The sequence below is a fragment of the Mesoplodon mirus genome (genome assembly GCF_964341445.2).
Source record: "Mesoplodon mirus genome assembly, chromosome: 5".
In the NCBI taxonomy this organism is placed as follows: domain Eukaryota; kingdom Metazoa; phylum Chordata; class Mammalia; order Artiodactyla; family Ziphiidae; genus Mesoplodon; species Mesoplodon mirus.
This window is the reverse complement of record NC_138980.1, coordinates 71577031-71648930: the sequence shown is the minus strand read 5'-3', so window position 1 is coordinate 71648930 and position 71900 is coordinate 71577031.

Genomic DNA, 71900 nt, shown 5'->3' with positions numbered 1-71900 from the left:
TTGGTAAAAATGAAAAATATGTCTTTTATTTTTACTTTAAAAACCGAAGGAACCTTTTGGCCAATCCAATATTATTATAGTCACCACACTGTACATTACATCCCCATGACTTATCATTAGGGTTTTTAAGGTGTCCTCTGTGAGAGGTCAGTTAAAATTCAGTAGCTCTGCTTATGAGGACAGAAGTGCTGGTATAATTGTCATTTCTCCAAGGCAGCCTTCTCTGACTTTCAGCATGGGCCTGGGTCCCCCATATCGCACCCTCTACTAGTACAATGAGACTCTCTCCTCCCTAGTTCTCAAAATGGTTGTACAGGGCTTCCCTGGTGGCGCAGTGGTTGGGAGTCCGCCTGCCGATGCAGGGGATACGGGTTCGTGCCCCGGTCTGGGAGGATCCCGCATGCCGCGGAGCGGCTGGGCCCGTGAGCCATGGCCGCTGGGCCTGCGCATCCGGAGCCTGTGCTCTGCAGCAGGAGTGGCCGCAGCAGTGAGAGGCCCGCATACCGGAAAAAAAAAAAAAAAGGTTGTACATAGAAGTTCATTGTGTGTTTATTTGACTAACACCTCTCTCACCTCCAGACTGTAAATCTATTCAGTCAGGAGCAGTCTGTTTTGGTTACCACTGTATCCCCACTACCTAGAACAGTGTCTGATATGTCGCATGTTCTTAAGGACCGTTTATGTTTGTAATGACTTATGACTTCTACTTCCTTCACTTGGTCCATCGTGTTTGTTTTTGTGCAACTTTTTGCTGTTACTTTGAATATGCAACTTCATTATGTCCTACCTTACATTTTGGATCCTTCAAAGACGAGGTTGACCCTGACATGCATGTGATGATTAAGAACATAAACTTTAAATTCAGAGAATCCTGGGTTTTATCCATGTTCCTTCCTAGCTGTATGGTCTCATGTGAGTGTGTTAACTTCTCTGAGCTTCAATTTCTTCATTTGTAAATTGAGAATAACATTTGTGTCTCTTTTGTTGGGTTGCCTTGATGATTAAATGAAATGATACTTAGCATAATGGTTGACTGTGGTGGGTGAAGTGGATTGGCACTAGGCATCCATCCAACTTCCTTCTAGTGTACCTTCCTATATACAAATGTTGATAAGGCAGAAACTGTATGTCTCAGATTCTCTTACAGCTAAAGTCTGGATGCAAGTAGGTTCATTTGTACGAGATTTGGAAGGCAGAGATGAAGTGGAGGTTGTCTTCTTGCTGCCTTGGCAGCAAGCCTGGCAACAGCAAGCATGGCCATGTTGCTGTTGATTTTCCCATGTCAGAATTCCAGTGTCTGTTCACCAGTTTTTTGGGGTGTTAAGAGGCGCTTGTGGCAGTGACAGCACTTTTACATCCCTGGATTGCAGCTACGGAAGTGTGTTCTTGCAGTCACTAGTTCCAGTGGCAGTTTCCTTATACCCTACTAAATCAAATATGAGTGAGGCTCTGGCCATAATCCATCCTGAGGCACAGTTCCATTTCAACTATTAACCTGTGAAATTCAATTAACAAGTTTTCTGCTCCAAATCACAGTGGTGGTACAGGCATAGGATAAGTTATAGAAATTTCTGTCAAGCAAGGGAGAAAATTAAAAAAAAAAAAAAAGGTCACTGGTCCCAAGCAATTTTGAAATTGAGCTGGGCAAACTCCTTTTGGTTTCAAAGCCTCTTCTGTGATTCTTGGCTCCAACCTCTGGGCTCAAGGCTCTACCCTCTGAGTCATCCTTTCTTTTTCATTAAAGGTAGCATCTGAGGAGCATTTGCCTCTGAGGAGTTTGATCAGCCTGTGTCTTGTGTGGAGAGTTTTGGAGTTCATACAGCCTTCTTTCATTTCGTCTGCTCTCTTTCCCCTTCATTGCCAACTGGCAGTGTTTATGCTGGTATAACATTCTCAAGAACTTTGTAGGTCTCCTCCTCCACAGGTCTTTGCTAGATAATCTCACCTCTATTTAGGCTTCTGCTGAGATGGCTGAGGGGATCTATGAGTCACACACTTAATCTCTTCAAAGAGCCTTTTGTGTGACTGAATACTCTGACCTTTTGATCTTTCTGAGGTACTAGCAAAAGATTGTCCAGCCACACCCTCAGTTTTTACCCTAGAACCTGCTTTCCTGACATTGAATCTCTTAATTTTAGTGTCTTGGAATCTAGATAGGCCGAGAATTTCTCAAATCATCAAGTCCTGGTTACTTCTCATTTACCAGTTCTTCCTTCAGTTTACCTCTTTCCTTTTGCATTTTACCACAAGCAGCAAGCAAAAATAAACCTGGTCACACCTTAGACACTTTTCTTGGAATTCTCCTCAGCCAAATATCCAAGTTCGTCACTTGCAAGTTCTGCTTTCCACATAACTGCAGGGCATAATTCCACTAAGTTTCCTGCCACTCTATAACAAAGGACCCTCTTTCTTCCAGTTCCCATGAACATTTCCTCAATTTCCTTCTGAGCCCTCACTTGCAGCACTTTTAACATCCATATTCTACTAACAGTCTGTTCACAACAATTTAAGTATTCTCTAAGGTGGTTTAGGTTTTCCTACCATGTTTCTCATCCCTTGTGAGTCCTTATTAGTAGAGCTGTTAATGTCCATATTTCTACTAATAGTCTAGTAAAGTCAAGGCAAGCTAGGCTTTGTCATACTCCTCAAAATTATTTCAGTCTCAGCAACTGCCCAATTCCAAAGTCACTTCCACTTTTTAAAGTATTTGTTAGAGACACCCCCCTCCCCACTTCTGGTACCAAAATATGTATTAGTTTCCCATGGCTGCTGTAACAAATTATCACACCACCAATTTATAATTTTGTAGTTCTGGAGGTCAGCAATCTGAAGTGTCCTACTGGGCTAAAATCAAGGTTGTCATCAGGGCTTCATTCCTTTCTGGAGGCTCTAGGTGAGAATCCATTTTCTTGCCTTTTCCAGCTTCTGGAGGCTGCCCCCATGCCTCAGCTCATGGGCCCTTCCATCTTCAAAGCCAGCAATAGCTGGTCATGACTTTCTCATACTGCATCATTCTGACACTGACTATTCTGCCTCCATCTGCCACATTTAAGGGCCCTTGTGATCACATTGGGCCCATCCAGATAATCCAGGATACTCTCCCTATCTTAAAGTCAGCCAATTTGCAACCACAATTTCATCTACTACCTTAATTCCCCTTTGCCATGGAATGTCAAACATTCACAGGTTCTCAGGGTTTAAGACATGGATATCCTCGGGAGGCCATTACTCTGCCAGCCACACCTCCCTTCAGATTGGCAGATAGGCTCAATGGGGTTGGGAAGTCTTCCTGGAGGCCCATCTACAGCTAAGTTTTCTAGCTCTTTCAATGAGTTTGTTAGCATCCAATTTCCTGACTATAAGTACATTCCTTACCCTCTGAGGGCTTCCACTGAGGGTGACGACATCACAGTTGTAAAGTGGCAGCGCAGAGCAAAGAGGGTGGTGATCCATCTCTCAGCCCTGAGGGACGCATGCTGTGAGGACTGAGCAGCTGCTACCCAAGAGGGCTTCAAGGAGGCAGCACGAGCAGTGATAAGTCGCAGGAGTGACTGGAGTTTATGGGAAGGGTGAAGGGTATTAAACATCTACTATCTGCTAGGCACTGCACTGGGCTTTTTTCCACAGCAATTACATTATTTAAGTTGATCTGCGATGAAGGAAGTACTCTATTCTGGGCTGTCCAATATGGTAGCCACTAGCCACATGTGACTACTAAGCATCTGAAATGTGGTTAGTATGACTGAAGAACTAAACTTTGATTTTATTTAATTTTAATTAATGTTCATTTACATAGCTACATGTGACTAGCAGCTACCATATCAGACTGCACAGCTCTGATAGGTTGAGTTGTCTGAGGTCTTACTATGGCAGAATTAGGACAGTAATGAGAGAGGGGTTTGGAGTTGGGCAGTCCCGTCTCATCACACTTCCTGTGACTTGCCTTTGTGTGGCTGCTTCTCTCTGACCCTAGCCCCAGCCTTGAACAATTCAGCTCCCTCTGCTGTCTGGCCATTGGCTGACACCAACCCTCTAAGCCTTGACTATAACTCCTCCACGGTTGTCCCCCGGGAGTTGGGAACTTCTATAGTCAGTTCATGGTTTTAAGGGAGCCAGTAAGAGAGGGGGCGGGTATGTCTGGGGTAGCAGAAGCCAGAGTCACCCAGGCTGGTACCCTGTCGGACAGAGCCTCTGAATGATGGCACCTGAGATGTCATCGCCAGCACCGTCACCCGACATGGGCTCGGCATGGTCCTGGAGCCTGCTTCCCCAGGTGCTGCCGTATGTCACTTGTCAGTTGAGAGCGACTGGTGTTTGCCCTCTTGGGGTCTCCTTTTCTGCTGTGCCCGCATACCCGCCTTTCTTGGCACAAGTAAGAGCAGGTGGCGTCACGGGTGGAGGTTGGCAGGGTTGTGCAGTGGGGGCTCGTGGCTCTGGGGACACCAGGGCTTCCTGGAGGCTGCTCCTCTCTGAGCCCCTGCCTGTGGCCCCATGGGTGGCTTGGCAGAGCTACAGAGCCATGGATGATGGGACTGGCCTGTGGTTGGTGAAGGTGGGATCCGGACAGAGGCCGGCTATAAACATTTGCCCAGGCAGAGGTTTCAAGTATATGGCTTAGGGGATGTGCCTGAACTAAACATGTTATTAACTGGATTATCTCTCCCAACTGAGAACCAGCTTCTGTGGGTCCCCTGTGAAACAGTCAGGAGTCAGGGTGCCTGGCCCCACCCGGGGTGTGTGCCTGGCGTCAGTGAGCCTGCTGCCTGCATGGCAGCCAGGCGGTTTCTGCTCCTGGCTCATCCACTAGTTTATTCACTCGTTTATGCATCTATCACACAGTCCCTGGGCACCAGGCCCAGAGCTGGATGCTGGGGACCCGAAGGGGAACTGAACCAGATGGGGTCTCACAGAGACAGTGACCAATGGAAGACTGCAAAATGGTAAAACAAAGGTAGGTACGGAGAGCTGGGGTGTTCAGGATAAAAGGCTGAGATGAGGCTGGAGAGGTGGGCGGGGACCAACACATGTAGAGGCCTTGGGAGTTTTGGTAGGAAGTCGGCCTCTGTTCCAGCTGTGATGGAGGCTCCTGAAGAGTCTTAGGAGAGGAGTGATGGGATCAGATGTGAGAAGGATGGATTAGAGGATACTGGCTAGGGCAGAGTGAGACCACTGAGGAGGCCGTTTGTTCATTCGTTCATTCATTCATTCATTCATTCATATTTTATCCAGCACATATTTGGGTTTCTATTATCTGCCAGGCCCTATTCTAGGAACTAGGGGTGAATCACCGAACAAAATAGACAAAAACCTCTATCCTCAAGGAGCTTACATTTCTAGGAGAGAGAAGAGAGAGGTGGAGAGGGAAGGGGGAGGAAGAGAGAAGGAGAGGAGGGAATAGGATACATAACAGCTATAATAAATGAGTGAACAGTGTAGCATGTTAGAAGGTAATAAATGCTACAGAAAACAGAAAAAACAGAGCAGGACTCAAGGTTTGGGAAATGTTGAGGGCGGAGAGAGTACCTCTCACGAGAGGGTAAGATTTGAGCAGAGACGTGGAGACGAAGAAGTTATCAGAAGTTATCCGTGTATTGATAGATAGGGGCGACCCTAAGGCAAGAATGTATCTGATGTGTTTAAGGACCAGCTGGAGAACAGGGTGCCTGGAGTGGAATGGCCACAGCAGAGAGGAGCCCTGGGGTAGAGAGAAGGTGAGGTGGTGAAGATCATGTAGAGAGAGGTTTTATCCTAGTATGCTTGGACCCTGGAAGGGCTCATGGATAGAGTTCATAGGGTCTTTGAGCTTAAATGGCAAAAAAATTGGACACCTTTGTTTTCCTTAACCTTTAACTAAAATTTAGCATACCTTTCGATTATGATTGCAGGCAAAAAACCCACCTGTGACTTTCTCAACAATGCAAGTTACAGATATTTTTATTCTACATGAAAACTGTTTCAGATATCTTGAAATATTTCTTCGCACCCCTAGTTCAAACTTACAGTAGCCACAGATCCTATGATTTAATGCATACATATCACAGTATCACAAATTGTAAAAATGAACTATTTCAATGGAATTGGTTTCATTTGTAATGCTCTGTACTTTTTATGCATGCAAAACCTTTCCCAAAGATGAGTCCTCTGGCATCACTGGCCTGCTAGGGGTCATGGCACAGAGACCGCAAAGAAGCTCTGGTGTGTAGTCTGAATGCAACTTAAGAACTTCGAGTGGAATGAGAAGCCATTGCAGGTTGTTGAACACAGAATCATTCTTTTAAAATGTAAACCGAGATTCTGGCTGCTCTGTTGCACCAAGACTGGCGGGAGATGGGCAAAGTGGCTACAGTGATCCTGGCTGGAGACGGTGAAGGCTCAGGCCAGCGGGGAGGCAGTGGAGGTCATGTAAAGGGGGTAAACCTGGATGCACTGTGAAGGGAAGGCCAAGAGGAATTGCAGCTGGATAGGATGTGGGGAGCGTGAGAGAGGCATCAGGGATGCCTGGCTGCAGTGGTCTAGCTGCTCAGGACGGTTTCAGAGGAGGTGACATTTGAGCTGGGTTAGAAGGTGGTGTTGGCTGTGTTGTTGTGAGTCCTGCAGGGCCTGTGTACTGTCGTCTCCCACTCTGGCAGCCCTGGCAGCTTGCCTAGGACCCATTGTAGGTCCTCACGATGTGTATCAGTCCAAAGGTGGGGTGCAGGTGGAGGGAAGATCCATGGGCGTGCTCAGGCTTCTGGCTGGGGTGCTATAGGAGGGATGACTTCGGTGTGACAGAGGTCCTGCCACCCCCAGGAGAACAATGGGCAGAAGGCATTTGGTGATATTTAAACTCCCAGGCCAGGGAGGCATTAGCCTGTGCTGAGAGGGGGAAGGAAGCTCGCTGTAGCTCCCTCAGTTCTCTGTTTAGCGGGGGTGACTGATTGATGGCCATGGATTTAATAACTCGGTCAACCAGGGCTACTCCATGCAGGATGAATTTGGTTGAGATGTAAATATTTTATATCAGAGTATTAACTGCTTATTAAAAGTGTATTGAGATTTACATGTTATGTGGCTATAATTATAGACATCACAGAGAGGTCATTTGCTTGCTGGAAACATCTCTAACAGAGCTGTTAATCCGGAAATGTGTGTCCTGCAGTCAGCGAGGTTTCAGGTAGGGCATTTTACTTGTCTTATTAAGCAGAAATTAAACACAGGTATAAATGCTGACGTACACGCAGCTCCATATTCTGGACCCACCACATGCAGGTCACGTGGCGTCGCCAAGCTCTGACTCCACTCCTCTGAGATAAAAGAGGGAGTTCTGTGCTGCTGGGCCTTCTTGGCTTGTGGTGACAGGGGGCACCCGGGGAGAGCTGAGGCTGTTTCTCTCTTCCACCCATGTCCAGAGTCCGCTGGACTGCCCAGGTCTGGGGAACAAAGGGGACCTGCTGCAGACAGGCACACACCTCTGCTCATGACTGCGGCTGGTGCATTCTTGCTGTGTTGACTCCTCCTTCTTGTGGCCTGGAGAGGGAGGTACCACACTCTCTGGGGATAGATTGGAGCCTGTGGTAAGTGATTATAGGTTTTTTTGAACTGAACATCTAGAACTTTCTCTGTATGAAAAAAATGTGATCAGTGCAAAACTTGGGGCAGGTGACCCTTGGGAAAAGAAATATTTCTTGAATGACCAAAGGGTGTTGAGTTTAGGGGGCAGCTTGGAGTCCGTTCTTCCTTCCTTCCATCCATCCATCCATCCATCCAGTGTACTGAGTGCCACGTGCTGGGAATACAACAGCAAGCAAAATAGAAACTCTTGCCTGCATGGAGCTTATATTTCCCTGGGGAAGTCAAGTATCAGACAAATAAACATATAATGGATCCAAATGGATAAACAACAAGGTCCTACCGTATAGCATAGAGAACTATATTCAGTATCCTATGATAAACCATAATGGAAAGGAACATAAAAAAAGAATATACATATGTATAACTGAATCACTTTGCTGTAGAGCAGAAATTAACACAATATTGTAAATCAACTGTATACCATTTTTTTTTCTTTTTTTTAACTTTTGGCTGTGTTTGGTCTTTATTGCTGTGTGTGGGCTTTTTCTAGTTGTGGCAAGCGGGGACTACTCTTCGTTGAGGTGCACAGGCTTCTCATTGCAGTGGCTTCTCTTGTTGTGGAGCACGGGCTCTAGGCGTGTGGGCTTCAGCAGTTGTGGCGTGAGGGTTCAGTACTTGTGGCTCACGGGCTTAGTTGCTCCGCGGCATGTGGGATCTTCCCGGACCAGGGCTTGAACCTGTGTCTCCTGCATTGGCAGGGAGATTCTTAACCACTGTGCCACCAGGGAAGCCCATAAATCAACTATATGCCTTAATTTAAAAAATTGATTTAAAAAAAGGTTTTTTTTAATGAGATTAAGAAAAAACATATAATGGATCCAGAGATCAGGCTGCATATAAGGGTAGTTTTATTAACCAAATTTAAATGATTTCTGTAACCATTTTTTCTGTGGTTTGTTTTTATTTCTTTTTTTAAAAATGTATTTATTATGCATTTTTGGCTTCATTGGGTCTTCTTTGCTGCGTGTGGGCTTTCTCTAGTTGCAGTGAGTGGGGGCTATTCTTCGTTGAAGTGTGTGGGCTTCTCATTGCGGTGGCTTCTCTTGTTGCAGAGCACAGGCTCTAGGCGCGCGGGCTTCAGTAGCTGTGGCTCGCGGACTCAGTAGTTGTGGCTCGCAGGCTCTAGAGCACAGGCTCAGTAGTTGTGGCACACGGGCTTAGTTGCTCCATGGCATGTGGGATCTTCCCGGACCAGGGCTTGAACCCGTGTCCCCTGCACTGGCAGAAGGATTCTTAATCACTGCACCACCAGGGAAGTCCCTTTATTTCTTTTAAAAATTGCTACACTTGTAGACACACAACTCAGTGTGTCCAAACAGTCATATCTTGGCTTTCTGGGAAATGGGCAACTCCTGGCTATCTGGGTTTCTCACAGCTTCCTTTTACTATTCTTCATGGAAGTCCTTCCATAACGTTTTCTTGTGTTCCCTATTCCCTGACTCAGAAGGCAAGAGTGTATGAGATACACTGTCGTGGTAACTTGGGGCTGTTGTCATGCCTATTCTGGGCTGTGATCCGGGGATGCCCTCTGAGGGTGGGGCACACTGTTTGCCCTGCACTAAGTGGTTCCAGAGCTCTACTTTTTGAGTCTTAGGGTCTTCTTTTTTGTAGTTTCCCCTCTCCTCCCTGCTGGCAGGCTGCTCCTCCTCTTTCTGTGCTCTATCCTTCTCTCTCCATCTCCAGAGCCTCCTGGCATGCACACAGACACAATACAAAATTGGTTCATGTCTTCCAAGAGAAGGCTCATTAGCAAATTGATAAGCACGTTCATCATTTTTGCCTTGAGGTTGCAAGAATTGTTTGTGAGCAAAGTCTTAGGCTGTGAAGAGAGGCACATCCATGGGAAGAGTTGAGGGGCCTCTCCTGACCAGAGCAACTGTGAAATGGGCACATTTTCTGAAAGGGAGCTGAGGGAACAGGAGGTCCAGTGAGAGTAGAAGGTCTTCACAGAGCCCTCAGGGCATTACCTGCCTCAGGTGGTACTATAGCCCCAGCCCTGTAGAAGTGGCCCATTTCTGCTGTGGTGGGGCCCCTGAGTGAATGGTCCTCCCAATTAGGGGTCTCATTTTCCTGGAGCACCTAAACCTGCACTGTCCAAAGCAGTAGCCATTGGCCATGTGAGGCTTTAGAACACTTCACATGTGATTAGTGGGGCTGAAGAGCTGAATTTTCAATATTTAAACATTTTAATTAATTTAAATTTAAAAACAAGTATAGCCTGCCAGCAGGGAGGAGAGAGAAGACTATAAAAAGCAGACCCAAGGACGCAAAAAGTTATTAGAAAACTTTTAAGTATGTTTGGAATAACTTGGGTATGTGAATTTACATTTATAACTGTAAATTTTATGAGACCTAAGTACTGATTAAGAATTTCTGAGGAAAATCAAGCATCTGAATTAACACCTGCTGTACGTGTAAAATACATACTAGAGTTCAAAGACATAGGATAAAAAAAAAGTTAAATATCCCATTAGTAATTTTTTATATTCAATTGCACATTGAAATGATAATATTTGGGGTATACTCGGTTTAAGAAAATACATTATTAAAATTAATTTCACCTGCTTCTGTTTACTTTAAAAGTGGCTTCTCTAAAACTAAAAATTGTATTTGTGACTGGCATTATATTTCTGTTGGACAGTGCTGCTCTAGACCCTTCTCTGCGCTTGCTCAGATCTGAGGCTATTACATAATTTGATGGGGTTCCACCTACCATTTATTGGACACTTACATGTGCTAGACTCTGTGCTAAGAACTTAACATGTTTTCAGTCCTCCCAAGCGTCCTATGAGGTAGATACTATGATCCCCATTTAAAATGTAAGGACACTGAGTCTCAGAGTGATGAAGGAACTTGCTTAAGGTCACACAGCTAATATGGAGCAGAGCTGGGTTCCTAGAATCAGACAGGCCTGGGTTAAGGGCACCCTCATGACCACTGCACCACATTGCCCCACCCCCACCCCCATGAGTTCAATGCCCATCTTGGGGCCGTATATCCTGGAGCAGGGTCCGCGAATGGTCACAAGGATTATAAGAATCCATGAGGGGTCATGCCCTTGGGGGGCTCTCAATGGAGGGGAGGTGAGTCCTGGGCGTACCTGGGGAGCACCACCACCCTGCTTTGAGGGGTGCGAGGTATCTGAAGGAAAAGTGTGCAATTCCAGCAGCTTAACTGAAGCCCACATCTCAGCCACAGCCTTGTCCCATTTTGTGGCAGAGTGTTTTCACCAACATCATGAGCTGGCGGGGCCAACAGAATCGTCATCTCCCTTTTGCAGGTGAGCAAATTGAGCTTCACTTGGGTGAAATGACTTCCCCGAGATCACCATCAGATCTGGGCCTAGAACCAAGGGTTCTGGTTCCAAATGTAGAGTTTTTTCCATGAAGAAAGTAGGTGAGACAGGGCTGCTTAGGGTGGGAGAGGTTGTAGGAGGTGAGTGGGCCACCTGCAGACCCAGGTTTGGCTTTCATTGTGCCATCCCTGAGGCTAGAGACCTCTTTCCTGGAGGTCCCTGATTTTCTCTGGATGCCTGAGAAGAGATGGCCATTGGGTAGGACTTCCTGCGAGACAGCAAGTCCTAGCCTGGATCTTGTCTCTAGGCTCACTTAATTTTGGAGCCCTGAGCTGTGTCCTCACATTCCTATTTACTACCTATGTGGTCCGGGGCACATTGCATCATCCCGTTGAACTTCTGCTTCCTTATCTGTAAACTGGGACTTTACCCTGCAGCGGAACGATTAGCACAGAGCATGGGAAATGCCCGGCACCTGGAGGTGCAGAAAGTAGTGGGGCTCAGTCACTTGTTGTTCTCTGGGGCCCTCCCTCTCTCTCCAGTGGAAGGTAGAAAACAGGACTGTGTAATTCTCTCCGGCTACGAATTGCATGTCTGGTCTAAGTGCTTTAGTTTTCTCACCATAAAATCTGTAGCACTGCCAGTAAGCTTTGACGGGATTGGCAGAGCTCAAAAATCCAAAGGATTCAGAGATTGCTGCTGCTGAGTTGGAGGGAAGAGGACCCCCAAGGGAAGAATATGTGTGGTGTCGCCTTCACACAAAATTAGTTTCTCAAGGACCTGGCTTGCTGTACCAGACAATTTTCTTGAAAGTATTGGTCAAGCAGGGACCATAGGGGGATTGCTTCCCGCCCCCGCTCCCGCCTTAAGGCAACCTAGTTTCCCAGAAGAGATTACAAATTCTGGATTGTATAACACTCTTTGCCCCGGAGGCATCTATGGAGAGCTTCATTACTACAGCCAACCTGCCTTCAAGGTAGAGAAGCTGGACAGCCCTGCCAGAGAAGGCCCAAGCCTGCCTTCTTGAACTCGCAGCCAGCCTGTGGGGAGAGGCAGGGATGCCGAGCCTTGCCTGCGCCCGGCTTGTGTGGAGCATAGCTTTGTTGAGCCCATGCCTCCCTCCTCCCCACCTTCTCCATGGTCAGTGGGTGTCTGAAGACCCTTCCTGGCAGAAACCAGCAGTCTGCTTAGGCAGAAGGTGTATCTGGACCCATTTGTGTTCTCCCTTCCCCCACCCCAGACTCTTGCTGCTGCAGTGTCAAGTTAAGACCCATCTTGAGAGGGAAGCTGCACCCGGCAACCAAGCAGAAAGGCCCCTTCTCCTCCTGTCCCAGGGCCCAGTTAAGGAGGAGGGTGGGCAGACTGAGAGCTGGTGGTGCTGGGACCCTGGGCCCTTTAAGAAGCTGGCCTCCCTGGCTGGCCAGGAGCTGGGGTAAGCCTGGGTAGCCCCTCAACTCTGCTGATGGTCACTGGGTGATAAGCGGCAAAGACTGGCTCCTTTCGACTTTGAACTGAGCGCTCAGTCTTTCTCCCGCCTGGGAGCCGTTTTGAACTGCCAGTTCCTGGGGATTAGATGCATGTTTAGGCTGGATGAACTCATGAATGAAAATATTTTGCTTCGTGGTTTCAGCAACACAGAACTGCATGGTGAGCCCCCCTTTTCTCTCTCCCTTGCCTAGCACCACCCACCCAGGCCTACCCTAATAGCCGGGGCCAAGGCTCTTCCAGCAGCATCCAAGCTGCCCCGTGATAGTTTGGACAGGGCCAGTGTGCTGTGTGATGCAACCAGGCGACAGGCAGCCTCTGGGTGATGTGAGCGCTTTCTTGATAATTTTTTGCATATCCATGATATCAGGATGGCGGAGAGGCAGCCCCAGGCCCTTCCACTTGTGAGCAAGGGCAGGGCTAGGAGAGAGGAACTGGCCCCTAGGTTTGTGTGCTTCACCTAGCTCCGATTCCAGTGCCATGGGCTCCTTGAGCTTTGTGGGGTGTGGGTCATGTGGTTGGGGATCTGAGTCCTGTCATCTTGGAAGTGTTAGTGTCATGGAAGAAGCAGGAGGATCAGAGCTCAAATCTCTGCTCAGGCTCTTCTTAGTTGTGTGGCCCTGAGAAAGTCATGCAATTGCCTCATGTCCCCAATGTATGGATGAAGATGCTGGGGTTCCCACATCTCCTTGCCGATCTGCTCTGAGGATTGTTAGCGTGTGAGATGCCAACCACTGTGCCGGGCATGGATGGACTCAGAATTGCATCACTGTCCATTTCCTGCCTGACATTGGGCTTGGCTGGACCAGCTGCCTGGGACAACACCCACTCCATGTCTCCTGTGCCCTACTTTCAGAGAATGAGGAAGACCCAAGGGAGGTGCTTACAGGGCCTCAGTGTGATGGATGAAGTCATCAGCTCCTAAGTTAATTAATGCCGCAATTAATAGATTGATGCTGTTGCTGGCTGGATTACACTCATGGCTGGTTCCACTATATATAGCATCTTTATTGTCACACAGCTCTAGGGAGAGCCTGAGGTCAGCAGCCACTGTCCAGAAGGCAGCTGCAAGGGGTTGCTGGGCACTTCCTGTAAGGGGCATTAGGCATCTTTACTGGGGAGTAATGCCTTCTATTACTTAGTGAGTAGATTCAGTTGAAGATCAAAAGAAGCCTTGGGCTGGTGACCTGGCTTGTCTGGGTTGGGGAGTGTGAGTGCACGCACAGACCTCGTTATATGCCTGGTGCCATCTGTTGTGTGCGTGTATTGTGGGACAGGGGTAGGCAGGGAACATTATTGGGCTTTTCCCATCTTAACTCCTGATCAGTGGTCTATCAATGAACAGTTGACAGTGTTATATGCAAATACTATATGCTACGTTTTAGAAAAATGGGAACAAATAGAATAGAGTTAACCACTGTTAACATTTTGGAGTCTTCTAGTCTTTTTTTTTCTCCATACATTTTTTTCTTATAAAACAGTATGATCCATTTTTGTAACTTGTTCTCACTTAACCAGTGTATCATGGTACGTATTGCTGCATATACTTCAATATATCATTATAGCCTTTTACGTTCTACACCATCGTTTGTGAGGGCTCCATGGTGGCCCGTGGTATGAATGTGCTCTTGCATTCAAAACTACTCTCTCATATGTGTTTATATAGGTTATTTCTGAGTGTCAGTCATCACCAACCACACTGTGGTGAAGATCCTTGTATAAGCATCCCTCAGACAACTGTTGCCCTATGATAAATGCTTAGAAGTTAAATTTCTGAAAAAGGTATCTGTGTATTTTAGGCTTTGGACAGCTTTTGCTAAGTTGCCTTCCAAAGAGTTTGTACTAATTTACTTTCTTACCAGTAGTGTTTGAGAGTGTTTCCCTTTATTCTTTCCCACACCAAGTATCAAATGTCTAAAGTTTAAATGTCTCTGCTCTACTAGAGAAAAAATGAATATCTTATTGTCGTTCTAATTTGCATTTTTTGATTATCTGGGAGGCTAAATGCATTTTTTTTGTTTGTTTGTTTGTTTTTTTGTTTTGTGGTACACGGGCCTCTCACTATTGTGGCCTCTCCCGCTGTGGAGCACAGGCTCCAGACGCGCAGGCTCAGCGGCCATGGCTCACGGGCCCAGCCGCTCCGCGGCATGTGGGATCTTCCCGGACCGGGGCATGAACCCGCATCCCCTGCATTGGCAGGCGGACTCTCAACCACTGCGCCACCAGGGAAGTCCCTAAACACATTTTTGTATCATTACTGGGCACTTATATTGACTATTGTCTGAATTTGCTGTCTACATAATTTTCTCATTTTTCATTAAGTGTTTTTTCCTATTAGTGATTTGTAAGAGCTCTTTATGTATTAAGGATGTTTCATATGTTTTTACCCAGTTTGTGATTTGAAGGTTTAAATATTTACCAAACACTTGTGCATTCACTCATTCATCTATTCAGTCATTTAGAACTGCTTAAAAAATTCTGGACTCTACTGGGAGGAGTGGGTACTGGAGAATTAGGTCTGTGTGTCCCCTATCTCAGAGGAGATCAGAGGAACTTGTGGGATAATCAAGTTTGGTCCTAACCAGGTGGGCTAGGACGCTAGTCCTTAGTACTGTGATTGGATATTGGAGAAGGAAAGGTAGGTGTGGGCAGGCAGAGCATAAGGGCATCCTGGAGGTGGCACTGGGGATTGGGTTGGAAAGAGGTGTAGGTTCAGGTGTGGGGTGAGGAGGACATTCTAGGTAAGAGAGCACAACTGAAACATGAGGTGGTGCTGAGCATAACCTATTAATAGGACTAGGATTTTAAGTGACACAAACACAGATTGATTCAGGGCTGGCTGTAGAGGGAACTAGCACCCCTGGCGAGGGGGCGTGGTGATGAGGTGGGGACGGGACTCTCCCCTTTCCCTCTGGGTCCTTGTAGGACTAAGCCGAGTAGAAGGAGAAAACAGTCCTTTCCTCTTTTGGCATATGTTCCTTGGGCCTGGCTAGAAGATTCTAGAAGAACTCTCCTGCAGCGGAGGGGACCAGTGTGAGGGGTATTGTCCTGCGTCAAAAGCCGGTTCAGGTCCCCGTGGGCTGTGAGGGTGCTGAACCCATTTCACAGATGAGGAATTGGGGTTTGAGAAGGCAAAGGGACCGAATGTGTCAGCCTGAGGAGGGCCTCAGAACCGAGGCCTGGGGGAGCCAGAGGCATCTCGGGTGAGAGGCAGTGGCTGCCTGACTGCGGGGTTGGGGTGGGAGTGACCTAGGAGGCAAGGGTGAGCCTCTGGGCTGGCTGCCAGAAGAGCTGGGTGACAACTCGCCGCACAACCAGCGTCTGGCTCTGCGAAGGCAGGACAGGAGCAGCCCTGGAACTTCAGTGCTGGGATCCCTCCCAGGGAGACCAGTCAGATGCAAGTGAGCAGGGGCTGTCCGGGGTGGGGTGCACATGCAGTGGGGGAGGCCCGTGCTGAGTCTTTAGTGAGCAGCTGCCGTGTGCAGCACTGTGCGAGGCCCAGGCAGGCGCTGGAGAAGCAGGGGATGGTGGGCCTTTTGCTCCAGGGGCTGATGGTCACATCCAGAGGTGGGGAAATGGTGTCTGGGGAAGTAGTGCTGTGGGATTGCTCCTTCAGCTGGTGTTTATCGAGCGCAGACTGTGGGCAGAAGCACTGAGTGCCGTGGGAACACAGAGCAGGAAGGTTGCATTAGAGGAGGAGGCTGCATTCAGGTTGAGGCCTGAGGACTCTGCAGGGGAGGAGGGGGAGAGGGTGTAAGCGCCTGGAATGCAGGGGGAGGGGTGCGGAGGTCAGTCGGGGTCACCGATGGGTGACCTCCAGCAGTGCTGGTAGGCTTCCCGGACCTTGGGAAGATGCGCGGGGGGGTGGGGTGGATCTGCATTAAGGAAGGGAGGTGTTCCGCCACCTGTGCTGCTGGTGTCCTGGAGCTACCCTGTGGCGTGTTGCGGCGAGGGGCACCTCATGGCCCCCTCTCCCTACTCTGAAATATCCCATCTGATCAGCTCTGGGGTGAGTCTCTCGAAAGGCTGAAAAGACCATTTCTCTGGATTCAGAAGCTGTGCTCTGCACCGTCCCTTCTAGGAGGGCCCGAGAGCTCCGGGTGAGAGGGAGTCAGGAGGGGCCCTTGATACACAGACTTCAGCTCAGGGAGGGGGCAGGCCTCTGCCCTGCTCTGCTCACCTCACTCCCACCGGCCTGAAGGCCAGCTCCCACCATGCCCCTCCCGGCTGCCTCTGGAAGGACGGCCTGACTTCTCACCAGGGCACTCGGGCGCACCCTGCATCTCAGCCTGCATGTGCTCTACATGTACGGGTCCAGTGTCCTGTCTCCTCTCCAGGGGAAACCTGTGCTTTCTCACTTCACACCTTTGCCTGTCTTGCTTCCTCTACCAGATCCCCATCTTAAGTCCTACTCATCCTTGCAGGTGGACAAAGATCACCTCCCCCCAGAAGCCCACCTAGCTTTCCTAGCCCTCTTGGGCAGAGCACAGCTCTCCTTGCTCAGGACACCACCCTTGGTCTTGGTGGCTGTCACCACTCTATCGTCACCTTTGTGTCTGAGCTTGTTCTGCCAGAGCAGGACTCCTGGGCAAGGGGCTCCTCTAGCCAGCCTATCCCTCCTCCACGTGTCCCCAGAGGGCCCAGCCTCCTTGCACTCTGGCAGGGGCGGTGGGTGGTGGTGTCAGAGGGGATGGGTTTGTAAGGCAGCATTTCCTTAAGGGCCCACAGAAGTTGCTCAGTACGCACCTCCCCACCCCCACTGTCTTAGAGTACAGTGACAATGCAGTAGCAGTGTGACATGGATTGGAGGTCAGGCTCAGAAAACAGCAGATCTTGCAGGAAGACATGGCTTGGCCTCTTAGTTGCTGTGTAACCTCAGGCAAGTTATTTAACCTTTATGAACCTTGGTTTCCTCATCTGTTTAATGGGAATATGCCTCAGGAATGTCGTAAGCATTAAAGAGGTAATGGGTGTGTAACCCTCATAGCCCCAGAGCCCCATGTGGCCAGGTCTCTGCACAATCCAGCACCCAGAGTTAGAAAGCTGTCTCTTTATTGTCCTTTGAAGGAAAGCTGAACATTGGGAGTCCTTCTCCTGTGCCCCAGTGGCACACTTGAGCCCATGTCCCCAGCTGCAGTTTCCTCCGTCATCAGTTTCCCTTTCCTCTGTGCTCCCCACACCCCGACTCTTTGTGATATAGATGGGCCCACTCTCCAACTAAGCCTTTCTTCAGTTTCGTCCCTCGTCTGTTCTGCCTACCATCTCCTGATTCTGCCTCACAGAAGAGGCAGGAACAGCTGGCAGACATAGAAGTCTCTTAGACTGGGTACGGGGAGGAAGGGATACTTACATGTGGATGGATGAAATGTCTTACATGCACAAGCCCCTGGCCCATTGTTAATGCTCAGTAGGTGTAAGGCTCACAATTCAATTCAGTAAATGTTCATGGGGGACCTCTTGTATGCCCGGCACCAAGTTAGATTTCAATCTCCAAAAAGCTCTGTGAAGTAGTTGGCATTAGCGCCACGTGACAGATGAGAAAACTGAAGCTCAGAGCACCCGCGTTACTGTGAGTTGTACAATTTGTCACCTCCACAGATGGTTAAGTGTTAGCTGGGTGCCAGGCTGTGTGGGGAGCTCTGCAGGGTGGGAGAGCCCTTCAGAGTCCTACCCTGACTCCTGGGTCTGGCAGGGAGACCATTTGGATGAGGAGAGAACGGGCTAGAGGCAGGTGATGGGCAGATCCTAAATGTACAGGATTAAATATTTACATTAGGCAAAGATGAGGGTTAAGTGCCTCGGCGGCAGGCAAGGGAAAGTGGAGGGAATGGCTGCCGGGGCAGCCCCAAATTGCTGCTAGAGAGGGGACCATCTTGGGGGCTCAGCAAAACCATGAGGGGCTAGGGCCAGAACAGGAGTCAGGGGCTGTATCTCCTGCTAGATGTGTGAGACTGTGTGGTGGCCCAGGAATGTGGGAGCTACATACTTTTGTGTAATTAGGTCGGCTCCTCTGCAGCAGCTGCAATTAGCTGCAGGCAAGGAGACAGGACTTCCTGCAGCCAAGGTCACTTCTGCACCTGGGGCAGCTTACCTGGGCTCCTGCTGTCTGGGCCCTGTGGAGTTTCCGGCAGGGGCAGCCGAGAGGCAGGTGGGGCTGTTGGGACTCCAGGGTCCCAGCTCCTACCTCACAGCAGGAGGACGGAATTGTCCTGGCCCTCCTCCTGCCACTCAGCCCTATTTATATCTTCTCTGAGGCTCATTTGAAGAGGGGCCTGTTGCCCCCCTCTCTTCACCTTTTAGGGGGCTGTTTCTGAGCTTTTCTCACTGCTGTTGCTTGTGAGTAGCACTGTCAGTATCTGGAGGTAATCAGCACCCATGACTGGTCAGTGAATGCCTTGTATGCCTCCTTCCACGGGGAGCTCAGTGGCAGGAATATTCTGAGACTTTGGCTTTTCCTTTTGAGGGGCCCAATCTATCCTGCTTTAGTGAAAAATGTAAAAAATGAGATGATTAATGCTGCCACTTTGTTTCTTTTTGGAATCCAGGGAGTATTACTTTATTCATTTAATTGTATCTGCGGCAGTAACAATCACTGTCTTTGTGCTCTTTACCAGCCATGCCTGTGTGTCTCCTAGAAGTGTGAGACAGTAGATATGAAAACTTGGAAGCAGGAGAGTAATTATTCCCTTTTCTTTACAGATGGGAAAAAATAGAGGTTGGAGAAATGAGTTGTTTGCTCAGGGTCACATGGGGAGGCTGACAGTGGCCTAGGGCCACCTGGGTGCCAAGTGGCACCATCCTCAGGCTTTCGCATCTCAGCTGGGGTGGTGTTGTGGCCGAGATCAGGCACTCGGGTTGGCATCTGGGCTCTTCCACCACACCAGGCTGGGCTGGAGAGGGCGAGCTGCCTGGTCCATCACACAAGGTTGTGGACGTCAGCGTGGTGCCCGATGCATGTGAGCAGAGAGGAAGTGCTGCCCTGCAGTGGCCCAGGGCTGGGTGGTGGCAGGCTTGGGGCACAGCTTGGGGACAGGCTGGCTGCCCTCTCAGGCCACTCTCTCAAGGCTGGGCTGAGTCCCTGCTTCCTCCGTTCGCCATTGTGTACTCCAGAGCTGGAAAATGGTCTCAAAATCCTTGGAGCATGGCTTTTCCAGCTGTCCCCTTGAGGAGTTCAGGACACTGACTGCACTGACCACTTGCTACATAGCACAGGTTCCCTCGGGCAGGGGCCCTGAAGCCACCTACATTCACAGGGCACAAGAGGGTGAGATGAGGTACAGTGTGACAAATGTGAAGTCGTTAGTATGTGCCTGCCTCCCAGTTCAGTTGGTGTTAGTGGCCATTATTACAATTTTAAACACTATTATTAAAGACAAAGACAAAGACAAGGTTCCATGAGATAATGGGCCTGCCCTGGTCTGGGAAGGCGGTGCTGCGTGAATAGTAGCTGACATCAGCTGTTGGCCCTGTGTCTCCTTACATCTCACCCCCCCTGATAGGCCCAGGCACCTTCAGTGGGAAGGAAACTCCAGTTATTCTCATTATTTCTTGGTGGTTGTGTTCTAGAAAGTCACTACAACACTGAAAGAACAAACGCTGAACTGTTGTTTCTAAGGGTTTGGTTCCTGCGGACCTCAGTCCCAACATACTCATCAACTGATCAATACCTAACCTTGACTTATGTGGGTTTCTGTTTAAAGACACCTTCTGTAATATATGCATATTTAATTAATTAACACTAAACTCACGGTCAGTAGCACACTCATGCCTGAACAAAGCTTATCTAGCACAGGGATGGTCTCCGTAAGGTGCACCATGGTATTCTTGCACTTAGGAATAATGGGTGACACTTCCACACTATACCTGGGGGCCATTTTCAACAGCAAAATCACCAAGAAAAAGCTCAAAGATGTGGCAGACATGGCACTGTGCAGACCCTGGAAAGGGCGCTTGTTTGCAGTGTAAGAGCTGAAACAAGGCAGGGCGTCACCACATTCCACCTGGGACTGTGCACATCAGGGAACGCAGAAATTTCACTGTTCTCCGCGTGTCTACATCTGCCATGCCAGTCCTGCAGGTATTGATTTTGGGGGGCTACTAATCAGTTTTAGCAAGTAGGTGAATGGCATATGTGGAGTCTGCAAATAGTGAGTATCAGCTGTGTATGGTAGAGAGCCCAAACTTCTGGCCCAGCCCAGCTGACGGGGATTGCTCAAGGTTGGGAGGTGGCAGCGGAGCCCTTGAGCCACAGGCGACTCGGAGAGAGGGAGATCCTCAGATGACCCCAGGGCCAGCTGCCGGCCTGGCCCTGAGCATAGGGAGGCCGCAGAGCTCTGAGGCCTGGGCTGGGCTGTGGCGGAGCTGGAGGGCTTCATCCGAGGGGCCCTCATGGATTCTCCATGCACAGCACTTCAGCTGTTTACGGCAGTGGATGGGAGGGATGTGCTTATCTGTACTCTGTCCATATTTTGAACATATAATTGAGAAGAAACTAATCTTTGCAGGATTTTCACTTTGTACCCGCTTCTGCCTCCTGCAGAGAACTGGCAGAGATGAAAACATCGTTGGAGGTGTTTGTATGTTAGGAGCCCAAGCATCTGTGCAGAGAGGAGGGAGGAATGGGTGATTATGGATTCCCCAGTAGAGATTCCCCCCAGGCTTGGCTCAAGGCGGGGTGGGGGGAGGAGGACTGGGAAGAAGCAGAGCAGTGCCCCCTCCCCAACTCCCTGGTTTCCTAGACTTACCTGTACCCTGTTAGTCCTCTAGAGGCTGAGATTGAGACCGTGGAGGGCCCCTGGGCTCCAGTCACCTTAAGTTCCATGTGGTAAGTGAGGCCTAAGAGGGGCGGTGCTTCACCAGTCACCACAAAGCAGAGATGGGGCTGGAGCCCAGGCCTCTAGTCTCTCAGACTAGTTCTCTCTCCACGTCAGCACAGCGCCACTGCGGTTCCTTCTCACCGAGGCACTTTGCTTACGGCAGAAGGGCATGTTTTCTTCTTTTGTTAAGGACTGCCTTCAGTGTTTTGGAAAGGTTAGGAAGCTGGGCTTTAGAATCTTGGCTTAGTCACTTATTGGCTCTGTGACCTGGGGCAAGTAACTTAACTTCTCTGTGCCTCAGTTCTTTTTAAAATGGGGATGACAATAATAATACCTATTCCTTAAGGCTGCATTGAAGATTTAATCAGTTAATATTTATAAAATGTTTAAAACAGCAGCTGGCACAAAGTGAGAGCTCTGTGTTTGTTAAATAATCAAAATTTATAGAATTGCTGTGTGATCTTGGGCAAATCACCCTTCCTGTGCCACATATTTTTTGTCATTTAAAAAATGGGGGTAGATAATAATACCTACCACGAAGGGCTGTTGTGATCACTCGGTGTGATGAATAGTGAATTTATGATGCTTAGTGCAGAGTAAGCTTTTAAAAACTCTGGCTAGTTTTTATTATTGGTATTCTTATGCCTTGGTAGCCTTCTCCCTGCTCAACCGGCAGTCTCCTGCTCTGGAGGAGATTCAGATGACGGGGCGGGAGGAGAACAAACACAAAAGATGGGCCGGGGGAAGGGAGATGACAGGCTGCTGAGGTCTGCACACAGATGCGGCCAGAGGTGTCTTTGGGCTTCCTCTGACAAAGACCCTGTGACTAACTGGGTGGAAGGTCCCCGGAGATGAGTGGGGAGCTGTCCTTTGAGCCACACCCTGTAGGGGCCTGCCTGACCCACCCTCAGGAACTCTGAGGACCTGCTCTGGTCGGCAGCGGTTCCTTCACCGAGTCTCCTGCCCAGGGCTTGTTTCTTGAGGGCGGCCCCTCCACCTGCCTGGGCATCGGGGCACATGTGTAGCCAGGGGCACTGCCAGCAGTGGGAATGCCATACAGGGGAGGCGGGTGCATGCAGAAAACTCCCTTCTGAAGTTCCTCTGGAGGGCTCGGGATACACTTCACAGGAAGCGTCAGCACAATTTTCTAATCAAGTTGAAGTCCGTGGCCCGTAGTTAGAAACAATAAATGAAACGCAATTTGAGCCGGCACTTTGCCTGAGTCTCTGTTTCTGGAAGTGGGTGTGAGTGAGAAGCTGGTCTTTCTGAGGGAAGAACTTGACCCCCGACCCCGACCATTTAGCCCCCAGCCCTGCCATCAGCTTGCAGGGGCGGGACCCTAGGACTTTATTTTAGGTAATCATTCCAAATCCTGATTTTGATCTGTCAGGTCAAAGTCCACACTTCTCTGTAAATCGGTGCACACGATTGAGCAGACTCTTTGTTTTTCCTCCTCCCAGCTCCTTCTACCTACCATGCTAGAGTTTGGTCTCAGAGATCATTGTTTAATCAATATTAAACCATTCATGTAGTTTAAGTGTTTACTTATGTGCTTTGAATCATAGTTTGCAGTAAGAACAAGTGATGCCCCCCTAATCTGCCTTCACTACGCTCCCCAATACCCTAATTATGTAATTTAGAAAAGAACATTTCCTGACAGCAGTTTCTCAGTGCACGGCAACAAATGCCGACTGGGGACAGGACCAAACAACCTGGTAATAGCTAGCACATGGGGACCACTGCCTCAGTCCAGGCAGCCTTGGCTTGGGGCGGACGCCCGTCCGTTTGGGTTAAGGCTTTCAAATGATGGCGTATTAGTGCCAGTAGAAGTAATTCCACATGAAAAGAGCTATAGCTAATAGCCCATCTCCAGTCTCTCTTAGTTTGTGGAATAGGTCCTCACTGCAAATTGTTACTGACTCAGACAGTCAGGAACAGATATCTCACCCAGCCTATGAGATTGACGCGGCCAAAGACGTGTCCAAGAGGCCAAAGTTTAGACCAAGCTGCTCTTCATGAACTTGCCAGTCCCCCTCATCTATGGTCCAGAGGCTGGGCCTAAATGTCCCTCATTGCTTTTGAGTGGAGTTTAGAGACTAGCCTACTCAATCAAGCTAAGTAGGTGTTTGAGGGGCTGTAGGTGTCGGGTTGCGTGGTTGGCAGGATCCACGCTTTCAGGTATGCCTGCACTTCGGCATCATCTAGCCACTGTGGGGTTTTTCGGCAGGAGGGGCCCTTATAATGCCTTTCTCCCCCCCCCCCCCCGTCTGCCAGTGTCAACAACTAAGCGTCTCAAGCCCACTGCCCCTTGTAAGCAGAACCCAGCTTACCCTTCTCTGGCCACGTGAGGCCTAAATGCTTACTGATTCAGCTGCTTCCATAACAGGAATGGAAGAGTACCCTTTCTGCTTCCCCATCCCCCATGGAGACCTCGGTCCAACAAATATTCCGTTGCTATAGAAACCCAGCAGACACCTTTGGGGGCTCACCTGTCTCAGCATTTGGGGCATTGGTGTGCAGCCACTCCTTGGGCAGAATCCAGCAGCTGTGGGCCTGCGTTGTTATGTAGTCATCCAGCCACTCGGGGCCGAGCTCTTGAAGGTCCCAGAGGAGGGGTAGGGGATGAGTGAGGAACAAACTGAGCTGTGGAAATTTTAATTTGGCTGTGAGTCCCAAACCAATGTGTTAGCCTTTCTAGAAGTGCTGGTTGCTATGGTGATAGAAGCGGTGCCAATTGCAAGAGTTGTTTTTGTGGTTAGGGTGCCTGTCTTAGACAAAGAGATTGAGGCCAAGCCGACAGCCTCAGTCCTCCCACCCTTCCAAGAGTTGGATATTGTCAAGTCCTGGCCTCGGGAGGAGGGGGTGACAGCCTCCCACAGTGGCCATTTTGCCCTTACGTTTTTCTGGGGGTCCAATGGCTTCTGCCAGAAAGGAGTGCACTTACCTAGCCCTCCAAGACAGACCCCACAGGTGGGCTCACCAGTGAAGAAGGGGCTACTCAGTTATGGCAGAAACCAGAGTTTAGCAATTTCTCTCTCAGAGCAAACTCACCATAGAGTGTTCTTTATGGAATCGTCTACCACCCAGAGCACAGCCATGGGCCTGTGTATAGGGGTCTGCTTCTTCAGGCCACATTTTGTGTTGGGCCTCAAATATTAGCTCCCCTGAAAAATTTCCTAAGTGACGGAATGGAGGCCTTTTCTGTAGCCGGGGTGCTTGTGTAGCTCATTAATTCTCAAAGTGTTTTACAAATATTTATCTACCGTAGGTCATTTGCAAACCTAACCCCTGTCATCCCACCTCAAGGTTGTCCCCTCCAGCCTGGTTGCCCAAAATGAAGTCAGAAGCCTTGGACTGGGAATTCCACGTTGGTGGATTTTGAAAAGCTGGTCTGAATGGTTTGTTTATTTCTCTAGTCTGCCCTTCTTAGAGTCCCAGAATGTGTCAGGACTTCCCAGGCCAGACATGCAAAGCCCTTTGCCCTCCCTGCCAGAGGTGAGAGTATTTTATTTATGAATTCATCTTAAATCACTTTTTAAAATCACTTTTAATCAAATTAATAGTCTTTCTCTAAGATTATGTCAAATCATCAAAAATAAAGAGGGCTTTAGCTCAGAGTGAGGTATTTTAGGACAGGTAACCAATTCCCTTCAACTTGCTTTCCCCGCTGGCCTGGACAAGTAGAGAAAGCCTATTTCGTTTTGCTCTCGGAGAGCCCTGAAGTCTGTCTATTTCCTTGTAAAGAGGAAGGCCCCTTGGATCTGGAGGCCTGGGTCCTTCCCAGGGGCAGATGCATGCTGAATGTCAGTGATATTTCCCCCAAGACCCACCCAGATGATTCCTGGGTTCCTCCCCCTCCCCGTCTTCCCAGCAACCCACTGCCCTGAGTTTCATCAGGGTTGCTGGCCTCAAAGTGACCAAACCTGAATTTGCCTCGGCCCCTGGTCTCAGAAGTTGTGACTAATGAAGGCTGACCCCTGGTGAATTTTCAGAAGCCACGACTTGTCTGCACCAAGCCTGTTCTGCCGATAAGACAGGCTTTTGTGTCGAGTGGGCAGTAGGGGTAGCAGCTTCAATACGGTCCATATCATGGTGTTACTAATCCTTGGCTGGCTAATGTTTGCCAAAGAAATAGACTCACTAGGAAGGGCTATAAAAGTCCGATAAGATTCTTCTAATTACCCCGCAAAGCACAAATACTTGGGGTTTCAGATTAGTATAATAGGAGACATCAAGGATAGAGGGGAGAATGTATGAGTGTGAATATTTTTTAACAATGGCTTTCCCTCCTTCCCAGTCCTAACACTGGCACATCTAGCATTTCATATTTTGCTTTTGCAAAAGCAAGAAATTGCTGAACAGAAGAAAAAAAAAAGACAATGACATATTTTAGGTTACTATTTCACCTTTGCAAATCAATATACAAGCCATTAAAACTACATTTTTCCATGAATGATAAGTGTAATTACCTCTCTTACCATAAAAACTTGTCCTTATTAAATGTAAATATTTAAAAATTATTGAAATATATTTGAAGGGCACTTTATAGCTTGATTTTATATGCTGACATCTGGGTTGCCTTTCCTAAAACACTCTATTTCTTGGAGAGTTATTAAATTAGTATTTTGAGAGGACTAACACTAGACTTGTTCCTTATTTCAATTTTAATTTCGTACATATTCAGATTTACCGGGAACTCAGAGAGGGCTTACATTTAACTAATACATCGTTATGTTTGCGGGGCTTGTACATGTAGAAAGTGTGATATTATTTGCAGAGGGAATCTTTAAACAGTGGGAAACTCCGTCTCCACCCCTGCAAAGTATATAAGAGTAAAGAAATCAAGATTCCAAGATTGCTGACTGTAAGTGTTTAATTTTCCAATTCTTTTGAGCAGGAAGATTGTTTTAAATATTTACTTTACTTTTAATTGTGCATCATTTGAGATAGCAAATTGCCCGATCCATTTTTTTTTTGTAGATCTGTCGGAGGTTATTTAGTTGAACTCCAAGAAAGATACGCAGTGTGATCATTTTTTGTTATTATTATTTTTTAGCTCCACTCTTTGAAAGAGATTTTCTTTTTCTTTAAAAATTCTCATTTTTAGTTGTCTCATTCTGCCTCTATTTTTGGAAAGGTGAGATTGATTATTCAGTTCTGTGCTTGAGAGAGTTTCAGAGAACGATAGAAAATCTAATATTTGAAAACACAAGCTTTACTAACATACTTAATTCCAGACGGCAAAAAGACCTTGCCCAAAAATGTGAAAGAATTCAATATTTGGTGGCTCAAATATTTTTTCATGATAAACAAATATTTCTGGGATAGATGTATTCCTGAGCCCTGCATAGGAAAGCAACCAACCATGCAAGCTGTGCTGGGCTGCCCTTCAAACCCTCTTTACTCTTTTCCTTTCACTGTGTTAAATCCTAGAGATGTGTAAAGATGTTATGATAGGCAGTGGGTCAAGTAATCTGCACATGTAGCTTTTTATAAATTTTTCTTTGCAAAGGAAAATTTTTCTTCAAATAAATCCCCCCAAATAAATGGTTTGTAAAAACAAAAGTCTATTTGTTTTGAAATTGCACACAAGAAACCATGTTACAACAATATCTCTTTTTGAGTTCCGCCAGAGAAAAGAAATTTACCTACAGTCAGCGATTTCCCTCATGATAAGCCTTTAAAAAATAAATTTGTCTCTTGGGAGAAAATAAACATGAGCAAAGTGTAGGTATTTGTAACGAGGTGGCCTTTATTCACTTGCCCAGTGGATCTGTCGAACCTTTGTTTTTCTATCCCCCCCACTCTATGTCTTTTTCTTTCTTTATAGTTCTATTCATGCGAATTCCTGAACCATAAGCATTTTAGAAATTTGTTGCTCTTAATTACATCGATGCTTCTTGAATGAACAAATGTGCTATTTTCTCCCCACGCAGAGTAGAAATTTTAGATAAGTTTTGAAATTCTTTTTATTATTTTTTGCTGAAGCATTTGGCAAATGTCTGGGGCTTGCGGGTATTTTCATGGTGTCCCTGAAGGTGAGCAAACGAATGGGGAACACGCGGCGTTCACCAGGCAGTGACTTGGGAATTTTTCAGGAGGCATTATTTTCTTACGTTAATGCCTTTGTAGGTTCTATCGACGATGTTCAGACATCAAAGAGCATGCAATTAATAATGGGCATCTGGAGGGCCGATCTCATGCTTCCGATGTTAAAGTGGTGAACGACAGGAAAATCAGCCGTGGTCAGGTATTAGCTGTAATCATTTCTAAACAACAGCAACGAAGCCTTGTCTTTTGTGCCTCTGCTTTCAGAAACGCAAACGTTCACATACAAAAGGTTCCCATAGACGTTTTCCTTCTGGTGGATGAGTGCGTAATAGATGATTTGTAGACCTACATCGTCAGTGTTGAGTCAAATCACTTTAATTTCTTCAGTAAATGCAAACCCAATTTTGTGTGAACTTTTCCCCTTGAAGCCCAACATGGATGTGGGGGCGACAGACAGCTGGTTGTATTATTTGAGTCTTTAGTTAATCCTCACAGGTTGCCCCTTTATTTGTTTGCATTTTCCAAGACATACGAATATTTTTCTAGCACTAGGATAATAGTCCCTCTCTGCCTGCTGCCACTGAAAGCATCCTTACTAGTTATTCCATTTCTTTGATGGTAGCCTGTTTATCTTTTCCAAAGTGATCTATGTTACCCAACCCCAAGTAATATAGGATAGGCAGACTTAAGACTATTTAAGCTCAACAAAAATGTTCCAGAGAAATATGGTGCTTTGGGCTCTAAATGCTCCAGCAGGTATGAAAACCTGCAACTGTTTAACAATAATTCTTATTTGAGTAGGTCACAGATAATAAAGGAATGCTTGTTTCTAGGAAATTTAAAAAAATGACATGGGGGGAGAATATTTATTTGCTCTCTACATTGGTCAAATGACTGGTGGATATTAAAAACTTGTAAACAGACAGATGCAACCAATTCTCTTTCATTAACAAATTGCAATTTCACAATAAAGTAAATGCATTAAAAAAAGTCAACTTCCAAGACGCTGAAATTGTCAGAGCTTGAGCATGCTTTAATTGTTAAAAAAATTTTTTTTAATATTCTAATCAGTTTAGGGAAAAGTTTTCTTGTAAATCTTTAAAGAACCAACTTAAATGTTAAAGTCTCCTTTGGCCGTTCAGGTAGCAAAAGTGCCGATCAACTTTGTGTACATTTCTGTACATTTGGCCCTAGACTAAATCTACCAAGTCGCCAGTTTTGTTTTCCTTCTAAGTGCAAGCCGTATCAGCAGCACATTTTAAAGTTAATTTGAAGCAGGGTCTATATTGCCATCAGCAAATATGTTATAAGCTTATTATTTAATAGTGATTCCTGGGTAAGGCCATCATCCCCTTCCTAAATCCAAATATAAAAGCTGAAATCGTATTTGTTAAAACTGTCATTTTGAATTTGTGGCCCAGATTGTTTTCCTGAGCGTGCTGGGCCAGAGGCTCGAATGCTCCCAGCTGCAGGCACCCCCGAGCCCAGCAAAGCTGCTGAGGCCGGTGGCTGAGACGCTCCAAGCCGCGCAAACCGCCTGCTTCCCCCAAACAGAGCTCCAGCCCAGCCTGCTCACGGCTTTTCCACATTGTAAAATCATTTGATTTATTTGTTTGGTTTGGTTTGGTTTTTAGAAGCACTGCAGAAATTATTTCCTACTGGCAGAGAGGGCACTTTGTGTTACACTACATTAGTTTCACATCATTAGTTTAGGGTTCTCAAACTTAAAATTGTAAAGTATATGGGAGGCTTCTACAGACCTCAGTTCTGACCAGAGCAGAACCAATTAAACCTGATGGATTCCTTTCACTGTCTGTAACGTGTGAGGCCGTACAGAACAAAGTGCTGTGGCATTGCTGAAGGGGTTCCCTCTGTTAGCTTTGGAATTTGGTGGTAGGAAATGTTGCCGTTATTTATAAAGAGGCAAAATTTCTCTGTTACCGTTCCCGTTCTCAAAAAACGTAATTTTATCGTCACTGCTTGTAGCAAGAAGGGGTGGCGATGACAGCCACGACCCCATCTCTCTGTGCTGTCTCTCTCACCTCTGCCAGCCCCTTCCCACTCCGGACTCTTGTTCTTTACAACGAATTCTAAGCGCGCCTGAGTATAGAGGACTAGCCGGATCGGACCGGCCGGCGGGGTGCCAGGCTGCGGGAACCTGCACCCCGGGGCGGGGACTCTCCTAGCCCGGGTCCCCACAGGGGTCTGCACCAAGCAGAGTTTCCCACCGCCTGGTCCCCGGAGGTGGGGTTGGGCGGGAGATGCCAGGCTGGAGCCTGGAGCACCTTCTAGGAGGTGGGGCGGAAGGAGAGCCCCGGCGGGCTGGCTCCCACGCGCCCACTCTGCTCTTTCTGGCTCTTCCTTCCCCGGGATCCCTTCCTTCCCGGAGTGTTTGAGCGCGACCTCGGCCTTTGCCGGCTGTGGCGGTGGGAGAGCCGCGGCCTCAGGTAAGCACTCCCCGAAGCTCTTCTGCCACCTGTTGGCCGCCCGCGGTGGTGACGCCGGGAGAAGCCGAGCTGGTGGGATTCGCCCGGCCTGGCTTCCAAACGCCGGCTAGAATTGTTGATGACTTCTCTGCGGCCGTCTCTGTGTTCTGCCAAGGCCCACAGCCTGGCAGACCTGCAGCTGTCTCCTGAAGCCCCCCTCAGCTGGTCCTCCTACATTTCCTGGGCCCCCTCTGTGGCCCCTGAGCTCCCCCGCCCAGGAATATGATGTACAGGATGCCTCCTATCCTGGCGTCCTGCCTCTGAGGCCGTCATGGGGCCAGTGGAGGGTTCATGGTGTCTCTGGGTCCTCGTATGGCAGTGGTGTCTGGGAAAGGCTTGGAGTGTGCCGTGTAAGAGCCACAGTGGGAGGTGTGGGCTGAGTCCCCCTGACATGGTGGCCCTGCTCTGCCGTGAGACAGTGGGAAAAGGGAGGACAGGCCAGCCTGTCCAACTTGGGCTTTCTTGACACTGGGCAGAGGGGTCTGCCCAGTCCCCTCTCGTTCCGTCTTTCCTGGGGGAGTCCCCAGGATAGACTGATAGCACCAGAAACTTCAGCCAAAGGTCAGAAAGAAAGGTGTAGGAGCTTCAGCGTGCAGGAGACTGCAGAGCTTTCTCACCGGAAGCCGGGGACCTTTCACTGCACAATAAACCATCCCAGTTTCATAGATGAGCAGTTGTGTTCTGGGGAAGTCGGGAACCCACCACAAACAGGCTGGAGTTCACTCATGTGCATAGCTCTGTAGGGTACTTTTAACAAAGTGGGGCTCTAGTTTGGTGGCTGTTTGGGGCATTTTGATACAAAGCAGTGCAGCAGTCACATTTCTGAACCATCTGGGGGCAGAACTAAACATCTTTCCAGGTCCTGATGGGCCAAGTCTTAGGAATGGATTTGGCCTGGCTTTGAGAATGTAACTCGTGCTTTAGTGGCACTGAAGGGCAGAGGACAAATGTGGTGATGATGCTCTCATCCGTATTTTGGGGTGGGGGTCCAGAGCCATGTCTCCCCGCTAGGCCCCGCTGGAGGGGGCTGAGAGTCACAGCTGCTGTTGGCCCACAGACCGGCGGTCAGCCCGGTTTGAGACACAATGTTTTTTCATTCCATGGTAGTTTTATACACAGACTGCGTCACTCTCAACTCCGCCCGCCTGCAGCATGCATGAGCCTTAAACACAGCATCTGAGGTCCAGTGGGCCATCCGTGCTTAGTCTCGCTCAGCAGCATGGCTAGACCACTGACACCCTAATTTTACCAACAGGGGTCAAGCCATTTCCATTGGCCCAACTTATGTCTAACCCTGGCACCTTTTCTCCAGCCTTTTAGAGGGGGGTTGTCCCGGAAAGCCAAGGGTGCCTGTTTTTAGGTGATTGTCGCCTGGCTTATCTAAGGCCAAAATATTCTTCCCTCCTGGTCTCTGAACTCATGAGGAAGGGACTCTGGTATTTGGCCAAATGGCTGCTGAGAAGCCAGCCCTGAAAAGTTATTTTCTTAGTCCAGGGGCCCATGTGAGCCCTGGGCTAGGGGGTGATTTAGTTTTGTTTTTTCAGCTCACCTCATAATTTAATGTAGAAGAAATTCCTTGGCATGTTTCCTCCTGGGTGCCGACTGCCTTTGGAGCAGTTCTGTATGGAACAATGCCCCGTGGTCAGAAATCTTCTCGTTATGCCAGGTCTGGGCTTTCGGTATCTGCTGAGTGGCTCGCTGTAATCTCTCAGGTTGGCCAACAGAGGAGGGAGAGAAATCCTCCTTAGCCGGGACTCGAATTTTTATGGAGAAGAAGGAATGTGAGAGAAGTTGGTAAACTTCCAGTCCTCCCGACCCTGTGCACATGAGGAGTAGAAAAAACCCCAGCCTGCTGGTTATTTACCCCCAGCACAAAAGCGGCCTCCCTCCCGTCCCTCCCTTTTATTTCCAGCCACTCTGACAGAAACACATTACTGGCTGAATACGCCTTCCCACAATACTGTCCATCACACAGGTATTGGGGGACCAAAGGTAAGGCGAACTTTAAACACACCTGGCACTGCTCGCTCCCGCCTTTGTGCTTGGAATGGCCACCAGCCAGGTGGCCGCCCTGTTCCCCATTCACATGCTCTCCAGAGGAATTCTGACAGATGGACTTCTTTCTGAGGCCACACAGTATTCTCAAATCAGGCCATTCAGCTGCCTTTGGAGAGTTGGGACAACCTCTCTGGTGAGCAGCCTTATCAGGCTCTTAAAGCTTGAAGCTGCTCAGCCTAGAGAATTATCTGGGGGAGAACAGATTCCAAGACTCTTGACTCCCTACTGGCCTTCAGCAGCAAACAGGACAGGGTTTCCAAGGCACCCAGGTGAGCCCACCCAGTGGTTGCTAACTGTGCTGATGCTCTTCCTCTAGCCACCTGTGGGCACCTTGGGAGAGGGGGCAGATGGCTGAGCTGTGGGCCGTCTCTCCAGTTTTATGCATCTGGAATCGTGAGCTTTTCTCCAGAGTTGTGGTAGAGTACTTTATTGGTGGTAACTGGGACGGTGGCTGTTCTTCCTCACCCCAGCCTGCTTGAAGGTACAACTCAGCTTTTGATCTTTCCCATAACTGGGTAGGAAATGACCCTTTCTGGAACGAGGAAGAAAGACTCCTGAGTCATTCTCAGTGTTCTCTCCAGCTGCTCCAAGTTCACGTGTTATAACTTTCCCGAGATAACATATTCCAGAGGCCAGTGAAAAGAAACGGTGGAAAAGTCTTTTAAGTGGGAACATTCTTGGTTGGAAGATGGAGCAGTTTGGGAGGACCTTGGTGCTTTCCGGGGTCACAAAGCCGAGAGGTGAGGAGGCCATAGTGGTACTTGGATTTGGGGCAGATAAGACTGGTTTTTGTAAAACGCTGGAATCCTCTGTGATTATCAGTTGGGAAATTCATCAGAGTGTTTTATCTGTCAAGGAAGACAAAATGGACTTTGAGAGTGTCAACCCATCACTTAGTGAGCGTTTGCTCTGGCTGTTGGGTGTCATTGCTATTAGCCACTTTATCCCTGGGAAAGGCCAGGCTCTGCGTCACCCCCATCTTAGAGATAAAATCCAGCCCTGCTTTTCTTCTCCGTGGGATCTCGGCCTAGGCAGCTGAGTATTGCTCTGATCCAACAAGCAGACCTCTGCAGTCAAAGCCCTTGTTATTAGCTTGAACCCAAATTGTATCTTGACCTCAAATGAGATTTAAGAGCATAGAAACAAAGGCTTTGGGAAGAACTAAAGGAGGTGACAAAGCTGTCGTCACAGACGTCAGGCCCTCTCCCTGAATTTCCAGGCCCCTCTCCTTCCCATCTCCCTCACCCCTGCTTGCCCCACTGGAATCATTCAGTATTCACCTGGCTGTGGGAGTGAACATTGTGAAATTCTGGAATTGCTGCAGCGACTTGAAGACATGGAAAATGCAGACTCCTTGCTTGATCTGTCCTGTCTTCAGCCAATACAATTTCACGGAACCGTGGGCGTACTGATGCCAGATATGATCCAACTAAATAAATCTCTTAAGAACATGAAACAAAAGCGCTCTCCCATTTTCCTTTTGTTTTCGGCACAAAAGCCATTCTCAGTATATGAGTGGTGTCAGATGCAATAATCCAGAATAAATCTCCGGGAAGAAAAATGCATCTAAACATGAGTGCTCACTCATTTCCCATTTTCCCTCACTCTCCCCATTTTTATATCGGATGAGTCACTGTGGTGTCTGCTGACAGCTCCTGTTGGCCAGCCAGACTGGGGGGATGATCACAGGGACTTCTTACAAGGGCTGGGGTTGCAGCCAGATCGATACAGGTTGTTGAATTCCAGCTGGGGAGAGTTTTGGGCTTTTGCCCTTTGGGCCATGTCCATTCTGGCTGAGGGTCAGAAGAAGGCCACACCCTTTGGTTCCAGGCCTCCACCATGGCCAAACCTTCTCCAGGAGGTCCTCTGGGGTTCTTGCCAAGTGCATTCACTGTTGAAGCCTGGGAGCACTTAAGTCATACATACTCTTTGGCAGACTCAAGTCCGGGCGTCTGGGGCTGCCCTCTCCGGGCCCTGGACGGCTGCCCTCCTTAGAACACCTGCCTATCATTAGTGAAGGTGACATGGCCATGGGGAAGAATACGTGGGGACATTTGCCAAATTAAGATTTCATAAGCTTCCTTCAGAATTGGAAGACTTTTGCCATTGAATAGTTAATCCTCTCCCTGCATCTATAGTCCTTGTTCCCCGTTTTTCCTTTCACTACAGGATCCAGTCCATGAGCACATATTGCATTTAGTTGTCAGGTCTCTTTCAAACAACCTTCAATCTGGAACCATTCTTCAGCCTTTCTTTGTCTATCACGACAATGATGTTTTGTTGAAGAACAGGTCAAAATGCAGAACATCCGTCAGTTTGGGTTCGTCATGTTTTCTCATGATTAGATTCAGATTAGCGAGCTCTGGCTGGGCTGCAGCATCCTTTCAGGGTTTCATAGCTGGAGGCACCTGCTGCCTTCCTGCCCCGTGTGGGTGATGTTCACTTAGATTTCCTGGTCAAGGTGTTGTCTAGTTACTACATTATATACAGTTGACCCTTGAACAACATGGGAGTTAGGGGTGCCCACCCTCCATGCAGCAAAAATCTGCATATAACTTATAGGTGGCCCTCTGTATAGGCGGCAGTTCCACTGTATCTGCTGCTTCCCATCCTTGAATTCAACACACCATGGATCGTGGAGTACCGCAGTGTTTACTATCAAAAAAAATCTGCGTGTAAATGGGCCTGTGCAGTTGAGACTCGTGTTGCTCAAGGGTCAACTGTAGTTACTTTTCTCCCTTGTAACTAATAAGTGGTCTGTGAGGAGACACTCTGACATGCAAATACCCTGCTCGTCATCAAATCCCCTCCACCCCGAATTTAGCATCCATCAATGATCCCTTCTCCAACTAGTCTTTACTATGTTGGTCATAAAATGGTGATTTTCCAGTCCCAATACTTTCTCCACATTTATCAGTTCGCATTCTCCTCTGATGAAGAGGCTCCCATCCTTTTCCCCAAGCCTCTCTCCTTCCTTTTTCCTTTCCCTCCTCCTCCCCTCCCTTCTGCTTCTCCTTCTCCTGCTGCTGCCCCCTCAGTATAGGCTCATAGATGCCTATTTTATTCTATGGGTTAGAAGCTATACTATCAATATTTATTTGGATGCTGTAATTGTCCCAAGATGTAGACAGTGAGATTGCCTTCCAGCTTGGCTCCTGTGTCTTTTTGACATGCTACCATCAATATTTTGAGTTTGTTTTCTGGCACTAACAAGATGTTCCAGGCTTACCTTGTACCTTCCTTGTCATGGTCTTGGAATCAGGCATTTTGCTAAGGAAGCCGGGTTCCTTTTAGTGGGGAATGATATTTAAATAGCAAGATCTAGGCAGTAGGTATGCCCAATGCTACGAAGTGTCATTGCTTCTAGACACCTTCAAATATAGGAAACCCACACACACTTATATATCCTAGCTTTAAAATATAGACATAAGTACATATACATATTTGAAGTTATATATACATATATGTATACATATTTGGAATTTTATGTACATACATGTATATAAAATACATACTTTCCCATGATTCCATGATGTTGCCCTCAAATCCATTCCATCCCTACATGTTCTTCATTGCCTCCCCTCATCCCATATTTGAATCTCCCTTCTTCTGCAGTGAGAACCCTGGCTCCCAACAACATCACAATTTACTCATATCTTCAGTCCTACAATATACATAAAATAGTTTCACAATGGCTACACCCATACCACTATGAAAAACAAGCCTAATTAAAAGAGTTCACAATTAGTTTGCAGGTCTTTTTTCCTTTAGACTGAGGGTATGTAGTCAGCATACTTTGTTAAAAAAAAATTACTTGGATTACTTCTTATTTCCTTTCCTCTTCAGTGTGGTTTGCATTTAGGGTTTGTCAGATGATTTCTCATGATTAGATTGATCAGAAATACAGTTTGGTTCATTTGCTTTCAATTTTAGTTTTTTGTTCCCCTCATCCGTGTTGATTTAATTTTATTTTTGATTATGTAGAATATTAATATGCTTCCAAAAGTCCCAACTATAATAAAAGTATGCTCAGAGAAGTGTCACACCTCTCCATATCCCTTTCATTCCATTTCCTCCCCTATCCCTCAGATGTAACCAATTTTATTTTTTCTGTTTTTTTCCTTACTGTGCTTGTTTTTTTGCAAAAATCAGCAAACATATGTTTTCCTATTTCTCCTTTTTTCTTACACAAAAGGTAGCATACTATAAGTATTCTTTTGCATCTTGCTTTTTTCTTTTAACAATATATTCTAGAAATCACTCCATATCAATTCATAAAGATCTTTCCCATTCTTTTTTACAGCAGCATATTTTACTCCATTGTATGTATGTAACATAAGTTTATTTTCAACCAGTTTCCTGTGTTTAAGAACTTAGGTAGTTTCCAACAATATGCTGCAATGAATAAACTTTGTGTGTGTATATGCTTATTGTGGGAGATGTATCTTTAGGGTAATTTCTTAGAAGTAGGATTGCTGGATCAAGGTAAATAAAGACATAGTTTTGTTAGTGTTCCAAGTTCCTCTTCATAGGAATTCTGCAAAATGCATTCCCACCAGCAGTGTATGAGAATACCTGTTTCCTTACAGCTTTGCCAACAGACTGTATGTCAAGATTTTGGATTTTTGCCAATCTGATGGATGAAAAATAGTATCTCAGTGAAGTCTTGATTTGCATTTCTCTGATTATGCTTGGAGTTGAACATCTTTCATGGGTTTCAGAAGCATTCTTAAGTCTTTTTGGTGAATTGTCTGTTTATGTCTTTGCTCATTTTCCTATATGATTTTGGGGAGTCTTTTTAAGGTATATTAGCCCTTTATCTGTGATGTACGTTGCAAATATTCTCTTGCAGTTTGGCGTTTGTCTTTTGATTTTGCTTGTGGTGTTTTGTTGCCATGGGAAACTTAAAAATACTTGGTAGTCAAAATTATCATTTTTAAAATTTGATTTCATCTGTATTTTGATTCATAATTCTTATAGAAGAATTTACCCATTTTCTTTTAGTCGTAGTGTAACTTAGTTCTTCACACTTAGATCTCTAGTCAGTTTAGAATTTATTTTTGCATGTAACATAAGGAATGGATCAAATTTTAATTTTTTTCCAAATGTCTATCCAGTGTATCAGTACCCTTTATTACAAAATCTATATCTGCCTGAGTGATTTGAGATATCACCTTTATCATGTACTAGATTTCCACAGGTGGTTTGGTTTATTTCTGAACTTTGTAGTCTCTTCCATTCGTCTGTCTCTTTTTTTTTTTTTTTGTCCGTCTGTCTCTTTATGTGCCATTATCACACTGTTTTAATTCTAGAGGCTTTGTAATATTTAAAACTATCTGGTAGGGCTACTTCCCTTTTCACTGTTTTCCTACCTATTCTTACACATTAATTTTTAAATATGAACCTTACTATCACTTTGTCCAGCTACAGAAAAAAAATCTGTTTAGAATTTTTATTGGGATCCTATTAAGTTTATAAATTAATTTAGGAAGAACTGAGATCTTAACGATGTTGGAATATCCTGACCATGGACAAAGGGTATCTTTTCCATTAGTTCAAGTCAACTTTTGTGTTTTTTAGGAGTGTGCTATAGTTTTCTTCATAAGGGTTTTGTATATTTCTTGTTACATTTATTCTTAAGTACTTTATCTTTTCTACTGCTACTGTAAATGGGAGGTTTCTCTTCTGTTACATCATATGATTGTTTTTTATTTGTGCTTATTGAAGCCTATTGACTCTTGCTATTTATTTTATATCATACTACCTTGATGAATTATTTTATTGTTTGAGTTAATTCAATGGCTCTCATTATGTGGTCTCAGTACATTTGAGGTTCCTGAAACACATTTAGTGGATTCACAAGGCCCAAATAATTTTCATAATAATAAGACATAATTTGCCCTTTTAACTTCATTCTCTCTTGAGTGTATAGTGGAGTTTTCCAGAGGCTACATAATGTGTGATATAATTACAGACTGAATGCAGAAGCAGATATGAAAATCCAGCTGTTTTGTATTAAGCTCAACAAGAAAGAGATGTGCAAAAATGTAAAACAATGTCATTCTCACTGGAAGTCTTTGTTTATGCTTATTTTTCAAAAAATGCTCTTTATGTTAACATGTTTATTAGTGTCTACTTTTTAAAAATCATCTTTATTGGGGTATAATTGCTTTACAATGTTGTGTTAGTTGCTGCTGTATAACAAAGTGAATCAGCTATATGTATACATATATCCCCATATCTCCTCCCTCTTGCATCTCCCTAGTGCTTATTTATTTATTTATTTATTTATTTATTTTATTAGTTTCTGCTTTATAACAAAGTGAATCAGTTATACATATACATCTGTTCCCATATCCCTTCCCTCTTGCGTCTCCCTCCCTCCCACCCTCCCTATCCCTCCCCTCTAGGTGGTCACAAAGCATGAGCTGATCTCCCTGTGCTATGCAGCTGCTTCCCACTAGCTATCTACCTTACGTTTGGTAGTGTATATATGTCCATGCCAGTCTCTCACTTTGTCACAGCTTCCCCTTCCCCGTATCCTCAAGTCCATTCTCAAGTAGGTCTGTGTCTTTATTCCTGTTTTACCCCTAGGTTCTTCATGACATTTTTTTCCCTTAAATTCCATATATATGTGTTAGCATACAGTATTTGTTTTTCTCTTTTTGACTTACTTCACTCTGTATGACAGACTCTAGGTCCATCCACCTCACTACAAATAACTCAATTTCCTTTCTTTTTATGGCTGAGTAATATTCCATTGTATATATGTGCCACATCTTCTTTATCCATTCATCCAATGATGGACACTTAGGTTGTTTCCATCTCCGGGCTATTGTAAACAGAGCTGCAGTGAACATTTTGGCACATGACTCTTTTTGAATTATGGTTTTCTCAGGGTATATGCCCAGTAGTGGGATTGCTGGGTCATATGGTAGTTCTATTTTTAGTTTTTTAAGGAACCTCCATACTGTTCCCCATAGTGGCTGTACCAATTCACATTCCCACCAGCAGTGCAAGAGTGTTCCCTTTTCTCCACACCTTCTACAGAATTTATTATTTCTAGATTTTTTGATGATGGCCATTCTGACTGGTGTGAGATGATACCTCATTGTAGTTTTGATTTGCTTTGCTCTAATGATTAATGATGTTGAGCATCCTTTCATGTGCTTGTTGGCAGTCTGTATATCTTCTTTGGAGAAATGTCTATTTAGGCCTTCTGCCCATTTTTGGATTAGGTTGTTTGCTTTTTTGCTATTGAGCTGCATGAGCTGCTTATAAATTTTGGAGATTAATCCTTTGTCAGTTGCTTCATTTGCAAATATTTTCTCCCATTCTGAGAGTTGTCTTTTGGTCTTGTTTATGGTTTCCTTTGCTGTGCAAAAGCTTTGAAGTTTATTAGGTCCCATTTGTTTATTTTTGTTTTTATTTCCATTTCTCTAGGAGGTGGGTCTAAAAGCATCTTGCTGTGATTTATGTCATAGAGTGTTCTGTCTATGTTTTCCTCTAAGAGTTTGATAGTTTCTGGCCTTACATTTAGGTCTTTAATCCATTTTGAGCTTATTTTTGTATATGGTGTTATGGAGTGATCTAATCTCATACTTTTACATGTCCCTGTCCAGTTTTCCCAGCACCACTTATTGAAGAGGCTGTCCTTTCTCCACTGTACATTCCTGCCTCCTTTATCAAAGAAAAGGTGACCATATGTGTGTGGGTTTATCTCTGGGCTTTCTATCCTGTTCCATTGATCTATCTTTCTGTTTTTGTGCCAGTACCATACTGTCTTGATTACTGTAGCTTTGTAGTATAGTCTGAAGTCAGGGAGCCTGATTCCTCCAGCTCCGTTTTTCGTTCTCAAGATTGCTTTGACTATTCGGGGTCTTTTGTGTTTCCATACAAATTTTGAAATTTTTTGTTCTAGTTCTGTGAAAAATGCCAGTGGTAGTTTGATAGGGATTGCATTGAATCTGTAGATTGCTGTGGGTAGTATTGTCATTTTCACAATGTTGATTCTTCCAATCCAGGAACATGGTACATCTCTCCATCTATTTGTATCATCTTTAATTTCTTTCATCAGTGTCTTATAATTTTCTGCCTACAGGTCTTTTGTCTCCTTAGGTAGGTTCCTAGATATTTTATTCTTTTTGTTGCAATGGTAAATGGGAGTGTTTTCTTGAATTCAGTTTCAGATTTTTCATCATTAGTGTACAGGAATGCCAGAGATTTCTGTGCATTAATTTCGTATCCTGCTACTTTACCAAATTCATTGATTAGCTCTAGTAGTTTTCTGGTAGCATCTTTAGGATTCTCTATGTATAGTATCATGTCATCTGCAAACAGTGACAGCTTTACTTCTTCTTTTCCGATTTGGATTTCTTTTATTTCCTTTTCTTCTCTCATTGCTGTGGCTAAAACTTCCAAAACTAGGTTGAATAAGAGAGGTGAGAGTGGGCAACCTTGTCTTGTTCCTGATCTTAGTGGAAATGGTTTCAGTTTTTCACCATTGAGGACGATGTTGGCTGTGGGTTTGTCATATATGGCCTTTATTATGTTGAGGAAAGTTCCCTCTATGCCTACTCTCTGCGGGTTTTTATCAAAAATCGGTGTTGAATTTTGTCGAAAGCTTTCTCTGCATCTATTGAGATGATCATATGGTTTTTCTCCTTCAATTTGTTAATATGGTGTATCACGTTGATTGATTTGCGTATATTGAAGAATCCTTGCATTCCTGGAATAAACCCCACTTGATCATGGTGTATGATCCTTTTAATGTGCTGTTGGATTCTGCTTGCTAGTACTTTGTTGAGGATTTTTGCATCTATGTTCATCAGTGATATTGGCCTGTAGTTTTCTTTCTTTGTGACATCCTTGTCTGGTTTTGGTATCAAGGTGATGGTGGCCTCATAGAATGAGTTTGGGAGTGTTCCTCCCTCTGCTATATTTTGGAAGAGTTTGAGAAGGATAGGTGTTAGCTCTTCTCTAAATGTTTGATAGAATTCGCCTGTGAAGCCATCTGGTCCTGGGCTTTTGTTTGTTGGAAGATTTTTAATCACAGTTGCAATTTCAGTGCTTGTGATTGGTCTGTTCATATTTTCTATTTCTTCCTGATTCAGTCTTGGCAGGTTGTGCATTTCTAAGAATTTGTCCATTTCTTCCAGGGTGTCCATTTTATTGGCATAGAGTTGCTTGTAGTAATCTCTCATGATCTTTTGTATTTCTGCAGTGTCAGTTGTTACTTCTCCTTTTTCATTTCTAATTCTATTGATTTGAGTCTTCCTTTTTTTCTTGATGAGTCTGGCTAATGGTTTATCAATTTTATCTTCTCAAAAACCAGCTTTTAGTTTTATTGATCTTTGCTATCGTTTCCTTCATTTCTTTTTCATTTATTTCTGATCTGATTTTTATGATTTCTTTACATCTGCTAACTTTGGGGGTTTTTTGTTCTTCTTTCTCTAATTGCTTTAGGTGCAGGGTCAGGTTGTTTACTCGAGATGTTTCCTGTTTCTTAAGGTGGGATTGTATTGCTATAAACTTCCCTCTTAGAACTGCTTTTGCTGCGTCCCATAGGTTTTGGGTCGTTGTGTCTCCATTGTCATTTGTTTCTAGGTATTTTTTAATTTCCTCTTTGATTTGTTCAGTGATCACTTCGTTATTAAGTAATGTATTGTTTAGCCTCCATGTGTTTGTATTTTTTACAGATCTTTTCCTGTAATTGATGTCTAGTCTCATAGCATTGTGGTCGGAAAAGATACTTGATACAATTTCAATTTTCTTAAATTTACCAAGGCTTGATTTGTGACCCAAGATATGATCTATCCTGGAGAATGTTCCATGAGCACTTGAGAAAAATGTGTATTCTGTTGTTTTTGGATGGAATGTCCTATAAATATCAATTAAGTCCATCTTGTTTAATGTATCATTTAAAGCTTGTGTTTCCTTATTTATTTTCATTTTGGATGATCTGTCCATTGGTGAAAGTGGGGTGTTAAAGTCCCCTACTATGAGTGTGTTACTGTCGATTTCCCCTTTTATGGCTGTTAGTATTTGCCTTATGTATTGAGGTGCTCCTATGTTGGGTGCATAAATATTTACAATTGTTATATCTTCTTCTTGGATTGCTCCCTTGATCATTATGTAGCGTCCTTCTTTGTCTCTTCTAATAGTCTTTATTTTAAAGTCTATTTTGTCTGATACGAGAATTGCTACTCCAGCTTTCTTTTGATTTCCATTTGCATGGAATATCTTTTTCCATCCCCTTTTTTCAGTCTGTATGTGTCTCTAGGTCTGAAATGGGTCTCTTGTACACAGCATATATATGAGTCTTGTTTTTGTATCCATTCAGCCAATCTGCGTCTTTTGGTGGGAGCATTTAGTCCATTTACATTTAAGGTAATTATTGATATGTATGTTCCTATTCCCGTTTCCTTAATTGGTTAGGGTTCGTTGTTGTAGGTATTTTCCTTCTGTTGTGTTTCTTGCCTAGAGAAGTTCGTTTAGCATTTGTTGTAAAGCTGGTTTGGTGGTGCTGAACTCTCTCAGCTTTTGCTTGTCTGTAAAGGTTTTAATTTCTCCATCAAATCTGAATGAGATCCTTTCTGGGTAGAGTAATCTTGGTTGCAGGTTTTTCTCCTTCATCACTTTATATATGTCCTGCCAGTCCCTTCTGGCTTGCAGAGTTTCTGCTGAGAGATCAGCTGTTAACCTGATGGGGATTCCCTTGTGTGTTATTTGTTGTTTTTCCCTTGCTGCTTTTAATATGATTTCTTTGTGTTTAATTTTTGACAGTTTGATTAATATGTGTCTTGGTGTATTTCTCCTTGGATTTATTCTGTATGGGACTCTCTGTGCCTCCTGGACTTGATTAACTATTTCCTTTCCCATATTAGGGAAGTTTTCAACTATAATCTCTTCAAATATTTTCTCAGTCCCTTTCTTTTTCTCTTCTTCTTCTGGGACCCCTATAATTCGAATGTTGGTGCATTTAATGTCCCAGAGGTCTCTGAGACTGTCCTCAGTTCTTTTCATTCTTTTTTCTTTATTCTGCTCTGCAGCAGTTATTTCCACTATTTTATCTTCCACATCACTTATCCGTTCTTCTGCCTCAGTTATTCTGCTATTGAGCCCATCTAGAGTATGTTTAATTTCATTTATTGTGTTGCTCATCATTGCTTGATTCATCTTTAGTTCTTCTAGGTCCTTGTTAAATGTTTCTTGCATTTTGTCTATTCTATTTCCAAGATTTTGGATAATCTTTACTATCATTATTCTGAATTCTTTTTCACGTAGACTGCCTATTTCCTCTTCATTTGTTAGGTCTGGTGGGTTTTTATCTTGCTCCTTCACCTGCTGTGTGTTTTTCTGTCTTCTCATTTTGCTTATCTTACTGTGTTTGGGGTCTCCTTTTTGCACGCTGCAGGTTCGTAGATCCTCTTGTTTTTGGTGTCTGTCCCCAGTGGCTAAGGTTGGTTCAGTGGGTTGTGTAGGCTTCCTGGTGGAGGGGACTGGTGCCTGTGTTCTGGTGGATGAGGCTGAATCTTTTCTTCCTGGTGGGCAAGTCCACATATGGTGGTGTGTTTGGGGGTGTCTGTGGACTTATTATGATTTTAGGCAGCCTCTCTGCTAATGGGTGGGGTTGTGTTCCTGTCTTGCTAGTTGTTTGGCTTACGGTGTCCAGCACTGTAGCTGAGTGAAGGTGGGTGCTGGTGTTGAGATGGAGATCTCTGGGAGATTTTCGCTGTTTGATATTATGTGGAGCTGGGAGGTCTGTTGTGGACCAGTGTCCTGAAGTTGGCTCTCCCCGCTCAGAGGCACAGCACTGACTCCTGGCTGCAGTACCAAGAGCCTTTCATCCACATGGCTCAGAATAAAAGGGAGAAAAAGTAGAAAGAAAGAATTAATAGAAGTAGAAAGAAAGAAAGAAGAAAAGAAAGGAAGAAAGGAGGGAGGGAGGAAGGAGGGAAGGTAGGAAAAAAGAAAGAAGATAAAGTAAAATAGAATAAAGTATGATAAAATATAATAAAGTTATTAAAATAAAAATAATATTAAAAATTATTAAAAAATAATTATTAAGAAAAACAAACAAACAAACAAAAAATGGACATATAGAACCCTGGGACAAATGGTGGAAGCAAAGCTATACAGACAAAATCTTACACAGAAGCATACACATACACATTCACAAAAAGAGGAAAAGGGGAAAAAAATCAAAAATCTTGCTCTCAAAGTCCACCTCCTCAATTTGGGATGATTCGTTGTCTAAAGGAGGGAACGAAAGAAGGAAAGAAAGAAAGAAGGTAAAGTAAAATAAAATAAACTAAGATAAAATAAAATAAAGTTATTAAAATAAAAAATAATTATTAAGAAAAAAATTTTAAAAAAACCCGGACAGATAGAACTCTAGGACAAATGGTGGAAGCAAAGCTGTACAGACAGAATCTCACACAGAAGCATACACATACAGACTCACAAAAAGAGGAGAATGGGAAAAAATCATGAATCTTGTTCTCAAAGTCCACCTCCTCAATTTGGGATGATTCGTTGTCTATTCATGTATTCCACAGATGCAGGGTACATCAAGTTGGTTGTGGAGCTTTAATCCACTGCTTCTGAGACTGCTGGGAGAGATTTCCCTTTCTCTTCTTTGTTCTCACAGGTCCCGGGTCTCAGCTTTGGATTTTGCCCCGCCTCTGCGTGTAGATTGCCAGAGGGCGTCTGTTCTTTGCTCAGACAGGACGGGGTTAAAGGAGCAGCCGCTTTGGGGACTCTGACTCACTCAGGCCGGAGGGAGGGAGGGGTACGGAGTGCCGGGTGAGCCTGCTGCGGCAGAGGCCGGCGTGACGTTGCACCAGCCCGAGGCGCGCCGTGCGCTCTCCCAGGGAAGCCGTCCCTGGATCCCGGGACCCCAGCAGTGGCGGGCTGCACAGGCTCCCCAGAATGGGGGCGTGGACAGTGATCTGCGCTCGCACACAGGCCTCTTGGCGGCGGCAGCAGCAGCCCCAGCATCCCACGCCCGTCTCTGGGGTCCGCGCTTTTAGCCGCGGCTTGCGCCCGTCTCTGGAGCTCCTTTAAGCAGCGCTCTTAATCCCCTCTCCTCGCGCACCAGAAAGCAAAGAGGGAAGAAAAAGTCTCTTGCCTCTTCGGCAGGTCCAGACTTTTTCCCGGACTCCCTCCCGGCCAGCCATGGCGCACTAACCCCTTCAGGCTGTGTTCACGCCACCAACCCCAGTCCTTTCCCTGTGCTCTGACCGAAGCCTGAGCCTTAGCCCCCAGCCCCGCCTGCCCCGGCGGCCGAGCAGACAAGCCTGTCGGGCTGGTGAGTGCCGGTCAGCACCGATCCTCTGTGCGGGAATCTCTCCGCTTTGCCCTCCGCACCCCTGTTGCTGCACTCTCCTCCGCTACTCCGAAGCTTCCCCCTCCATCACCCACAGTCTCCGCCCCCGAAGGGGCTTCCTAGTGTGTGGAAACCTTTCCTCCTTCACGGCTCCCTCCCACTGGTGCAGGTCCCGTCCCTATCTTTTTGTCTCTGTTTATTCTTTTTTCTTTTGTCCTACCCAGGTATGTGGGGAGTTTCTTGCCTTTTGGGAGGTCTGAGGTCTTCTGCCAGCGTTCAGTAGGTGTTCTGTAGGAGTTGTTCCACGTGTAGATGTATTTCTGGTGTGTCTGTGGGGAGGAAGGTGATCTCCGCGTCTTACTCTTCCGCCATCTTCCTACAGCCTCTCCCTAGTGTTTACTTTTAAGTTAATAAATATTTAAAATTTTCTCAGTTTTAATTTCTAATCTAGTAAATATAAATAGATATAACACAAATAAATAAAAGCTCTGTGAGGTCCTTAACAATTTTTAAGGGTGTAAAGGGGTTCTGAGATCAAAGTTGTTGAGCAATTCTGAGTTAGTTTTGTTATTTATTCTCTAGGTTTTCTGGGTATACTATCATGTCCTCTGCAGTACGGTTTGCTTTCCTTATTCTTTTCCAATTCTCAAGACTCTTATTATTTTCTCTTGCCTAATTGCATTAGCTAATACTTCCAGTACAATGTTAGCAGTGGAAAAGTGGGCATCTGTGTCTTGTTCTAACTTCAGTGGGAATGCCTCTGGTGTTTCCCCATTAAGTAATAGGCTGAGATGCTGCCTTAGGACTGTGTGTATTGTGTTATGTTTATTGAGTTTCTTTCTCTGAGTGTTATGTATTTCCATTATTGTCTAAAAATTTCTTTGGTGTTTAGAAAGGTTTGTATTTTTGATCTGGTGGTTGCCTTTGCATTTATACCTTCTATACTGCCCTTAATCCATCCTTTTCTTAAGCTTTTACTATGTGGTCTGTCAGTTTTAAATGATATACTTTGACTCCCACCTATTACCTAAACAGCAATCAGTGGTCATATTTTACTTTCCCCTTTGTTCCCATTTTTAAGATTGCATTCTTTCTGCTTGGTCAGAACACATAATGTTTATATATCCTTCTGTTACCATGACCCCACCTTTTGTTATTCTTAGCTCTATAATTAAATATATCAAGTGATCACCATCAGTCCCTTTGCTGAAGCTCCCTATTATCTTTTGGTTGGGTAAAGCTTGGTTGGAGGAAGGCTAGATATAAAATCCTTGGCTTGTACTCTCTTTCCTTGTGTGTTGAAAATGCTGCTTCACTCTGGCCCTGTTGTTTATGTTGCTCTCCGGAAGTCTTATGACAGCCTAAATTTCTCACCTGCATAAGAATTAGATGCTTTTGCATAGAGGATCCTGAGGACTTTTTCTTTGTCATTAAAATCTAATAGTTTTACTAGGAAACATCTCAGAGTTGATCATTTGAGATCAATTTTCCAAGCACACAGGGGCCTCTTCAATATGTTGATTTAAGATCTTATTTCTGGACAGTTTTCTTGGATTATATTTCTAAATACTATTTCTGTTCCATTGTTTTGTTTTTCTTGTTCACAGACTCCAATCATACATATGTTGGACCTTCTTTGCCTGCCTTCCATTTCAACTACTTTCTCTTTGATCTTTTTTACTTCTTTTAAAACTCATTTCCATTCTGTTTTTTGTTTTACTACCTTTCTTCATTGTCCCTTATTAACTTTTTATTTGGACCTATTCTCTTGTGGGTACCTTGTAATTTATTCTTTACTTCTGAGATAGTTTTGACTTTTTCTTCAATTTTTCTTCCTAAATTTGATCAACTTTCACTGCATTTCTTCCTGATTTTGGGGATCCTCTTGTATTCTTAGTTTTTATATGTGAATCTAGTTTTTTAAATCTTCAAATTGATAATATTTAATTCAGCTTGAAATGTTTCTTTATAGTTTTCTTCTGCTTCATGGTTGATTTTTTTGGAGGAGGAGAATTTTCTTTAGCTAAAATGTTTTTATTCATATTTTATCTTTTCTTCTTATAGTAGCTAAGTATGGCATTAGTCTGATTTTTTCCCCTCCCACTTCGAGGCATTTTTAAAGGAGAGTTCCTGTTTCAAGAGTGCCCTCTTCTGTCAGTATAGTGAAGTGCAATTTATTGAATGGATAGTGCTGGGGTGGGGGGGAGGAGGAATGATTGGTTGCTTGCTCTCTTTTTTTCTGCAAGAGTCTTAGTCTCCCCCCCCCCTTTTTTTCTTTTACTGTCACACCTCTAAGGGGCAGCACCTCTTCTTTATTTATTTCCTTCTTCTTCTAGAAGCCATAATTCTCTATCATTGCCACCTCTAACCCTACTCACTTTCAAGTACCTTTCCTGTAGCCAGTATTGTGAACTACTAAGTTTCAGATTTGTGTTCATTGTTCTGCATTTAGTGGGTTGTTTTTTTTTTTTTTCAGGTTTATTGAGGTATAATAGACTTTAGTGTTGGACTTTTCCTTTCTGGGATGATTCTGTCTATAATTTGTCTATGTCCTCCACTTGCCTCTCCTTTTTCCTCATGGAATTTCTTAAGACTCCCCTTTTTAGCTGTCTATACTCACAAACTTGCAGCAGTAGTAGGTGCTCTGTTGGAATTTGGTGCTTATTTCTCTACTTAACTGTAATTTGAGGTTCATAGTATTATCTAGTACCTTGTAACATTGAAGGCATGGGTCATGTGTAGATATTTTTTCTTGTTGGTTTTCTTTTTTCCTTGTCAATCTTAGCTTTTTGTTTGTGTGTTTCTTGTTTTTGGTTTTAGATGTGAGGAGAGGTTTGGATTTAGGAGGCCATAATTACCTTCCATACTTATTGCTGAATAAACAGTGAAAATACTGATTTTAAAGGAACTTTTGTCATTTCAACAAATACTTTTAAAATTACTTGGATTAACATATTTGGTGACAATAAGACCACTAACTGTGTTAATCATGTTTTCATTTATTATTTTCAGTGGGAGAAATGCCCCATAGTGGAAGTTTTTAGAAATCTTTTCATACAGCATAGGATGTGAACCTCTTTTGGGAGAGGTGGGTCCCTATAGAAATATAATTGCTCTTCCTAAAAACACTTATTCTCTGAAAGCCATTTCAATTTTAATGCTGGCATTTTTCTACTATTCCTTATGGTTCAAGAACCCCTGCTCTCATTTCCTTTGCTAGTCATTGGCATATTGCTAAGTATCCAGTAATTTTTTTTAAGCATCAAAAGAAATACTCTTAAGCTCTACATTTTTCTCTCGATGGAGATGAGTTCAGTCCAAGGTAAGTCTTTATAGGTGAGAAGAGCCTTGGTTCTGACAAGTGGCTGCTAACAAGAGAATTGTCTTTCTAATGAGGCAACTGCACACCTTTTGCTTCTTGGAGCTGCTGTTTTGGTGTCTCCACTAGTCTCTTAGGGCTTTTCTTACTCAATTTTCAGTAGGTGTTTTGTTTTGTTTTTTCTCCTAAAAGAATCTTTGTAAAAACTGAGAGCAGTGCAAGGCAAGTATTTCTTGAACAAGACACAAAACTGCTAACCATACAAGAAGATAAATTGATAAATTAGACGACATTAAACGTACAAACTTCTCTTCATCAAAAGACACCATTAGGAAAGTGAAAAGGCAGTCTATAGAATGGAAGAAGACATTTGTAAAACCTACGTCTGACAGATGACTTGCATCCAGAATATATAAATAACTTTTGCAAATTGATAAGAAAAAGAAGATAGCTCACTAGGAAAATGTACAAAAGACCTGAAAAGATACTTCATAAAAGAGGATATCCAAATGGCCAAAAAGCACATGAAATAGTGTTCAGCTTCATTAGTCATCAAATAAATACAAATTAAAACCACAGTGAGATAACACCACATATACCAGAATGACTGAAGTGGAACAAACAAACAAACCCAGAAAATACCCAACTCTTGGCAAGGATATTGAATACCAGAAATCATATATACTTTGTATAACTGTGTCTATCAAGGTTAAACATATGCCTTCTTATGACCCAGGCTTTCCCTAGTAGGTGTATACCCAACAGAAATGCAAGCATACGAACATTGAAAGACAGGTATTAGGATGTCTATAACAACACCATTTGTAACAGCTACAAACTGGAAATAACCACATTCCCATCAAGAGTAGGATGGATAAATGAATTATGGTATAAATTCACACAGTAGAATACTATATATTGCAATGAAAGTGAGAAACCTACTACTATTTGCAACAATATGGAATGGAGCTCGTGAACATAAAGGTATACTTCAATACAAAGTTAAAACAGGAATAAAACCAAAAAACTAGGCCAAACAACCTAAAAACTGATGCTCAGATGGGAGGTATTCCTGTGGTCTTGTAATAACGAGATCCTCCACATTTAGAACAGGTTGGCAAGGACATCCAGAGCTAGTTGGGCCCCCAGCCCACTGAAGGGGCCAGCATGGCCACCTGGCCAGCCTCTGAGCCATGGCTCTAGGACACATGGCAGGGAAAAAGCCATGATAGGGTCACAAACTCAAAGCAAGGACAGAGTCTTCTCACCCACAAAAGTTATAGCTTTGAGAATTCCTTTGTTTTTAATCAATTTTTAGTTACTCAGGCAATATACAAATATAATTTCCTTACAAAGTTAAAACATTACTGGTGATGCGATATCTTAGATTTCCTTTAAAACAATATGGGGTGGGGAGTGGCTGGGGGCCCATAGTTGAAACAATATTGGTCATGGGCTGATGGTCATTGAGGCTGGGCAGTGGATACCTGGGACCTTGTGGTGGTGTTCTCTCCATTTTTGTATATGCTTAAAATTTTTACTATAAAAAGCAAACACGCAGCACATCATTACTGAAAAGGCTAAAGTCACTATAGATCTCTAAGCTTCAGATACTGGTGTTCATCCCTCTCTTCCCCCATTCCCCACCACAGTTAACCACTGTTACCAGTTTGGGTTTTGTCTTAGGAGGAAACAGATGGCACATTCTAACTAGGATAATTTGAGGAGTTTTTTAATAGAGAGGCAATACATAAAGTCATGTGAGGGGAAGCCACAAAGCATCATGCAGCACCCCAGGGAAGTCTTTCTCACCTTTAGGCCCAAGATACCAAACCTGGGGAGAAGAGAGTGGGGTACCTTGAAAGGAGCCGGGACCTTTGGTTGAGGGCTGTGGCCAGTTTTGGAGACTCCATAGGTGGAAACTGGGAGAATAAATACTCCAGTCTCATTCTCCTCCATTCCTTTGATCTTGTGCTGGTGCTCAGCATTGGCTGGAAGGCAAGGCCACCCACTGATGGCATTCATTCAGGTCAGTCTCCCAAGGCACGGAGCAGGCTGGAGCATGGCGGAGAGGGGATCTGCAGGGGCACATGGAAGATATCTCATTGAGTGTGGGTCTTGCCAGATGTTTTTTTGTGAATTTGCATATATGTTTATCAATCCAGTGGTTTTGTTTTCATTGTTTTTTAATATCCTTGGGGTCATGTCCTGTCCAGGTGTTCTTTCCATGCCAGTACTTCAAGGTCAACCTCATTCTTCTTTGCGGCTGATAGTATTCCACAATGTGGACACAGTATAGTTTATCTAGCCCTTACCCCTTGACAACAATTTAAGTTGCTTCCTTCTTGAGAACTTGTCTTAACCCTGGAGACCCTCTTGCCATCTTGGGGACATCTGGGAAATGGCCATATGTAATACGTTGTTTGTTCCCATGGATCTCATGGTTGGTTGAAGGTTTTTTGTGTTGTATTATATACTTGAACTGTCCAAACAATTCTGATTTTTTGGCAGCTGGGACTGCTGGGGAGAAAGTCAGGTAAGGAGAGTCATGAGGACTGTATCAGACATTGGAAGACGGGTTTGAGTTCCAGGTTTGCCACAGCCTTGCTATGTGACCTTGAGCAAGTTGCTTAACCTCTCTGACCCTCAGTTTTACCTCTATAAACTGCAGATGATAGTTATACCTGCTCCACCTGCCTCCCCCCCCCCATGGTAGTTGTAAAGGTGTTCGGAGACAAAGGATGGGAAAGAGCTTGAAGTGGACGCCAATGACAGTTCCCTGTTAGGGGACAGGGCTGGTGCCCCTCTCCTCCAAGCTTCCCTCTGCAGTCAGGACAATGGGGGTGTTGCCAAGAGGTGTGCTGTTTCCCTGCACACAACACGCCCGTGTCCTGATGCATAGGCATGGCTCAGTCTACCCCAGACCAAGAATTGTCTGACATTGTGCTTTTTGGTTGTTTATTTCTAAGGGGCTAAGTTGCTGTGGGATTTGTACTTCTTCTTCGTGGAAGACTGAGTGTCTCTTGGTATTGGAGTTTTCTTTCCATGGTTGGAGGACCAGTAGCTGATCCTTCCCTCTTCCTCTGACTTCAGATCAGAGAGACAGCATGAGCCAATGTCACCACCCGACAAGGGCAGGATGGCAAGCTAGGGAATGGGTCTCTGTCTCGTACTTCTGCCAAAGCCTCAAAACTTGCCTTCTGCAGAAAACTTCTCTTACAATAAACCACAGCTGACGCTCCGTGAGTGCTTACTCTCTGCCTGGCACCCTGCTAAGTGCTTTCCATATATTATTTCATTTAGTCCTCACAAGAACCCTATGATCACTAGGCTTACTTACATTTTACAGAAGAGGAAACATAGGCTCAAAAAGTTTAAGACACTTGCCCCAGGTAGTGCAGTTAGAAAGAGGCAGAGTTAGAATCCACACCCTGGTCTAGTCTCTCTGACGGCAGGGCCATGTCCTTGGCCACTGGGCTCTATTGCCTCCTGGTTCATCCTGCCACCCCTCAACTCTGTCGTGCGTTTCTTAGGGTTTCTGTGTAATTTGACCCACAATATTTCCGGCCCGTATGTGCCTGGCTCCCTAAAAAAATAGTGAATGTGTTTTCTGCTCTTTTTTCCCTCCCAGGGTAACTGGGACAGAGTTGTGTATGTAGTAGGAGCTCAGCGAATGCCAATTTCTTATGACAGTCCCACTGGGGGTGCTGTTGGCAGGCTCGGCATAGCAAAAAGCTATGTTGGCCCTTTATGGAAGTTATCAGGAAGATGAATAAGGCTTGAAATGCGAGACCCTGGCAGGGCTGACTCAGACCTCACAGAATGGCTTGCCTTGGCCTTTGAAGAGCTGAGAGCTATTTACGTCCAGCTAATGGACCTTACTGGCTGTGAGCAGTCAAAGCCGCTGTATAAATACTCTGGCCTAAGGCCACAGAGTGAGTGAGGACAGGAACAGGAAGAGACCCCTCTTCATCCTCATCCTCATCCCATCCAGGAGAAGCCCACGGGGAAGCAATGGCTCTGGTTTGGTGGGAAGCCACTGGCAGCAGGCTGTGTGGGGTAGCAGAATCGTCTTTAGTTGGCAATGTGGTATGCAGAAGTCTTTCCCGGCACCGGCTGCTTTGCATAAATAAATGGCGGCCAGCTGTTTGTCTTCCTATCAGCGTGAACATCCATCACGGCTTGTTTCAAATATAAGGCTGGGAAGGAGAAGCTCAGACGCCCATGAAAGGCAAACGTTAGGATGATCACCCAGCCTGGTCTGGCACACATCGGCTTCGAGAAACTCACAAAGTGGAAACACTGGCTGGGGTCTATCCCGGGGGCTGGGCACAGGGTCTCATGTTCTCTCTAGGTGTCCCCCACCCCACCCAGGAGCTGAGTTTTTTTTCCAACGGGGGACACACAGTGAGACCAGTCTCCTGTTGGGGACCTATTTGGTGGAGCCAACGCAGTGCTGATGGCTGTTTCCATCTTCTGGGTGTCCTTCCCCATCTCCTGCCACCAGCCTTGACTCACAACAGACCTTGAGAACAGGTAGGCTGGGAAGGGAAAAGTCTCCTCCCGTTGGGCCCAGCCCCCAGCCTGCACATAGCGGTCATGGCCCAGTGGCTGTTTGAGGTGCCCTGGTGTGGGGCTAGCTGGTAACAGGGCAGAATGTCACCATGAGTCTATGATGAGCTCTCCAGTGCCACTCTCTGTCCACCTGCTGCAGGCCCAGAACCCACCGTGGCAGTCTTGTCTGCCCCCAGCCGGGCTGTGTGAAGGAGGCAGGTGCCTGCCCTGCCTGTACCCCTCACCTCCTGCAACCAAGGATGCTGTCTCTCTCCTCATTCAGTTTAGATCATTAGTATTGCTTTTTGGTCTTTCTCTCTGGGAACTCATTCATTCACCTACCCGTTCTAAAAATATTTATTTTGCATCTACAGTGCGCCAGGCACTGGGAAGACAGGGGTGAGCAAGAGACGGTCCCGACTTACTGGAACTGACATTTCATTGGAGGGGGAGCATAGTCAGACAAAACACAAGAGACTAAAAAATAACAGCCTGTTGTAAAGAGTGCTATTAAAGAAACAAAGGGTATGTAGGGTAACAGGAGAGACCTAGTCTAGATGGAGTGGCTTTTCTGAAGAGGTGACTTTTAGGCTGAGGCCTAAAGACTGAGAGGGAATCTGCCAAGTGAAGAATAGGGGAAAGAGCATTCCAGAAGAGAGACTAGCATATGCAAAGGGCCTGAGGTTGGGCAGAGCTTGGTTTCCTTGTGGAATTAAAAGACACCAAGGTGTCTGGAGTGTAGAGAGTTGAAGGCGAGCTAAGAACAACTCAGGGTGGCATCGCAGGCCCTGTGACAGTCTGGAGAGCAGCGGAGCTTAGCGGGCTCTGCTGAGGCAGGAGGTTTAATGGGGGCAGGGGATGCAGTACACTGAGAATGTTGCTTTAGGTGTTCTTGGTACATTTGTTACATTTATTGGGAACCTAGTGCTTGCCAGGCCTTGTGCTGAGTGCTGGGGCAGGTGAAATTTAGTTTGGAGCGTCTCCTGGAAGCAAAGAGGACCCCACGTGGGTCTTTAATTTGGGGTGACATGGTGAGATGGGAAACAGGGCAGCCACAGGGGTAGTGGCTTCAGTGAGTTCTCTGCAAAACGGCTTCCCAGAAACCAGCCGTCCACTTTCCACCTGCAGCCTGGGGGTCTCTCGCTGCAGATGTGTCTAGTGCCCCCCTCACAGTGGGTGCATGCCACACCCAGACTCTGTGGGGTGTGAGCTGAGGAGGTCTGGTCCTTGGGAGGAGGAGGAGGTCTGCTCTAAGGCACAGAAAGCACAGAGGTTGCAGCCCATGTTGCAGATGTAAAGGGGAAACGGCACTTGTTGCCCATCCTCTTTGCAGGCGGAGAGACTGAGTCCTGGGGAGAAAGTAAAGTTTCTTGACTAGCTGGTAATTGTACTTTCCATTTAATGTTTGAAAAGTACTTAAAGAGATAGGTGCCTTGACTTGCACAGCTCAAATATCTACCGCTACTGCTGTGAAGGCGCTCGGGTGTTCCTGAGAGCATCCAGCAGCGGTATCCTGGAGAACACTCGGCTTGTGTATCCCAGCTCCTTTCTTCCTGAGGACAAATGGAGTCACCTCTGGCCACAGAGGCTCTGCACCCTCATGTTCTTTGGGGGGTCCTTCCTGTTCTTAGGCTCTTTGCTTTCCTTGCAGGTTTACATAAAGTGTTTATAGCTGTTACCCATACTAGCCTCTGCTTACCACCATGGAAAACATGGGCAGGACTTATTTTGCTTTAGGATTTGGGCTTTAAATGGAAGACACTACTGTGTGCTGGGAAGGCTGTGGCCTCCAGAGTCATGTTGCGCGGGTTCTAGCTGTTTGATTTTGGAGAATTGACTTAACTTCCCTGAGCCTCGGGTCCAGCAGGGGAGAGAGTCAGATGGCAATTCCTGCAGTGGTGACTACAGCTTGCTTGCCAGGGGCTTGTCATTAAGCACCTTCCACCCATAGCTCAGTGATGCTCCACCTTGAATGCATCACAGTCACTGGAGGGTTTGTGCAAGCAGGTTGCTGGGTCCCACCTCCAGAGGATCCCATCCAGGAGGACTAAGGTGGACCCGAGAATCTGCATTTCTAACCAGTTCCAGGCTGCTGGTCCCAGGACCACACTTTGAGAAGGACTGCATGAGTTCATTTAATTCAGTCATCACGACAATCCCCTCAACTTGGTATTATTGTTATTGTGACTTTGCTGATGACGAAATTAAGGATTAGAGACTGAAATAACTTACCCAGGGTCACACAGCCATTGGGTGGAGAAGCTGGGATTCACGTCCAGGTCTGGGCTACGCAAAGCCATTGTTCTTAGACTCTGCAGGAAGGAGTGTGTGAGTCCCAGCAAGGTGCCGGCCTGTCAGGGATGAGGCCCTCAGTAAGTGCTGGCTGCAGTCCCTTTACTCCTTTATTATTTTATTTTTTTTATTTTTATTTTTTGCGGTATGCGGGCCTCTCACTGCCGTGGCCTCTCCCGTTGCGGAGCACAGGCTCCGGACGCGCAGGCCCAGCGGCCATGGCTCACGGGCCCAGCCGCTCCGCGGCATGTGGGATCTTCCTGGACCGGGGCACAAACCCGTGTCCCCTGCATCGGCAGGCGGACTCTCAACCACTGTGCCACCAGGGAAGCCCCCTTTACCCCTTTAGACACCAATGGGCCTTTATCCAAGATGATAGTTGACACCAAATGGTTTTCATTATTGTTTTGTGATACAGCAGAACCAAATTATACTCAGAAAACTTGGATGAAAAAATCCAAACTTGAAAGGATGAGTAGCTGGAGAGGTGTTGATTCACCAGACGGTTATAGGCCTCCAGGGCCAACAGGGACTGGGGAATCACCTGGTGTCCCTCACCTTCCCCAGCAAGGGGTTCCCAGCCCTGTGGGAGGGCTTCTGGGGGTGGGGAGCTTACTCTCTCCCCTGACACGGGGACAGGGAGTAAGGGCTTCATTTTCAGAGGGCGGGAATTGGCCTGATGGAGCCAGCCCAGGCCAGCAGAGGGAAGTCACAGCCTCTGTCTTTCTGGGCCTCTTACCCAACTGGGGTAGGGGATCCCGTCCCCAGAGGATAAACTGTCTGCACTGTGAGCCCCTCAAGACTGTGCACACAGCGTGGGCATGAACATGGAAGACTGAGTCCAGGGAAGCAGTGGGGATCTTAAAGCTGGACTTTATAGGAAGGGAGGGATTCCTGGCAGGGGAACCGGCAGGAGTGAAGGTTCAGGGCGTGGAAATGCACATGGCACCCTCACGGCTCATCATCTGGTTCTTCCAACACATCCCCTCCTCTCTCCCCAGTGATGTTTCCCCTATGGAAACTTTTTTCTACTCTGGTCGGACAGTGGGCAGCCTTGAATACCAAGCTGAGGCATTTGGGTTGTCTCTGTTGAGATAAGGGAGCCAGGGGCTACAAGGTTCTAGAAGGAGGGAGACCCCACAGCCCATCTCAGCCTGAGCTTCAGCTGCCCTGGGGCCGTGTTGCCTTTCTTTTTGAATTCTCAGCTCAAACATTTCTGCAGACTTTCCATGTGAATCCTCTGGAAGCTGAATTATCATGGAGACTTCAGCCAGGCAGTCCCTTCTTTGCCCCCACCTTCCTTTTTTTTTTTTTTTTTTTTTTTTTTTTTTTGCTGGCAAAAAGGAATGAATCTGGCAGAGCCCTTGTCCTCTTCCAGCTCCCCCAGCCTGGAGCAGGCACTGCTTAAGCTGGTACCTTCATCTCGGTGAGCTCAACCCTAAACTCGCTGGGTCTTAGCTGGATTAAGGGCCTAGATTGTTGCTGAGGAGGAAGGAGGTACCTCCGTAATTGCTGTTTAAATCTACCTAACAATAGCCACATGTGGAGCCAGATTTGAGGGTTATTAAATATGAGCACCATTCTTCCCCCAAACATGTCTGTGTTTGCATAGCTGGGCAGCATGGGGAAGGGGGAGGGAAAAGGTTGCAGGGTCAAAAGGGGGCTTCAGAGGCCCCGATTCTGAGAGAGAACGGCCCTTGGTTCAGCCAAGAAGACTGGTGACCAGAGTCCCCCAGCCCCGACCTGGGGAAGCTTCTTTCTGGGGCACTGGAACCCATCACCCACAGAGCTTCTCTGACTGTAAGCTCTGAAGTCCCAGCAGGAGCAGCTGCTTCAGCAAAGCTTGGTGGGGGCAGTGGGGAGGGACTCACCCCAGGGCACTGCTCCTTCCCTAGAGGGTCTTGTCCCTCTGCAGCAACTGCCTGCTGTCCTGGGGTGACACAAAGGTAAGTGTGGGGTGCTGTGGAAGGGCTGGCCCGTCTGCAGCCATTTGGGGACAGGTGGGCATGTGCATCTCAGCTTTTCCCTAGTGCCCCTTGCCCACAGTATAGGGTGATGGGAAAGAAAAGTGTGTTTTTCAGGTGTGCCATGCCGTTGGCTCCCGCTCTTTCCACTTGGGGGTGGAGGGCAGGTGGGGGGCTCAGTTTCCCTGCTCTGCATTGTCAGGCCTGTGAGCAGACTGAGTCACATGGTCTCACTCGGATCAGCTGCTGTTTTGGAGACATGTGCCGTGCATGTGTGTGTGTGTATCTTCATGACAGGGAACCGGGTCACGGAAAGGCCTGGAGTGAGCATGGGGATGCCTATCGAGGGAGTGTGGTCCCCGGAAGGGTGCAGCTAGGTTCCTGTGCGACCCTCTGGTTTGGGTGCTGTGCTACCACCTGAGGCTATGGGGACTCCCAAGCAAAGGTCCAGCAGCGCCAGGTGGCTCTAGGGCCCTGGAGGCAGGACAGAAGGTGCTGGCCAAGGCAGAGGCCAGTAAACGCTGGTGCACTGGGAGGGCGACCATTCTGACTGAGCCCCAGGGGCGGGGCAGACCTGGCTTCCCTTTGGAGTGTTCCTGTCCTTTCCCTCATCAGACACGGTGGCTTGTCAACCACAGAGAACAGAATTAAAATCCTGCAAAGACATGTCTTTCCAGGTGACGGATCCTTTGATTTTTGCTTTAAATTATAGATTTAAGCAACTTTGTCAACTATGTTACTAAAGTTGAATTTCTAGAAAGGAATCTAAAGCGTCAAAGACAAAGCACAAACAGGGAAATACATTTGTATCATATGATCGATATATGATCATATATCATGCAGATATAACATACAAATTCTTACAAATCAGTAGAAACTTCTTCCTTATGAGGTTGGGGAAGTAGGAACCCTTGTATAATGCTGGTGCACGTGGCCAGAGTGTTTCTGAAAGGCCCTTTGTCAAAATGTATTAAATACCTTTAAAATATGCACAGAGCTTTATCTTTTGTCTCTTTCTACATGGTTCTGTTTCTTACAGATTTTTCTCCCTGTTTTTTTTTCTGGTCACGAACAGCAAATTTTCCTTCTGCGGGTCCAGTAGTATAATATATTTGTTATAACTTTTGTTATATTTATAATGCAGTTTGTATTGAAATGCTGTTACAGATCATTTCTATCCTGTCCGTAGTCCATGTTAGTAATGTTTCTAAGAGTGCTTTAATAAAAGCGGGGATGGGGTTGAGGAGAAGGGAGAAGTATGGGCTTCGGTGATGGTCAAGGGTGCCAATCCCAGCAGTGTACCTTATTTCCTGTGTGGTTTCAGTTGGGTTGCCTAACCTCTCTGAGCCTCAGTGTCTGCATCTTTCACATGGGGTCCTGCTCACCAAGGGGCACTGTTGTGAGGATCAAATGCAGGAATAAGGGTAAAGCCCCTAGGCACTGTTTCTGCATGTGGGGAATGCTTGATGAATGGAGCGATCATTACCAGGTGGACAGGGTTCATGTGACTAGCACTTAATCACTTGGTCCCAGGGAGCTTCGGTTGTTCCTCAGGTCCAGTCCCCTGCATCTTGGCAGGACTGTATTCCAGGCATCCTCAAGAGACTGCAATCCACTCCCATCTCAGAGAGCTCAGGGGAAGGGGAGCCCAGACTCCTGCTTACTAAGGCATTCCAGTGTTGCGCGCTCAGAGCCAGGAAGTCCTCCTGAGTGTCTACACTTAATCCCCATGGCCAGATTTGAAGCTTCTCTTTTTTCTTGCTGTTCCCTTAGGGAAAAAAGACTGAATTTTGCTTATGTAAGGTGTCTGACTTCCGTGGCAAGCAGCTCTGTCTTGCAATCTCTGTATGAAATCCCCTTATAGGAAGGTTCAGGAAGTGGGAGGGGCCATGGAGAGAGCTGTAATATCCTGGGACTTGTCCCTGAACAGCCCTTGGAAAGGAACCACATTGCTGTACATGCCCATGTCCTCCCTTGGGACTCGTGTAATCTCCTGCATGCACCGTATTTCCACATGGCTGTCTCAAAGGAATATAAGACTCACTCTGGGGCTTCCCTGGTGGCGCAGTGGTTGAGAGTCCGCCTGCCGATGCAGGGGACATGGGTTCATGCCCCGGTCCGGGAAGATCCCATATGCTGCGGAGCGGCTGGGCCCGTGAGCCATGGCCGCTGAGCCTGCGCGTCCGGAGCCTGTGCTCCGCAACGGGAGAGGCCACAACAGTGAGACGCCCGCGTACCGCAAAAAAAAAAAAAAAAAAAAAGACTCACTCTGACCCTTCTACAGCAGCACACCCACTCCTCCAGGCTCCCTCATCTCAGGGGATGTGTCTGCCCATCCACTCACACAGCTGGACACCTAGGAGGCACTCCTGACAGGTCCTCTCTCTAACCCCCCGGCGGGGATCCAGCCCTATGTCTTGTTAGTTTTATGTTCTGTAGCTCTTGAATCCCTCTTTTTCTGTCCACCCTCGCTGTTGCCACTCTAGTCCATCTGCCTTTGTCTCTCACCTGGACAGCTGCAGCAGCACCCTAGCTGCCCTCCCACTCATACCTGGCCCTCCTGAGTCCTTTCTCCACTCAGCACCCAGAGCCATCTCTGCAAAACACCCTTGCCCTCACCTGCTTAAGCCCTCCAATGGTGTCCCATTGTCCTCTGTATAAAGACAAAATTCCTTTGGGTGCCCTGTGAACCCTTGTCTGTTGTCGTGCGCCCCTTGCTCTCTGCCCCTCATCTACTTTGGCCACCTCTCCCAGTTCCTCAAACATACCACGTTCCCTCCTACCCCAGGACCCTGACACATGTTCTGGCCTCTTCCCGGACCACTTTCTGCCCTACCCATGTTTGCCTGGTTAACTGTCACTTATCCCTTAGGTGTCCACTTAACAGTTACTTCCAGCAAAGCCTTCCCTGACCCTCAGCCCAGCTCAGGTGCCTTTATTAAAAGCTCTCCTAGACCAGAGTTCCTTGCCTATAGAGTCCCTAGCTGAGTTTACAGTTAGGCATTCATGAGCATGGCTATTTGGCATCTATCTTGACATGCCACTGCATTATAAGCTCCAGGAGTGCAGGATTCTTGTTGGTTTAGTTCCCTGTTTCATCCTGTGCCCATAGCATCATGCCTGGCTCTCGGTAGGGACTCCATCCACCCCTGTGGGATGAGTGTTTATCTCTGAGGGTCAGCAAGGACCAGAGCTTTCCCAGCCTGCCATTTCGGGATTGTCTTAGAGCCCAGGCCTACTTTCCTTGGCATCCTTTCTGTGGTCGTGCTCCCTTTACTACCCAGATCATTTTTGTGGACAGGTTCGGTGTTTAGACCAGACAGGAGTTGTTCATCAGGTGCTTTACGCAGGATTGTTGTCAAGTCCTGACCTATGAGGACCTTTGTGCTTCTGAATTGCCTGGTGTACTCAGAGTCTTTGTGGATGGGATTATACCCAAATGCTAGTAGAAGGGCTCTCGCTGTTTATAAGAATCCTGGGGTGGAAAAAACCCAATCCTTCGGTAAAGCAAATAATTACCAGCTAATTGGTCCCTTTCGTGACTGCAGCTTGCTGTATGTACCGAGAGCTTTATTAGCTACCTACTAGAGAAATGAGTGGCGTTAGCTGGCCAAAAGGTCTTTGTGGGAGTAGGGCCCAAGGACCCTGGTGGTAATGGTGTCTTCTCAGTTAGCTGGCTCTACCTCCAAGTCTCAGAAGTGATGTCAAAGGTATTCAGTGATTCCCACAAATAAATTTTCACTGTGTACAAACTCCCCAGTGAGTTGAAGAGCTAATTCTCTTTCTGCATCCGCCCCAGTCTCCCATCTCAGATGCATAACACCCTCTGGCAGCTCCAGTGTCTCAGTATTGGTGGGTAAAAAATGCCAACCTGACAGGCAGGTGGTCTGGTGGGCAGGTTGGCCTGGGTTTTGTCCTGGTTTGTCACTGGCTGTCTCTGTAAGCTGCAGCGTCCCTTCATCTGTTTGACCTCAGTCTCCACCTGCCTGATGCATTACTTACATGTGTTGTGCTCACTCTGAGAAAATGGGTTAGAGGTGCTTCAAAAAGTCTACTTTATTCAAATCCAGGGAACTCTGAGGATTGAAATAGACCAGCTGGCAAATTCTAGTTTTCCAGTATGAAGGTTTTTTAATGCTTGATCTTCTATTCTCATGCATGACCTTCTTGCATGAGTTCGTCTACTTCCCTGTGCCTCAATATCCCCATCTGTGAAACAAGATGGGTTGATTCTGGGTTGGCAGACAAGAGAACTAAATGCTGTCCCCCTCTGTCCTCCCACAGTTAAGGCAGACATCACTAATGAAGTCCGAGAACGCAGTGCATCTGAGCAGAGCGCCACAGCCAGCCAGCCAGGGCTACTGTATCCAGGCTGACATCGCCAGCGAAGCTGTTTGCCAGTCGTGGAGAGCAAATCCTTAAAAATCAACCGTGAGGTGCCTAAGGGAGAATCAAGACCCAGGGAGGTTGACTTGCCCAAGACTTGGGAGGTAAGTGCATCTGTGAACTTACAGCCAGCTTTGGGATGGTGTTTTCGGTGGGTTCTTATGTTTGGAACATACTGAACAGGTCTGACTCAGGGCCAAAATGGGCCCTTTGTGTGTTTCAAAGGCATCACTTTTTTCTTCTGCCCGCCTCGCAGGAGGCCCTTGACTTTGTCCTCTCTCAGAGGTCTCTGTGTGTGTGTTCCTTTGTCTGGCTGCCTCCCCTCTCGGGTGACCATGGCAGACCCCAACAAGGATTCTGCTAGTCCCTGTGGAAGCAGATCCCTTCCTGAGGCCTGGGACTGAGCACGCTGCTTGGGACAGGTATTTGGGGCCAGGAGCCCCAGGAGGTGCCATCCTTTCTTTAGAAGCAAGTTCATTTCCCATCTCGTTGCCCAGAGGTGCCCCAGGCAGAGGAGTGAGGACAGAGAGTTATTCTGTGGGGAGGGGAGGGGCCTGGGGAGTCTGTGCTGCACCGGGAAGCTTAGGTGAGTGGCTCAGAGCTCTCCCGCCCTCTCTCCCGGCTCCTTCCAGTGTTGGGTCCCGTGCAGGCATGTGGCCGGGGAAGGAAGGGGTGCCAAATGGAGCCTGAGCTGAATTCAGGCGTGGGGTGGTGAGTGGGCAGTGCGATGTTTGGCATGGGCTCCCGAGGGCAGCAGGCCCGGTTGAGACACCATCTCTGTATCGTGGGTGGGGTGGGGACTGGGCTTAGGGGCAGAGGCCTGCTTGCTGGGGGCCCACCTCCCCATTCAGAACAGGGCTGGGGGAGGTACCAGGGGAGAGGCGAAGGTCCTCTCTGGTCTCTGGACCTCTCTCACCCCCTTCTCTAATTTTATTCTTTCCATTTTGCTTAAGAAATTGATGTAATGAAGACGTGATGTGGCCCAGTAGGCCAGACCCCAAGTGTGACCTCCAAACCCCAGATCCAGATAACCCTCCCCCACTGCTCAGGCATGTCCCAAGGGCCAGGTACCCCTGCTTGTGAATTCTGGGCGTCTCACACAGGCACTTTCCTCTGACCTGGTTATGCCGTTTAACAAATTCATTTGGGGGCAAGCTCGGAGATGAGGTTCAGAGGAGAGAAAGAATTGTCTTTCATTCTTAACTGTCCCTGGGACGCCTTGAGCAGGCTTGGAGGATTCTCACTAATCTAATCCCTGTCAGAAAAGGAACGATAAAACAATTCAGGCTTTAGAAGCCAAATCCCCTTCTTTCACTCACACTACGTCTCTCTCTCCAGTACCATTTCCCCTCCTCTGTGATGAAGCCGAGGTTCAGCTTCTCTGTAAGGGTTTCAGTGGATAAGGATTTCATATTTCACTCTTCCATTTTTCATATTTAAATTTGCTTTACTCTCCGGTTTGACTTTCCACTGACCCTTGAAGAATTGGCGTATTTTAAGGAGGGGGAAGAGATCTCATTATAGGAAATGAGAAAAATGGGGCAGAGTTTTAAAACTTTTAATGACTAAAACACAGTGTTCCAAGTCGGTTTTGCACTGGGGTTGAAGTCACCATTTGGTTACAAGTCTTTAGGTCTAAACGGGGTTGATGACATCTGTTTAATTTTAGATGTCTGGAATACATTCTGAAAATAATGAAATCCAAATGTATGACCAAATTAGAGAACAATTTTATCTGCGACAAAGAAGTTTTTAAAACAAGAGCAAACATTTCGACCAAACAAGACTTTAAAAGACCTATCAGACCTTTGGTCATCTTGCCTCGACTTTTCCCAGTGGGTCTCCATGGTTGAGAGAACTTTGTGTGTGAACCAGACGTTATTATGTAATTTTATACCCATTTTCCTGTCCTTTCTCTGGGTGTGCGCTCTGCTCTGTGCTGTCAGCCATGGAGAGACCATATTTAGGGAAGAGAGGACCCTTTACAGCTAAGCTTCATTGATGAAGCAAAGGGCACTTGTCGCAAATACTTGGGGGGCCACTTGTCAGCTGATATGTAATAAGCTGAATAGCTTGGGCAGGGCCCCAGGGAAAAACTACAAAGTGCAAAGGCCTTGCTGATGTGGCAGGGGGCTACCCCGGGCATCGGGAGAGAGAAGGAGTATTTCTGACTCTCACATGCCTGGTGTGACCGGGGCAAGTCCCTGATCCTTTCTGGACCTGGCTTTTTCCATTTGTATGAGGAGCTCAGGGATTCTGGGAGGCTTGTCGGGGTTGGCCTCTCTCCAGGAAGGTTGTGTTGTGGTGAGGGTCCCCTACGACTGGGATGCGCACTGAACAATTCCTCCCACCCTCCCTAAAAGCCCAGCATCTAGTATGATGTGGAGATTCTACCTGTGTGGGTTTCTTTATTGTCCTCTTCCCCGGGAGTCCTATGAGAGTGGTGTTGGCTGACCAACATTCTATGTGCACTCCATGCTGCCAGGGGATCCAACGTCTGGCCATCTCCTCCATCCTTGGTGAGGCTTTCAGTTAAAGACAGGAAGTAAATTATGGTCAGAGTTTTGCCTGATATCTTAAAACATTTGGTTACTTGGCAAGGTAATCCTGCCCTTCCTGGGTGTTTGCACCTTCCAAATATTTGTAGACTCTTACCTCCATGCCTTGTCCCACCCCTCCAATGTCAGCTCAGGTCTCTCCCTGAGAACCAGCCCCTTCTCTGTTGAGTTCCCTCCAGTCCCCTTGCCCAAGACCGTCTGGCCAGGTCAGCTTCCTGAACCATGGGCCATGTACCATGGTCTGTGCATTTCCCACATGGGTTAGGCTTGTCTACTGGACATCTCAGAGATGGAAGAAGGTTTCCCAAGGGCTTGCCCTTGATCAGTGACCACAGGCATACCTGGAAATGGGGGTTATCTGCCTGTGCTGCCCAGGCTAAAGTGCCTGACGTAAAGGTTGGGCTTGGTGAGGCTTCCGAGCTAGACTGGCCTCCGCAGAAATGAACAGGTTGAGGTGCTGGCTGCTGTGGATAGGAGATAGATGGATGGATAATGCTGAGGTGAGCCCAGGCCCGCCCAGAACTCTGGGGTCTGTACATTTTGTCCATTGGCCACTTCCTTGCACTATCTGGCCCATTCTCAGGACTTCGTTTTGCGGTTGATGCCCCAACTATTTCGGAGGCATCATTAGCTGTGCTCTTGGCGGAGGTGGAGGATGATCTGATGGTGGTGATATTTGGCAGGTATATTTGGGTACATTGGTGGGGATTCCAGAGGCTCCATTGTCCAGGAACATGGACTCTGTTACCTCAAAGACGATGGGCTGAGGTCAACAAGATGAGAGGCATAGGAGTGGGGGACAGAGTGACACCTCCAACAGCAGGTAGTTGGTGAGGAGCTGTGGGTCTCTAGGGACCTGGAGTGGGAGTTTGGTTTAGGTGTGGGAGGTGGTGGGTGGAGAGCACAGAGCACTGGCGTGGGAGGCGACATGGCCCCCACCTCTGATGCTCCATGTGACCTTGGGACAGCCAGAAACCTTGCTGGGCCTCGGTTCAAAATCTGTGAGATGTGAAGGCTGGTACCAACCTGATTGGCTTATGGTGAAGCCCACATCATAAAATGGAATTGAAAACAATTGTAAAGATGGCACTTTTTAGAGTCTAGACAAGAATGAGGAATTGGAATTTTTGTTGGTACTAGTAGAGATACAAAAGGAGCATTGATGATAATAAGTCCATCCCCCCCCCCCTTTTTTTTAAGCCACTCAGGACAGAGGGGTTGAAAGAACAAGGAAACAGGAGTCAGGCTATTGGATTTCCAGGTTTCTTGTCCCTCACTCTCTGTATGGCCCCGGGGCCGAGTTCTACATGTCTTTTGGTATTAGTGTCCCTATGTGCATAGAGGGGCCAGTAGTCCTCACTCTCTTTTCCTCCCTGGGCTGCTTAGAGGCTGGGGTGTGGGCAGGGTGCTGGCGATGTGAGCAAGTGCTTTTGCGGCCTGGAGACACCATGGGTTGGGCTGGTGTTGATGGCGTAGGTTGCTGGGAAGGGCATTCAGGCCAGGATGTCTTGGTGCAACTCCGAGGACCAACGCATACCCTATGGATTAGCCTGAGCTGGACGTTTCCCTGTGGCCCAGGTAACGAGGCTGCAGAGCTCGGTCCCTACATTTTTGTCTGGCAGTGAGGGGCTGAGTGGACCATAAGTTTGTCAGTGTGGCCATCATTAGAACTCAGACTTTGCAGGTGTTAAGTGTGGCTTAATGTTTTAACAATGGCACAATAAATTTGCAGCATCAGGGCTGTGTCTAGCTACATGGTAGACTGAAGGTATAAGGAGACATAGTCACATTCTGCCAGATACATATCAGAAGGGAACTCTGGGCACCAGGCTTGGTGCTGGGGTTTTACAACTTTTTAATTTTGTAATAGCTTTCGTTTTAATAGAGCAGTTTTAGGTTCACAGCAAAATTGAGGGGGAGGTAAAGAGAGTTTCCATTTACTCCCCCGACCAGAGTAGCACATTTGTTATCATTGATTAACCTATGTTGACACATCATGATCACCCAGAGTCTGTAGTTTACGTCAGGGTCCACTCTTATTGCTGTACATTGTATGGGTTTGGATAAATGTTTAATGATATGTATCTACCATTATAGTATCAGACAGAGTCGTTTCACTGCCTTAGAGATCCTCTGTGCTCCACCTATTCATCCCTCCCTTCCCCCACCCCCTGGCAACCATTGATCTTTTCACTGTCTTCAGAGAGGTGAAGAGACCTGCTCAGGTCCCTTGGCCATAAGTGGGGAGCCAGGATTTGAGCCCTGGCTGTCTTCCTGCAGAGCTGGTGCTCCAGAGCACAGGGCTGCCTCCTTGGCATTTCATCCTAAGGCCAGGGTAGGCGTGGCCCAGGGCAGCCTGGGCAGTGGGGAGGTGGGAGTGGTGGCTGAGGCTCAGGGGGGTAAAGACAGCCACTGTGATTCCCACTCCCCTTCACCCCCACCCCTAACCTCTGACATAATCAGGACACTGATCTTCAACATGTGGACAGTGGGCCTTGTGGGAAAGGCCAGGGTGTTGGGGGAAGTTGGGTGGGCAATAGGAGGAGGGCTGAAGAGATGGGAGGACAGTCACTCACGTCATGGTGACTGAGCATCAAGGCTGAGCCAGGTGCTGTGCTGGATGCTGGGGGCACAGCAGAAAGCATGACAGATGAGGTCCCTGCCTCCTGGGGCTCCCACTCTGGTGAGAGACACAGGTAGCACACATATATTAATGAACAAGGAATTGTCGGGGGTGACAAGTATACTGTAAAGCATTAAAAATGGGTGATGTGATGGACAACTCTTTTAAACTGGGTGGTCAGGGACGGCTTCCCCACGGAGGTGACAGTTTGGCTGAGATCTGCCTGACAAGGGATCAACTGTGAGAAAATCAGGGGAAAGCATTACAGGCAGATGAAACTGCAAGTGCAAAGGCCCTGGGGTTGAACAAGACTGGTGTGTTGAAGATGCAGAATGGACAGTACAGCTCGATGTAGGAATCCAGAAGGGAGTGCTAAAGGATGATATGGGTGAGATAGAGTTCAGATCCTATGCAGCTGTATGGGGCAATGTCTAGGAGTTTGGATGCGATTCCAAGTACAGTGGGAAGCTGGAGTGGTGGTGGTGGTGATGACTTGATTGGATTTGTGTTTTAAAAAGATCCCTTTGACCACTGAATGGACAGTGGATTGTAGGGAGCAAAGGTGAAGACGGGAGGTCAGTTAGGCTAGTGCAGGAGTCCAGGTGCAAAATGGTGATGGTGTAGGCTGGCGGGGCACGGTGAGGGTGGAGAGACGTGGGTGGCTCCAGGTATGTGCTGGGGGTATAGTCAAGAGGATTTTCTGATGGATTGGCACTCCATCCACAGTGTTGCTCAAGCCGAAAGTTACGCCTAACTTCCCTCTTTGCCTCAGCCCCACAGCCGTTTGCTGAGGTGGGGGAGGAGCCGAGGAAGAACAGGTTTGGGGGAGTGGGAATCAGGAGTGCAGTTGGAGACCCGTTAAGTATGAGAGGCCTCTTAGACATACAAGTGGTGACATCGAGTTTGCCGTCAGGCGTGTGGCGCTGAGAGGAGGGGCGGGGCTGGACATAGACACTTTTGCATCATGGGTGTGGAATTTAGTGCCACAGGACTGGATGAGCTGGTGGGTGGAGAGAGAGAAGAGAAGAGGGCTCAGAGACTACGGACAGGGCAGTCGTAGATGCGGGAGGCACCAGCTAGGGCGATGGGGAAGGTACAGCCAGACGGGTGGGAGGGAAAGGCTGCTGAGGGTGGCCTTTGACCACCCAAGCTGTTGGTGACCTGGTGAGAGCCAGTCCACTGGGGAGCTGTGGGAGGAGACAGCTCTATCCGATTCCCCCACAGCTCTCGAGGTGTTTTGCCAAAATGGGCAGCAGTGAAACGGGGTGGCACCTTGAGAGGGATGTGGGGGTCAAGGCAGGGTTTTCTGAGACATAGGAAAAAATAGAGCACATTTGTATGCTGATGTGAATGATGCATGAGGAAGCAGAAGTTTAATGATCCCAAGAGAGGGGCCATTGGCAGGAGCAATGTCTTTTTTTTTTTTTTTTTTTACATCTTTATTGGAGTATAATTGCTTTACAATGGTGTGTTAGTTTCTGCTTTATAACAAAGTGAATCAGTTATACATATACATATGTTCCCATATCTCTTCCCTCTTGCATCTCCCTCCCTCCCACCCTCCCTATCCCACCCCTCTAGGTGGTCACAAAGCACGGAGCTCATCTCCCTGTGCTATGCGGCTGCTTCCCACTAGCTCTCTATTTTACGTTTGGTAGTGTATATATGTCCATGCCACTCTCTCTCTTTGTCACAGCTTCCCCTTCCCCATATCCTCAAGCAATGTCTTTGGGAGGGTTCAGGAGGTGCGACTTGGTGTTGAAGGCAGGAGCTGGCCTTGAATAGGAGCAGGGATGCTTTCTTCGTGCCCGGTCACTGGAGGGAAGGCAAGGAGTGTGGATTTGGTGGAAGGATCCCTATGGTTCTGTGACCCCTAGATGTCTGTCCCCAGACCAGACCTCTCTCCCGATCCTTCTGCCTAATCTGACTCCTAAGGTCTCCAGCCACGTGCCTCTGAGTATACTCGTCCTTTCTTACCTTTACACCCTAGTTTATCCACTTCCACTGTCTTCTGTGCTTCAGCCCATTCTTCCCCAGCCTACCTCTTAGCCCCTTCCTCCAGGGAGTCTTCCCAGGTTACCTCAGCTGCTGGGGCCCTGATGATCCAGAACCTAGACAGACCCCTGGTTACTAGGCCTCCAGGACCAGTGGGAGGGATGCTGCCCTGTCACATCTCTTGGGCCATTGTCCTTAAGTCCTCTGTGGCTAGGGAGCACGCCGTTACTTTGTGGAGTGAGAGAGGAGAAATTGAGGGCTTGGGTCCTGAGGTCTCACTGACCTGGGTTCAATTCAGAGGTCCTTATTGGTTCCGTGACCTTTGGCAACTTTTTTTTTAGCCTCTCTGAGCCTTGGTTTCCTCATCTGTAAAGTAAGGTTAATAACAGGACTTATCTCACTGGCATTTGGTGAGGGTTAAATGAGATAATGCACATAAAACTGTGCCTGGCATGTTACCGGCACTCAATTAATATCAGCATGATCATCGTCATTAATATATTCTTTTTTCCCTACCATTTCTTCAGTGGGACCTTAGGGAAGTCACCTGACCTTTCCATGCTTCAGTTTCCTTATCTGAAAACCAGGGATCATAGCGGCACCCTCCTGAGAGGGCTGCTGTGTTTAATGAGGTGAAGTGTACAAAGAGTTGAATACAAGAGTTGGCACGTAGTAGGTGTTTAAGAAGAGGGACTTGCTGCTGGTGATGATGCTGGCAATGATGATGATGATGATCACTGTGCCTTCCTGTTTCCCGGGACTGTGCAGCTGGTTGCCTGGGGAGGGGGGTGGGTCCCTCCAGCTCTGCCAGGCATTGGCAAAGGTGCCCCCCACCTCACCCTGCTCCTCCCAGGCTCAGCTCTTCACGTGTTCCTTCTTACACTTTCCCACGAACCCATTCATCTCTGGCTGTAAGGTTACAAGGCTTTGAAAATGGATTTTAAAAACGATACTCTTCTGTCCCTTTACATTTCATGTTAAATCCCCCTCGTGCCTTAATGAAGCTCAGGCTATTTTGGGCCTCTTGGAGAAGTGAGGCTGACAGTGCCTTTTGAGTTTGTATAAAAACATAGGAATGCACATGGACCCAAATATATATCTGTATAATTAAGAATAAAAATCATAATCCCCTAAGCGGACTGTGCTAGTGAGCATCAGGTTTAATAGGGGATTAGGAGGAGGAATTAAAGTTGCCCAAGGGGTACACGGAGAGATTTCAAACACCTTTCAGAAAACAAATTAATGTGGTATTCAGAAATCATTTTCCAAGGGCGGCGGAGGGTTTCCTCGGGCTTCCCTGCTTTCTTTCTTTTTTTTTTTTTTTTATTAGTTTCTGCTTTATAACAAAGTGAATCAGTTATACATATACATATGTTCCCATATCCCTTCCCTCTTGCATCTCCCTCCCTCCCACCCTCCCTATCCCACCCCTCCAGGCGGTCACAAAGCACCGAGCTGATCTCCCTATACTATGCGGCTGCTTCCCTGCTTTCTTTTGAAATGTATTTTTAACACTTGTATAAATAGTTTGCGCCTGTGGCACGGGGCTTCCTGTGCTCCCTTCATTAGCTGGTGTCTCTGGAAGAAGAATTCGGCTCATTATCTGGGCATTTGGATCTTCCTGGCAGCGGCTATTGCTGGGCCTGGCCTGGGACCACTCTCTTCTCTTTCCTGTTGCCTGGTGGGGTGGAACCCACTGGTGTGTGCCTCGGCCTGTTTCCACATCTACCCACTCAAGCCTGGCTCCTGGGAGGTGCCCTCAATTCCTAGAGAACAGGACTCCTCAGGCAGAGGGCAGTGGCCTGGAGGTTGGAGGCTGGACATACCTCAGGCTCATCTGAGAAGTTGGCAGAATTGGCCTTCAGCCCCCAGTCTCCTGTCCCCTTTGTTTGTTTCCCATTCCCCTCTCCTCACGTGCATCTGCAGTGGAATGCCTGGCCTCTGCAGGTACAGAGTTTCCCATCACTGGAGGTATTCAAGCAGTGTCCGGGCCTAGGTTTTGAGGGGATCTGTGCCCACCTGTGGAGTGGACCTGAATGGGAATTAAAGTTCCTCGTAAACCTGAGATTCTGTGATTTATGCTTTACTAGTGGAGTCTGAGTTGGGCCATGCTGAACCTTTACAGTCACGAGGATCCCTGTGATAGAAGATGCAACACCTGGCTCCAGTCACCATCAGTGACCACTCTTCTGCTGTCCTTGCCTGGGGCAAAGGAGAGGGCTTCCTGTTCTCTCCAAAGGTTCCAGGCTTACGTGCAATCATAGGGCTACCTCTACAGATTTGATCCTGCAGGGACTCGGGACAAGTTGTGTCTATCTGGGGACCCTTTTAAAGCTCCCTTTCTTCCTGTGTAAAATGGGGGTAATAAATTATCATAGATCCAACTTATTAAGTTCTTATTATGTGCCTGAAGCACGTGGTTGCTTATAACCACTCAGGAAGCAGTACTATTACCGCTCCCAGTTTGCAGACGAGGAAACCGAGGCCCACGGAGTTGAACTCACTCGCCCAAGGCCACAGCTAGTAAGTGATGAGTAATAACATCTGATAACCATCTGCTGGGGAGCTGCCGAGCTCTTCACGGGGAAGTGGAGGTGACCCCTCGACCTACCCTGAGTTCTGCCAGGAAACCAGGAGGGCACAGCCCAGCCCGGCTCTTGACCTCCTGGGAAGGCTCCTTGAGAGGAGCGCCTCACAACTTGGTCAGTGCCCTGTCCAAGGCTGGCAGGGCATAAGCGGTGAGTGTGGCATTGCCTTTCCCACAGAGAGAAGAGCTGGCCAACCACTGGCATCCAGGCTGGGTGGTGGGTGTGCCGTCTTCTAGTTTTCCTCACCTTTGCAAATGGGCTGGCAGCTGGAGGTGAGCCCCGAGGCTGATTCACCCTGGGTTCACATGAGGCCACTTGCCCACTTCCTACCTCTGCTTCCTGCCACTGTTGGGCAGGTGCCTATTAGGAAGAAGGAGGGAACTTCCTTGTCTCGAGGAAGGGGGTCATAGAAAGGGAGGGAGCGCTTATTTCCCTGATCTGTGGGTAAGGACACAGAGGGGACCTGGCAGCTTCCGCGCTCATGTAATA